This window comes from Lepidochelys kempii, chromosome 6, assembly GCF_965140265.1.
Source record: "Lepidochelys kempii isolate rLepKem1 chromosome 6, rLepKem1.hap2, whole genome shotgun sequence".
Taxonomy (NCBI): domain Eukaryota; kingdom Metazoa; phylum Chordata; order Testudines; family Cheloniidae; genus Lepidochelys; species Lepidochelys kempii.
Window position 1 is genome coordinate 3,189,896 of NC_133261.1, and position 72,089 is coordinate 3,261,984.

Sequence of the window (72,089 nt, forward strand, 5' to 3'; positions counted from 1 at the left end):
AAAAAAAAAAAAAATATTTTAAGCAATACTGCCAACAGTGTGTAATCTGCCAGGAACATAGTGTTGGTAAAGCTGTCAAGGTTAGGCAGGCAGCACATCCCCCTTCCTGGGGACCTTTTGTAAATATTCAAATGGATTTTATTTAAATGTCTAAATGTTGTAATTATAAGTATGTTGGTTTTAGTTCATGTATATTCCAACTGGGTTGTGGCCTTTCCCTATAAAAAGGCAGAGGCCAAAACTATTGTAAAACTTTGTTTAAGGATTTTGTACCACAATTTGGCATACCTGTGAGTAGCAACAGTGATAGTGGACCCAATGTTATTGAACAAATTATAAGAAGTTATGTGTAGCTTTACAGATCCAACACAATCTCCACTGCCCCCACCATTCTGCAGATCTGCTCAGCCAAGGACCGGGGAAAAGCCTTCTCCACCTGCACTTTCCACTTGACCGCTGTGGTTCTGCTTTTAACACCCTCCTCTTCATGTATTTATCTCCCACCTGCAGCTATTTCATGGACAGAGACAAAGTGACCGCAGTGTTTTACATGCTGGTGATCCCGATGTTGAACCTTCTCATCTACAGCTTGAGGAGCACGGAGGTGAAGGACATCCTGAGGAAAGCAATGAGTAAACTCCTAACCAATTCTTGAATCTTTTAAACTCTGTATTGCTTTAGTGGTGGAGTAGGAAACAGGTGAATACAATTCCCATCCAATTACAAAGTAATTTTGCAGAGCCCGTGGGAGTATTGTTCATTATTGAGTGTTATTATTATTAATTTGTATTCCAACAAGGTCTGCAGGCCCCAACTGAGATCAGTGGACAAAACCTGAGGAAGACTCACAGGTCCAGAAAAAGGGAGTGATTTTATAAGCTGGTGGCTAGGGGCACCCATCCAGATGGTGAAATGTTCAACTTCACGTCTCAGGAGATCGGGTGGCAGTTCCAAAGGGGTTTCTGTGACCCAACCCGTCACACAGAGTTTAGGAATAAAATTGCAAAACAATGTGTGTGGGGAGGTGGCGGGGGGCGGGGGGGGGGAGGGCAGCACAAGAACCTATGGACTTCAATTGTAAGAACCCATGAAAGGATGGTTTAAGTTGGACATTAGGAAAAACATCCCAACAGTGAGGGTGGCTAAGCACTGAAATAACTTGACCAGGAAGGTTGTGGAATCTCCACCACTAGGGATTTTTAAGAGCAGGTTGGACATACACATGTCAGGGATGGTCTAGATAATACTCAGTTGTCCTGTGAGTGCAGGGGAGTGGACTAGATGACCTCTCGAGGGCCTTCAAGTCCTATTATTCTATGATCTCACAAGGAGCCCCGCAGTGTTAGCTTGTACTGACCCTAAGTGTCATTCTTCCATTGACCTAGCTACTACCTCTCAGGGACGTGGATTAACTACATTGAAGGAAAAAACCCTTCCATCAATGGGGAAAAGATCTATACTATGGCGCTGCTGCACATCATAGCCGAGTCAATGTAACGGCTTTAATATAGATATTCCCTGTATCGATTGGTGAGTTTTTCCCCTTCCCATTAAAGCTATTTTTCTCTCCTTTTCCATCTTTCTTCTCCATCCTTTTAAAGCTCTTTCTTTCTTTTGATAGGTAAATATGTTCACAAAAGTTGAAATTTCTCCTCAGAATAATTCCTTCTGACCCCTCCCATGAATGTCATTTCAATTAATGGCTGAAATGCTCTGAAACTTGACTTGTTTGCCCATGGCTTGGTGGTACCTCTTTGTTTTTCCTCCCTTCACTTACAATGAGTTGAGGATGGAAGCAGTACCAGCTCAGAACCCTAAAATCAGACTAAGAGTCAAATCTTTCTCTGTTTGCTAACCACACCAACGTTATCCTTAATACCTCTAGAGCTGCTAACTTGGGAGCAGAGGTTAAATTTGGCTTTGATGACTTTGAAATTTGCTCCCTAGAGCATCTTTGCTCCCAGGACAACAGGTGAGGACAGCATATGCAATTAACGTTGTCGCCGTGTCTTTCCTTGTGTAAATGCAACACCGACGGCGAGAATATCAGCTGGTTTGGATTGCTGTCTCTCCTGTTAGGTCATTTTAACACAATACAAAACGGAAGAGACTGTATTCCACTTTATTTGTTGGTCACCTCTCCAAATATCTCTTTAAGTAATTCCCCAGCGTTGGGACACAGAGATGTTTAGAAATCAGTGAATTTCTTCTGGACTAATCATTTATTGTCAAAAACAATACTGCTTGTATTGACCTGAAACTGTTCACAGATGTGTTACAAATGTGCCTAACAGCTTTGTCCAAAAAAATGTGTGTGTGCGGGGAGAGAATTTTCATGCCGGTCGCAACACAGCCACTGTAGGAGGTGGTGGTGGTCCTTCCCTTTGTAATTTTTATCCCAATAGTTGGGGTGTTCACCTGTGAGGTGGTAGATCCTGGTTCATTTCCCCCTTCTCTCCAGTGCTGGGCAAAGCTCTGTTTGACATTGCACTCCATGTGCTTTATGAAAATATGCTTCTGAATAAGACATCACTGGAATATTCTTTATGCTAAGTGCCCCATGTAACATGTCATTATAAAGGTTATAATCCACTAAGTGTGTTCATCCTATTTGTTTACATGGATTATTTCTATGTCTGGAGTTAGGAGAATAAGATATAAACTTGTATTACTGATGTAGACAATTAAGTGGAGGCCATTAAAGGTGCTTCAGAAGCAATGAACTGTGAATGACTTTGTTTCACTGCAAGCCTTCCTGTGTACATGTGGGACAAATGAGGAAGAGTGCAACTTGGTGGCTTATTGTGACATGTGACCATGTCACCTGATACTGAGCTCCATCTTGAAGCTGGTACTTTTCCTCAGCGGGGTTGAATTCAAAGCAAAGGCTTCCCTCCTTGGGGATGTTCTATAGAAAGTGGGGAAGCTAACAATGAGTGTCTTCAGCTGGCTTAAGAGATGGCCTCCCCACCCCACAGAGATACCTTCAAGCACCTAGAAACATAAGAACTGTAACGACAGGGGTGGGTGAGAACAGGCTGGACCCAGGTCAGAGAAGACATCTGATCTGAGAAGGATTTTACCAGAAATCACAATTTAGGTGAGAAGTTGACTGATTTCTGAGTGTATTAAGCTTAGCCTTGCACATTTTACTTTGAGATTTACTTTGTTCTATCTGTTATGACTTAAAATCACTTGAATCCTACTTTTTATACTTAATAAAATCACTTTTGTTTATTTATAAATTCAGTATGAGTAATTGTTACCTTTCCTACCTTGGGGAGTAACCTAGCAGGAGAAGGACATAGGATATCATGGTGATTGGCATGCTATAAAGAGCGAAATAATCTAGAGTACTCTTACAAAAATCTGGAGTACTCTTGTGGGCAGACAGCTATGCATATCTTTCTTTCAGTTATATAGGGGGTGAAAATGTATCATTTTACCTTGGATATGCTTCATACAGAGTAAAATGGATTTATTTGTGGTTTATATCCGATTGGGAGCTAGGGGTCTGCATGCTGGAGCCAGGTATCCTGCTGAGATGGTTTCAGTCTAGATCTGCATTTTTGGGGGTGCGGCCCAGACCCTTGATCTGTGTTGCAGCAGGCTAGCATGTCTGGCTCAATAAGGCAGGGCTCTGGAGGCTCAGGGTGGCAGGGAAAACAGCACATCAGATGACAGGAAGGAGGGAGGGGGGTGCCATGCTTGGAGATACTTTGTTGCAACATCTGCAGAGGTGCTGCAGAGATCTTCATTGTTAACCACCAATGACCAAAATATGAAGGGGAATACTGTCACCTCAGTTTCGTATTATATTCAAATGCCTCATGGGAGAGACAGTGATCGAGACCAGCTGACTCTCTGGCCCTCTGTGTTCCATTTCCACAAGGAAAGTCACAACAACAACATTAATTGAATGTGCTGTGCACACCTGTTGTCCTGGGAGCAAAGATGATCCAGGGAGCAAATCTCAAAGTCATCCCAGGAAGCAGCTCCAGAGGTATTAAGGGTAATGCTGGTGTGGTTAGCAAACAGGAAAAGATTCAACTCTGATTTTATGGTTCTGATTTTAGGGTTCTGAGCAGCTACTGCTTCCATTCTCAATGTAAGTGAAGGGAGGAAAAACAAAGAGATACCATCAAGTCTTGGCAAACAAGTCAGTTTCAGAACATTTCAGCCTTTAATTGAAATTACAGTGAACCAGTCATGGGAGGGAGAGGAAGGAATTATTCTGAGAGGAGAAATTTCAAATTTTCTGAACATATTTACCATTCAAAAGAAGGAAAGAGCTTTACAAGGGAGGGAGAAGAATGATGGAAAAGGATAGAGAAATAGCTTTAATAGGAAGGTGGAAAACTCCCCCATCGATTCAGGGAATGTCTATACTAAGGCCATTACATTGACTCAGCTATGGTGTACAGCAGTGCCGTAGTATAGATGCTTTCCACATTGATGAAAGGGTCTTTCTTTCGATGAAGTTAATCCACATCTCCGAGAGGCAATAGTTACCTCAATGGAAGAATTACACTGAGGGTCAGTAAAAGCTAACTGCCTCGCACAGGGTGTGAAAAGATTCCCCACCCTGTTTGACAGAGCTCTGTTCATCTAACTTTTAAGCATAAACCAGGCCTCAGGAAAGCTGCCGATGGAAAGGACTAGTTAGGAAGTCTAGTCCTATCTCCCTGTTATTTCAGCAGAATCCTCTTCGGTTCTTTTTGTTCAGACTAGTTGGAAATATTCCAGCTGTCCCAGCTTCCCCATAGAGACATTTCTGCATTCTGACTGAGCTCAGTGTCAGGCTGTGTGTGTCTTTGGTGTGCAGTTGGCACTGTGTGTGTTGTGTTTATTGGGCACCTGTGTGTGTGCTTGGTGTGTGGTAGACACTATGTATGTGCATGTGTTGGGGGGTACAGTGGAGCTGAATGTCAAATGGAGGCAGTTGCGTGTCCCTTGCCCTGCCCACGGCTCAGGCTGGTGTCTCCCCTCTTCTCAGTGCAGGGCTCCTTGTAAGATTATAGAATCACAGGACTCGAAGGTACCTCGTGAGATCATCTATTCCACTCCGCTGCACTCATGGCAGTTCTAAGTATTATCTAGACCATCCCTGACAGGTGTTTGTCTGACCTGCTCTTAAAAATCTCCAATGGTGGAGATTCCACAACCTTCCTAGCCTAGTTAATCCAGTGCATAGCCACTCACACTGTTGGGATGTTTTACCTCATCTCCAAACTAAACCGCCGATTCTTGTCCTACACTGCACTCCCAGATACATTGCTTTCCAGTTTTATTCCTAAACTCTGCTTCACGGAGTATAAATTACAGGAAATAAATAAAATTAAGAAAAGAATAATCGGGAGGGAACTGGCCTGCTCGGAGATATTTTGGAGCAGCTTCTGCAGAGATACTGCGGAGATCTTCAGAGTTAACCACCAGTTTGGGGAATATCCTCCTTTTTGCAGCCTGCTCTGACCTTGGCATTTTCAGTGAGGACTGCCCCAGGCACCTCTGGGTCACAGGAGGCAGAAAGCCAGGAGGAGGAGTTATGAGCATGAGTCTTAGAGGAAGTAGGGACACAGTGTTTCCTGGGCACAGACCTGGGGTGACAGACTTTGGAGTTTCTGAATACTGAGATTGTTGGTTGTTTCTACTGGTGTTCAGGGAAGCAGGACGTTGTGTACATTCTTTGAAACCCCACGCCCACAGATTATACCAAAGAATATAGCTGACTTGGATCATCTATACTTCCTCCTAATACAATCGACCCTGCAATGCCTCACAGGTTGGCACCACTTAGGAGAAGGGGGAACCAACATTCCCTAGAGCACTGATAATACCAGGCAAGCCTGAACACCCATGGGGGATAATTTCTGTTACCACAGTGAAGAAGGGAAAAGTCGTTACTGGGCCTGTATTGGATCTCCTTGGAGGTAGGTGATGACCACAATGTCCTTGTGAATCTGCAGCCATGGATCAGTGCATGGGCCCATCCCTGTGGTGACCTCACCCTTTCATGTCAATCAAACACTATTGTCAGTCAGCACCACACCTTTGGAGTTACTGGGACATTTTCTAGGTTGGTGGCTGCGACATACCAGGGTCCAACCCAGACTAATCAGCAGCTGTGTCACACCTGCCTGCTACCGTGCAATGCTTTGCTGAAGTGGCTTCCATCTGGGCCACTCTAAAACAACCGTGAAGCATGGAAATCGTACCTGAGGCATGTGTGTGTAACTGCAACCTGCCCAGGAATAGTTGGGTTACACTCAGGCATTCCCCACCGTTGGTTATACTGCAAGGTGACCCCAGCACACTCCCCATTCTTCAATTTCCCTCCCGAAATGTACGTCCTGTGATGCCCAGTCCATTATTTTTTTTTTCTCAGCACTAACATGCCTGCAATTCTCAGACATTTCTATTTAAACACACTGGATTAGATAAAAGAATAAAACAAAGTTTATTGAACACAAAGATAGATTTTCAGTGAGTGCAAATGAAAAGGCAAAGAAGTCAGACATGGTTACAAGAAAAATAGAGCTAGAGTGCAACTTGTGCCTAAGTTAACAAATGATGTGAAATTCAAAGCAAAAGTTTCCTCACCACATGCTCTCAGCAGTCTCACTGACCAAACTTCTTAAGTCAGGACCCCTTAAAACCTGATTCACAGGAGAGGGGTCTGTCCTTTTAAATGCACATTTTTCACCCTCCTCCTGGGAAAAAGCCTCCCTACAAAAGGTGGACAGCCTCTCTGACCACCGCCCCCCACCTTCCATCTTGACTTCGCTCTCTGGGCTTCCGTCTGAGTCAGACTCTCCTGCGTCTCCCAGAAGGGAAGGTGTCCCTGGTCCAGCTGTTGGCTCACAGCTATCAGCAAGGACAGACCCTTCCCTGGCCAGCAAAATCCCGTTCTTTCCCTCAGGTTGGGCTTGCTTCCAGCTACAGAATCCCTGGGGTCTGTTCCCACCACAGCGGTTACCAGGACCTCAACCTCCACCTTCGGGGTACATGTTTCTGTGCACCCCAGAGCAGGGCCTGTCCCCTGCCGACCTGCAACTTCCTGGCAGTCAGCAGCTGGGACGGCCTCCTTGTTAGAGGTGGAACATTCCCTCCCCTAGGCACAGGACAGGAGCTGGCTTTGTCCAGCCCCTCCCGCAGGGACTTGCCTTGAGCCCCAGAGCTACAGCAACTGGATACAAACATTCCTGCCCCCAAGGCTGCATGCTTCACTGCTACAGAGGAATTTAAGAGACTCTCTCCTATTCCCCCACTAGCCCATGTGTCTTCAAACACACATCCTGCCCGGGGGCTTTGATCACAAGATTCCTTCCCGCTGTTAACCAAGCCAGGGACAGATTCCACCACATCAAAGAAATGATTCCCCAGTCGAAACAGTGCAAGATTGTGAGCCACTGTGGCAACAGTCAGCTCAGCCTGCACATCACCGGTTTCCATGGGTACCTTAGCTAAAGGGGCAAGGACTTTCTAACCACCCACCAGTTCTAATTCTGCCATTTTCCATGGCAACAGATCCTTCTCCTGGACCAGGTCTCTCCTGACCACAGAAATCTCTGCCCCCATGTCCCTCAATCCCAGGAGAACTTTTCCATTCAGTTTAACAGCATGCATGTGCTCACTGCTTGGCTGGGTAGAAGCCCCCTTTACAAATCCTGGGCGGAAAGAGGCAGCAGCCTGGCTCTGAGAAGCAGCAGCTTCATGTGTTACCTGCTGCCTGTTCCCACTCAGCAAAGGACATTTATTTCTCAGGTGCTCAGTGGACTCACAATCCGCGCACCTCTTGGGCTCCTCTGCGCGTACAGGAGACTTTGGACGAGTAACAGGGGAATGGGGAGGTGAACGCCCAGCCTCCTCTTTCCCTGTGGTAAAACAGTGATTCTGCTTCCCCAACCCTATGTCCCTCTGCCCCTGGTATCTGTTTAGTTGCAGCTTGTGATGGCTCAAAAGAGTCTGCAATCTCAGCCAATCCACCCATTGCATCCACCTTTTTGTCCCACAAATCGTGTTTTACATCATCATTGCACATATTCAGGAATTGTTCCTGACTAACCAAATCACACATTCCTTCCAAGCTTGTAATGTCTATTCCCCTCACCCACCTATCGAACAAATCTCTCATTTCATTCCCATAAGCCACATTACTCAATCCAGATCATAGAATCATAGAATCATAGAATATCAGGGTTGGAAGGGACCTCAGGAGATCATCTAGTCCAACCCCCTGCTCAAAAGCAGGACCCATCCCCAACTAAATCATCCCAGCCAGGGCTTTGTCAAGCCTGACCTTAAAAACTTCTAAGGAAGGAGATTCCACCACCTCCCTAGGCAACGCATTCCAGTGTTTCACCACCCTCCTAGTGAAAAAGTTTTTCCTAATATCCAACCTAAATCTCCCCCACTGCAACTTGAGACCATTACTCCTTGTCCTGTCCTCTTCCACCACTGAGAATAGTCTAGAACCATCCTCTCTGGAACCACCTCTCAGTCAGTTGAAAGCAGCTATCAAATCCCCCCTCATTCTTCTCTTCTGCAGACTAAACAATCCCAGTTCCCTCAGCCTCTCCTCATAAGTCATGTGTTCCAGACCCCTAATCAATTTTGTTGCCCTTCGCTGGACTCTCTCCAATTTATCCACATCCTTCTTGTAGTGTGGGGCCCAAAACTGGACACAGTACTCCAGATGAGGCCTCACCAATGTCGAATAGAGGGGGACGATCTCGTCCCTCGATCTGCTCGCTATGCCCCTACTTATACATCCCAAAATGCCATTGGCCTTCTTGGCAACAAGGGCACACTGCTGGCTCATATCCAGCTTCTCGTCCACTGTCACCCCTAGGTCCTTTTCCGCAGAACTGCTGCCTAGCCATTCGGTCCCTAGTCTGTAGCTGTGCATTGGGTTCTTCCGTCCTAAGTGCAGGACCCTGCACTTATCCTTATTGAACCTCATCAGATTTCTTTTGGCCCAATCCTCCAATTTGTCTAGAGCCCTCTGTATCCTATCCCTACCCTCCAGCGTATCTACCACTCCTCCCAGTTTAGTATCATCCGCAAATTTGCTGAGAGTGCAATCCACACCATCCTCCAGATCATTTATGAAGATATTGAACAAAACCGGCCCCAGAACCGACCCGTGAGGCACTCCACTTGACACCGGCTGCCAACTAGACATGGAGCCATTGATCACTACCCGTTGAGCCTGACAATCTAGCCAACTTTCTACCCACCTTGTAGTGCATCCATCCAGCCCATACTTCCTTAACTTGCTGACAAGAATACTGTGGGAGACCGTGTGAAAAGCTTTGCTAAAGTCAAGATACAATACATCCACTGCTTTCCCTTCATCCACAGAACCAGTAATCTCATCAGAGAAGGCGATTAGATTAGTGAGGCATGACCTTCCCTTGGTGAATCCATGCTGACTGTTCCTGATCACTTTCCTCTCATGTAAGTGCTTCAGGATTGATTCTTTGAGGACCTGCTCCATGATTTTTCCGGGGACTGAGGTGAGGCTGACTGGCCTGTAGTTCCCAGGACCCTCCTTCTTCCCTTTTTTAAAGATTGGCACTACATTAGCCTTTTTCCAGTCATCCAGGACTTCCCCCGTTCGCCACGAGTTTTCAAAGATAATGGCCAATGGCTCTGCAATCACAGCCACCAGTTCCTTTAGCACTCTCGGATGCAACTCATCCGGCCCCATGGACTTGTGCACGTCCAGTTTTTCTAAATAGTCCCTAACCACCTCTTTCTCCACAGAGGGCTGGCCATCTATTCCCCATGTTGTGATGCCCAGCACAGCAGTCTGGGAGCTGACCTTGTTCGTGAAGACAGAGGCAAAAAAATCATTGAGTACATTAGCTTTTTTCACATCCTACGTCACTAGGTTGCCTCCCTCATTCAGTAAGGGGCCCACACTTTCCTTGGCTTTCTTCTTGTTGCCAACGTACCTGAAGAAACCCTTCTTGTTACTCTTAACATCTCTCGCTAGCTGCAGCTCCAGGTGCGATTTGGCCCTCCTAATTTCATTCCTACATGCCCGAGCAATATTTTTATACTCTTCCCTGGTCATATGTCCAACCTTCCACTTCTTGTAAGCTTCTTTTTTATGCTTAAGATCCGCTAGGATTTCACCGTTAAGCCAAGCTGGTCGCCTGCCATATTTACTATTCTTTCAACACATCGGGATGGTTTGTCCCTGTAACCTCAACAGGGATTCCTTGAAATACAGCGAGCTCTCCTGGAAAATACAGCCAGCTCTCCTGATCCCCGCTTAAGACTCCTGAATTTAACCCTGTAGGTTTCAGGTGTAATCAGAAACTGTTTCAAAACCAATTTCTTAAATTTACCATAATTTGAAGCATCATCAATACACATCTTATTGAATATGTCCAGAGCTCTTCAAGTCAATTTTCCTACCAATGTGGTCATTTTTTGATTGTCAGGAATTGTATGGAGGGTGCACAAAGGTGATGAAATATTCACTGGACTCATCATACTGCTGACATATTCACTCCCATTTGTGTATTTTTGGGGAAGTGGGGCCAGCTGCTGGTGGGTTTTGTCTCTTTGACTCCATAACAGTGAGTTCATGCTTCTGGGCCTCAATCTGGGCCTGTATTTCTCTGTCTCTTAAGTCCAGGGATCATTTGCTGCTGGCTGCCTCTGCTTCCCTAGCCCTTTTGTGGACAGCTTCTTCCCTGGCTGCCTCTGCCTCTTTGAGCTTCAATTGAAACTGCAGGTCCTTTGCCTTCTCTTCTGTTTCCAGTCTGGCCAGCTCTACCTTAGCAGCTACCTCACTGGTAGTCATTTTCCTGCTTTCTTGTGCTGGGCCACACCCCCTCTGCAGTTCACTGAAACTGAGATTCACTCAGTTTCAGGGGCCTCTTTGTTAACAGAGACGTTCCCAGTCCCCAGTTTTCAGCCTTTCCAGGCAGTCTGCAACTTAGAATCATAGAATATCAGAGTTGGAAGGGACCTCTGGAGGTCATCTAGTCCAACCCCCTGCTCAAAGCAGGACCAATCTCCAACTAAATCATCCCAGCCAGGGCTTTGTCAAGCCTGACCTTAAAAACTTCTAAGGAAGGGTATTCCACCACCTCCCTAGGTAACGCATGCCAGTGTTTCACCACCCTCCCAGTGAAAAAGTTTTTTCTAATATCCAACCTAAATCTCCCCCACTACAACTTGAGACCATTACTCCTTGTCCTGTCATCTGATATCACTGAGAAAAGTCTAGATCCATCCTCTTTGGATTCATCTTTCAGGTAGTTAAAAGCACCTATCAAATCCCCACTCATTCTTCTCTTCTGCAGACTAAACAATCCCAGTTTCCTCAGCCTCTCCTCATAAGTCATGTGTTCCAGACCCGTAATCATTTTTGTTGCCCTTCGCTGGACTCTCTCCAATTTTTCCACATCCTTCTTGTAGTGTGGGGCCCAAAACTGGACACAGTATTCCAGACGAGGCCTCACCAATGTCGAATAGAGGGGAACGATCACGTCCCTCGATCTGCTGGCAATGCCCCTACTTATACATCCCAAAATGCCATTGGCCTTCTTGGCAACAAGGACACACTGTTGACTCATATGCAGCTTCTCATCCACTGTCACCCTTAGGTCCTTCTCTGCAGAACTGCTGCCGAGCCATTCGGTCCCTAGTCTGTAGCGGTGCATTGGATTCTTCCGTCCTAAGTGCAGGACTCTGCACTTGTCCTTGTTGAACCTCATCAGATTTCTTTTGGCCCAATCCTCCAATTTGTCTAGGGCCCTCTGTGTCCTATCCCTACCCTCCAGCGTATCTACCACTCCTCCCAGTTTAGTGTCATCCGCAAACTTGCTGAGGGTTGAATCCACACCATCCTCCAGATCATTAATGAAGATATCGAACAAAACCAGCCTGAGGACAGACACTTGGGGCACTCCGCTAGATACTGGCTGCCATCTAGACATGGAGCCATTGATCACTACCCGTTGAGCCTGACAATCTAGCCAACTTTCTACCCACCTTGTAGTGCATCCATCCAGCCAATACTTCTTTAACTTGCTGACAAGAATACTGTGGGAGACCGTGTCAAAAGCTTTGCTAAAGTCAAGGAATAACACGTCCACTGCTTTCCCTTCATCCACAGAACCAGTGATCTCATCATAGAAGGCAATTAGATTAGTCAGGCATGACTTGCCCTTGGTGAATCCATGCTGACTGTTCCTGATCATCTTCCTCTCGTCTAAGTGCTTCAGAATTGATTCCTTGAGGACCTGCTCCATGATTTTTCCGGGGACTGAGGTGAGGCTGACTGGCCTGTAGTTCCCAGGATCCTCCTCCTTCCCTTTTTTAAAGATTGGCACTACATTAGCCTTTTTCCAGTCTTCTGGGATTTCCCCCGATCGCCATGAGTTTTCAAAGATAATGGCCAATGGCTCTGCAATCACAGCTGCCAATTCCTTTAGCACTCTCGGATGCAACGCATCCAGCCCCATGGACTTGTGCACGTCCAGATTTTCTAAATAGTACCGAACCACTTCTTTCTTCACAGAGGGCTGGCTACCTCCTCCCCATGCTGTGCTGCCCAGTGCAGTAGTCTGGGAGCTGACCTTGTTCGTGAAGACAGAGGCAAAAAAATCATTGAGTACATTAGCTTTTTCCACATCCTCTGTCACTAGGTTGCCTCCCTCATTCAGTAAGGGGCCCACACTTTCCTTGGCTTTCTTCTTGTTGCCAACATACCTGAAGAAACTCTTCTTGTTACTCTTAACATCTCTCGCTAGCTGCAACTCCAGGTGTGATTTCGCCTTCCTGATTTCACTCCTACATGCCCGAGCAATATTTTTATACTCATCCCTGCTCATTTGTCCAATTTTCCACTTCTAGTAAGCCTCTTTTTTGTGTTTCAGATCAGCAAGGATTTCACTGTTAAGCCAAGCTGGTCGCCTGCCATATTTACTATTCTTTCTACACATCGGGATGGTTTGTCCCTGTAACCACAATAAGGATTCTTTAAAATACAGCCAGCTCTCCTGGACTCCTTTCCCTCTCATGTTATTCTCCCAGGGGATCCTGCCCATCACTTCCTGGAGGGAGTCAAAGTCTTCTTTTCTGAAGTCCAGGGTCTGTATTCTGCTGCTTTCCTTTCTTCCTTTTGTCAGGATCCTGAACTCAACCATCTCATGGTCACTGCCTCCCAGATTCCCATCGACTTTTGCTTCCCCTACTAATTCTTCCCGGTTTGTGAGCGGCAGGTGAAGAAGAGCTCCCCCCCAGTTGGTTCCTCCAGCACTTGCACCAGGAAATTGTCCCCTACATTTTCCAAAAACTTCCTGGATTGTCTGTGCACCACTGTATTGCTCTTCCAGCAGATATCAGGATGATTGAAGTCGCCCATGAGAACCAGGGCGTGCGATCTAGTAGCTTCTGCGAGTTGCCGGAAGAAAGCCTCATCCACCTCATCCCCCTGGTCTGGTGGTCTATAGCAGACTCCCACCATGACATCACCCTTGTTGCTCACGCTTCTAAACTTAACCCAGAGACTCTCAGGTTTTTCTGCAGTTTCATACCGGAGCTCTGAGCAGTCATAATGCTCCCTTACATACAGTGCTACTCCCCCACCTTTTCTGGCCTCCCTGTCCTTCCTGAACAGTTTATACCCATCCATGACAGTACTCCAGTCATGTGAGTTATCTCACCAAGTCTCTGTTATTCCAATCACATCATAATTCCTTGACTTTGCCAGGACCTCCATTTCTCCCTGCTTGTTTCCCAGGCTTTGTGCATTTGTATATAGGCACTTGAGATAACCCGCTGATCACCCCTCATTCTCAGTATTAGGCAGAGGCCCTCCCCTCTCACACACTCCTGCTTGTGCTTCCTCCTGGTATCCTGCTTCCCCACCTACCTCAGGGCTTTGGTCTCCTTCCCCCGGTGAACCTAATTTAAAGCCCTCCTCACTAGGTTAGCCAGCCTGCTCGCGAAGATGCTCTTCCCTGTCTTTGTTAAGTGGAGCCGGTCTCTGCCTAGCACTCCTCCTTCTTGGAACACCATCCCATGGTCGAAGAATCCAAAGCCTTCTCTCCGACCCCAGCTGCGTAGCCATTCATTGACTTCCACAATTCGATGATCCCTACCCCGGCCTTTTCCTACCATGGGGAGGATGGACGAGAACAACACTTGTGCCTCATACTCCTTTTTCCTCCTTCCCAGAGCCACATAGTCTGCAGTGATCCGCTCAAGGTCATTCTTGGCAGTATCATTGGTGCCCACGTGGAAAAGCAGGAAGAGGCAGCGGTCCGAGGGCTTGATGAGTTTTGGCAGTCTCTCCATTACATAGTGAATCTTAGCCCCTGGCAAGCAGCAGACTTCTCTGTTTTCCCGGTCAGGGTTCCGCAGTTCTAGCTTCTTTTGATCTTCACTCTAACTTATTTTGCTTATTTTTCTGTCCTTATTTCCCTTACCTGAAATAAGCAATCAGAAACTAACAAAACAGTAATCACTTTGTCTATTCTCCACCCACAACAGCCAAAATTCACTTAAAATCACTACCAGAGTCTCAAAGCTATCAGCTGTGCACAGATCCTGCTCAGCTACACCACTGTGACGTGTTGGATCACAGAAACCCCTTTGGGACTGCCACCCGATGTGCTGAGTCTCCCCCTGAGCCTGTTTTCCCAGCCAGCTTGGGACTTCAGTACCTTACCATGTCTGAGCTAGACACGCTTGCCTGCTGCAAACCCAGATCCAAGTCTCACCCATGTCCCCCACAAGCTGCAGGCTTCACTGAAAACAGCTTAAGAAGTACTCCTGTCTCCAGCACTCAGACACCCAGCTCCCAATGGGGTCCAAACCCCAAATAAATCAGTTTTACTCTGTACAAAGCTTATACAGGGTAAACTCATAAACTGTTTGCCCTTTATAACACTGATAGAGAGATAGCACTAACATTCCTGGAACTTAGCTTCTCAGATATTTCTATTTAAACACACTGGATTAGATAAAACAATAAAAAAACAAAGTTTATTGACTACAAATAAGGAGGCATAGAAGTCAGAGATGGTTTCAAGAAAAATAAAGCTAGAATGCAACTTCTTCCTAAGTTAACAAATGATGTGAAATTCAAAGCAAAAGTTTCCTCACCACATGCTCTCAGCACTCTTACTGACCAAACATCTTCGGTCAGGACCCGTCTCCCAGTCCAATGGCTGCTTCCTTTCTCCCTTCAGATGCAGAATCAATGGGCAGAGAGAGGGGGAGAGAGAGAGAGCGGTGCCTTGGGATGTCTGCACCTTCTTTTCAGAGTCCTATTCCCCTTTGAGAAATATTTCCACCTGTTTACCGTAAGACAAAGTGTCTTTGTGGAAGGATGTTCCCTGATGCTTTTTCCTCACCTATTTAGATACATAATTAAGTAGAACACACATTTCTTTGTTTGAGACAGAGCAGTTTGCCATCCTCAGTTTTGAACATGTATTTATAACACAATACAGTGTAATCTTATAACTTCACATCCATAATATAAAAATATTATCAATATTTGTGAGGAGAGCATGACTAATTTTAGTTGACTCATAGATTTATTTAGCATCTTATAGCTGAGCTCTGTGTGCAGATAATATGCGTGCAAGATGGACAGTTTTGTGAACTGCACAAGTCCATAGCATGCTGTGGCCTCCCCCTGAGCTCCTCTGGTCATCATGTGGCCGGCATCAAGGAAAATGAGTGAACCTATCTTTCCTACTTTGAGGAGTAACCTAGCAAGGGAAGGACATAGGATAGCATGGTGATTGGAGTGCTATAAATAGCTAGATAATCTGGAGTACTCTTACATGTCTTAAAGGTTTTACATTCCACCAACTGGGGCCAGGACAATGAGATAACTCTCAAACCAGGAATGACAGAGAAGATATCAGCTACACCTGCAAACAGTTACTACGTTTCACCTGATCTAACTTTCTGGTCCTTTGATTCCAAATTTGTTGCTAAGGCTGGTTGAAAATTTTTCTTGAGAAGTTTTTTTGATAGGAAATTGGATTTTCGGTTTAACTATTTTTTCCAAGAAGTTATCTTTTCCCCGGAAATTATAAGCTTTCCATCAAAATACCAAATACCCATCCTCCCTAACCATGGCTGTGGGACTCTGGTGATGTTCCAGGTCAGTTCAGCAAGAGGAGAGTCCATCATGCATCATGGTGGATGTAGTCCAGCCTGGGAGCCTGGCCCATGGATTGTTGGTGTGTAGTATCTGACGTACCCTGATGGTATTTCTGAGTCAAATTATTAAGTTTTTACTGAGAAGATTTTGGTCTTCACAAAACAAACAAACAAACAAGCAAACAAACAAACAAACAAACAAAAAACAAACCCTTTGTGGCTCAGGTATACACAATACCCAGCCTGAAGTGAAAACAGCAGGAAGAAATACACATCTAACCTCATACTCTGTAAATCTGGCATAAATTGCATCATTTAATAAACCAGTAAGAAAGAGTCAGTCAAATTAGTCCCCAGGGCAACAATTACACCAAGGATGACTTTGGTTAACTGAATTAATTAATTACGTGTTATGGCTCTCTGAGCTCAGCTATTCCCAGTTGCTTCAGGAATCATGTCCCATAGATCACACATCTTAGTATAAAGCTTCCCGAATGGTCCAAACTGGCAATTTCTGTCAATGATTAAACACCACCACAGCTCTCTCTCTCTTCTCAGCAGGTACGTGCTATTGTCCTGAATTACAGACACGCACGCACGCAGGCACCTTGGGGATCAGCAGGTATTGAATTCCAGGCCTCCAGCACTGAAAGCCTCAGCCCCAACTCCTGCCACTTCAGCTAAAGGAGCGACCTCCTTGGTTAGAAAAAAGTAGGCAATTACCTAGTCACTGAAGCCAGGGCTTCCCATGATGTCTCTGGGTTTTCATACAGGATAAAGTAAATGCCAAAAAGCTTACAAAGCATGGTAAGCAACTTTACCCCAAACGGACATGCCAAGCCACAGAGCTCACCTTGCCCAAAGAGTGTGGAAAGATTGACATTCCTTTACTCTCACTCCTTCTTTCACTAAGGAATAATCCCTTCAAACTGATTCTCTCCCAGCAGAGTCACAAGTTGCTGTTTTCTTTTCGGATTCGTGAACAGTAATAGTTGTGTGTGGGACATGATTAACCTGTGTGTCATTGTGTTTGCACAGAGTGTGCATTTTATCGAACATCTGGAATGACCAGCTGTGAACACCTGGCTCTGTGGACTAAGCCCTTCCCTGAGTGGGTACTGATGTCCACTGAGAAACTGATCTCCATTTATCCTCTCTTACCTCTTTACAGAGAAGGGACAGATTTTCCTCACAATCGACCTGCTCACATCTCTGTAGATGCCTGATCTGTGTTCAGAGGACATGGGAAATCACTCGGATGTGACTGAGTTCATTCTGTCAAGACTGACAGCTCGTCCGGAGCTGCAGGTCCCCCTCTTTGTAGTATTCCTACTGATTTATGGTATCAACCTCCTGGGGATTGGGGCGATGATCTTGTTAATCACAACTGATCCCCGACTCCACATCCCCATGTACTTTTTCCTCAGGAATTTGTCTTTCTGTGACCTCTGCCTTTCCTTGATAATTTCCCCTCAGATGCTGCTGAATTTCTTAGCCGAGAGGAAAAGTATTTCTTACGCGGCCTGCACTGTGCAAATGTATCTCTCTATCATTTTTTCAGATATTGAGTGCCTCTTGCTAGCTGTGATGGCATATGACCATTATGTGGCCATCTTTAACCCTCTGCTCTATACGGTCACCGTGTCCAGACATCTTTGCAAACAGCTGGTGGCTGCTGTGTACGCTGTGGGGGTGGTGGATTCAGTGATACACACGTGTTTTACATTTCGGCTGTCATTCTGCAGCTCCAACATCATCAATCATTTCTTCTGTGACGTCCTCCCACTGTTGGTGCTCTCCTGTTCTGACACCCACATCAAAGAGATTGTGATCTTTGCTTCCATGAGCTCCACTCAAGTGATCAGCTTTGTGAGTGACCTCCTCTCCTATGTAAATAGCATCTCCGCCATCTTACAGATCCGCTCTCCCAAGGGCCGCCACAAAGCCTTCTCCACCTGCACTTTCCACTTGACCTCTGTGGTCCTGTATTTTGGCACCCTCTTCTTCATGTATTTACGTCCCACCTCCAGCTATTCCATGGACCCAGACAAAGTGACCTCAGTGTTTTACACGCTATTGATCCCCATGTTGAACCCCCTCATCTACAGCCTGAGGAACATGGAGGTGAAGGATGCCCTGAGGAAAGCAATGAATAAACTCCTAACCAATTCTTGAATCTTTTTAATTGTGTATTGGTTTAGTGGTGGGAAATGGAAATAGGTGAATTCAATTCCCAGCCCATTAAAAGTAATTTCGTAGAGCCCGTGGGAGTATTGTTGTTTATTGTATTGTTGTTATTATTTTTTTTTCTATTCCTACAAGGTCTGCAGGCCCAAACTGAGATCAGTGGACATAACATGGGAAGCATCACAAGGCCAGAGAGAAAGAATGATTTTATAAGCTGGTGGCCAGGGGCAACCACCTTGAGGATGAAATGTTGAACTTCAGATCTCAGGACATTGTCTGGCAGTTCCAAAGGGATTTCTGTGACCCAACGAGTTAAACGGAGTTTTAGGAATAAAATTAGGAAAAAAATTGCAAAAAGTATGTGTGTGTGTGTGTGTGTGTGTGCGTGTGTGTGTGGGGGGAGGAGGGCAGGGGAAGATAGCACAAGAACCCATGTACTTCAATTGCAGGAAGGGTGGTTTAGGTTGGGCATTAGGAAAAATATCCCAACAGTGAGGGTGGCTGTGCACTGGAATAACTTGCCTCGGAAGTTTGTTGAATCTCCACCATTGGAGATTTTTATGAGCAGGTTAGAGAAACACCTGTCATGGATGGTCTAGATAATACTCAGTTTTGCTGTGTGCAGGGGAGTGAAATAGATGATCGCACAAGAAGCCCTGCACTTGGAGGAGGGCAGATGCCAGGCAGAGCACTGGGCAGCGCAAGGGACACACACCTGCCAACAGTTGATATTCAGCTCCACTGTACCCCGCACCACATGCACACACAGAGGGCCTAATACACACCAAATGCACACACACAGAATGCCCACTACAACTCACACAGGGTGCCCACTACACACAACACACACAGTGCCAACTGCACACAAAACACACACACACAGCCTGACACTGAGCTCGATCAGAATGCAGAATAATCTCTACTGGGAAGCTGGGACAGCTGCAATATTTCTAACTTGCCTGAACAAAAAGAACTGAAGGGGATTCTGCTGCCCTGGCAGGGAGATCTGACTAGTTTTCCTAACTGGTCTTTTCTATCGACATCTGTGAAGGTTTCTTCCCCACTCTGAACTCTAGGGTACAGATGTGGGGACCTGCATGAAAACCTCCTAAGCTTACTTTTCCCAGCTTAGGTTAAAACTTTCCCAAGTTACAAACTATTTTACCTTTTGCCCTTGGACTTTTGCAGCCACCACCAAATTTTTAACCGGTATTATTATTAGGAAAGAGTCCGTTTGGAAACGTCTTTCCTCCCCAAAATTCTTCCAAACGTTACCCCCTCCCCCTTTCTGGGGAAGGTTTGATAAAAATCCTCACTAATTTTCATAGGTGACCACAGACCCAAACCCTTGGATCTTAAGAACAATGAAAAAACACTCAGTTTATTAAAAGAAGAATTTTAATAGAAGAAAAAGTACAAAAGAATCACCTCTGTAAAATCAGGATGGTAAATAACTTACAGGGTAATTAGATTCAAAACATAGAGAATCCCTCCAGACAAAACTTTAAGTTACAAAAAGACACAAAACAGGAATATCCATTCCATTCAGCACAGCTTATTTTCTCAGCCATTTAAAGAAATCAGAATGTAACGCATATCTAGTTAGATTACTTACTAAGTTCTAAGACTCAATTCCTGTTCTGTCCCTGGCAAAAGCATCACACTTACAGAGAGAGAGGCTTTGTATCTCCCTCCCCGCAGCTTTTGAAAGTATCTTGTTTCCTTATTGGTCATTTTGGTCAGGTGCCAGAGAGGTTATCTTAGCTTCTTAACCCTTTACACGTGAAAAGGGTTTTTCCTCCGGTCAGGAGGGATTTTAAAGGTGTTTACCCTTCCCCTTATATTTATGACAACATCTATTCTGAGACCTAGTTCAGGCTTAAAAAATAGATCAACAGACCTCTGTCGCACAGGGCGGGGAAATTTTTCACACCCTGTGCAAGGCAGTAAGTTTTTGCTGACCCTAAGTGTCATTCTTCCATTGACCTACCTATTGCCTCTAGGGGACGTGGATTAACTACATCGAAGGAAAAACCCTTCCCTCAATGTGGAAAGCATCTACACCATGGCGCTGATGCACACCATAGCTGAGTCAATGTAATGGCCTTAGTATAGACATTCCCTGACTCAAAGGGAGGGGGGGTTCCCCCTTCCCATTAGAGTGATTTTTCTCTCCTATTCCATCATTCTTCTACCTCCCTTGTAAAGCTCTTTCCTTCTTTTGATGGTAAATATGTGCATAAAGTTTTACTCTCAGCATCATTCCTTCCTTCCCCACCCATGAATGCCATTTCAACTAAAGGCTGAAATGCTCTGAAACTGACTTGTTTGCCCATGACTTGGTGGTACCTCTGTCTTTTTTTCTCCCTTCACTTACTATATGTTAGGAGGGATGGAAGCAGTACCAGCTCAGAACCCTAAAATCAGGCATAGAGTCAAATCTTTCCCTGTTTGCTAACCACACCAACATTACCCTTAATACCTCTGGAGCTGCTTCCTTGGCCAGAAGAGGTTAAATTTGGCTTTGATGACATTGAGATTTGATCCCCGGAGCATCTTTGCTCCCAGGACAACAGGTGTGCACAGCAAATGGAATTAATTTTGTTGCCGTGTATTTCCTTGTGGAAATGGAACACAGACCGGCAGAGAATCACCTGGCCTGGATCGCTGTCTCTCCTGTGAGGTCATTTTAGCATTATACAAATCTGAGGTGACTTTATTCCACTTTATTTGTTGGTCACCTCTCCAAAAGTCTCTTTAAGTAATTTCCCAACATTGAGACACAAATCTCTCTTTCAGTAATTTCACAGGTTTGGGACACAAAGGTGTCCAGAAATGAGTGAATTTCTTCTGGACTAATAATTTATTGTCAAAAATAATACCATTCTGATTCACCTGAAACTCTTCACAAATGTGTTACAAATACGCTGAATAGCTTTTTCCCAAAACAATGTTTGTGTGTTGGGGGTGGGGTGAGGGGGGGATTTAGATGCCAGTCAGAATGCAGCCACTGCAGGAGGCAGTGGTGGGCCTTCCCTTTGGAATTTTTAGCACAAGAGTTGGGGTGTCCACCTGTGAGGTGGGAGATCCAGGTTCAATTCCCCCTTCTGTCAAGGGTTTGGAAAAGCTCTGTGTGACATTGCACTCCATATGCTTTATGAAAATATGCATATGAATATGACATCACTGGAATATGCTTTATGATGAGTGTCCCTTGTAACATATCATTATAGATGTAATAATCTAGTAAGTTTGTTCATTCTATTTGTTTACATGGATTATTTTTATGTCTGGAATTAGGAGAATAAGATATAAACTTGTATTACTGATTTAGACATATTAAGTGGAAGTCATTAAAGATGCTTCAGAATCAATGAACTGTGAATGGCTTTGTTTACCTGTAAGCCTTTTTCTGTACATGTGTGAGGAACAAGGAAGAATGGAGATTGGAGTCTTACAGTGACATGTGTCGATGTCACCAGATACTGAACTCCATCTTGAAGCTGGTACTTTTCCTGAGTGGGGTGGGATTCCAAACAAAGTTTTCCCACCTTGGGGAAGTTCTATATAAAGTGGGGAAGCAAACAATGAGTGCCTTCAACTGGCTTAAGGTATCCCCACAGTGATAGCTGCAAGCACCTGGAAACATAACAACTGTAACCACAGGGGTGGGTGAGAACAGGCTGGACCCAGGTTAGAAAAGGCATCCGGTCTGAGAAGGATTTTACCTGAAATAACAACTGGGGTGAGAAGATAACATTTGTAACTGATTTCTGAGTGTATTAAGCTTAGCCTTGCACATTTTACTTTGAGACTTACTTTGTTCTATCTGTTATGACTTACAATCACTTGAATCCTACTTTTTATAATTAATAAAATCACTTTTGTTTATTTATAATCTCAGTGTGAGTAATTTTTACCTGGGGGGCAAAAAGCTGTGCATATCTTTCTTGAAGTGATAGAGAGGGCAAACATGTATCATTTTACCCTGTATAAGCTTTATACAGAGTAAAATGGATTTATTTGTGGTTTAGATCCCATTGGGAGCTGGGTATCGGCGTGTTCAAGACAGGTATCCTACTGAGGTTTTTTCAATCTAGATCTGTAGCTTTGGGGGTGTGACCCAGACCCAGGGTCTGTGGTGCAGCAGACCGGTGTGTCTGTATCAACAAGGCAGGGTTCTGGAGGCCGAGGATAGCAAAGAAAACAGGCTCACAGGTAATTTCAGCACATCAGCTGACCATCCCAAAGTGGGTCTCTGAGACTGAAACCGACAAATTATGCACTTGGGTTACCTGCATTTCCAAAAAACATCCCAGCCCCTGAGTGATGTGCTATTTCAGTCTGGGTTTCTCTCAATCTCTCCTTTCAGAGTTGTTCTACTGTGGATAACTAATTTAATAAGCATTAAACAGCTTTATACAGATTAAAATTGATTTATTTGGGGTTTAGATCTGATTAGGAGCTGGATATCGGAGTGCTCAAGACAGGTATCCTTCTGAGGTCATTTCAGTCTAGATCTGCAGGTTTGGGGTTGTGGCCCGGACCCTTGTTCTGTGTTGCAGCAGGCTAGCATGTCTGACTCATCAAGGCAGAGTTCTGGAGACCCAGGCTGGCAGGGAAAACAGCACACCAGATGACAGGAGGGAGGGAGGGGTGTGTCATGCTTGGAAATACTTTGTTGAAGCAGCTGCAGAGATCTTCAGTGTTAACCACCAGTGACCAACACATGAAGTGGAATATACTCACCTCAGTTTCAAATTATATTGAAAAGGCCTAACGGGAGAGACAGCAATAGAGACCAGGTGATTTGCTGGCCCTGTGTGTTCCATTTCAAGAAGAAAAGACACGGCAACAACATTAATTGCATGTGCTGTGCAAACTTTTTGTTTTGGGAGCAGAGATGCTCCAGAGAGCAAATCTCAAAGTCATCCCAGGAAGCAGCTCCAGAGGTACTAAGGGAAACTTTGGTGTGATTAGAAAACAGGAAAAGATTCAACTCTGATTTTACGGTTCTGATTTCAGGGTTCTGAGCAGGTACTGCTTCATCTTCAACTCATTATAAGTGACGGGAGAGAATACAAAGAGGTACCACCAAGTCATGGGCAAACAAGTCAGTTTCAGAGCGCTCCAGCCTTTAATTGAAATGACAGTGAGCCATTCATGGTAGGGAAAGGAAGGAATTATTCTAAGAGGTGAAATGTCAACTTTTATGAACATATTTACCTATCAAAAGAAGGAAAGAGTTTTACAAAGGAGGGAGAAGAGTGATTGGAAAAGGAGAGAAAAATAGCTTTAAGAGGAAGGGGGAAAACTCCATCATCGAGTCAGGGAATGTCTATACTAAGACCATTGCATTGATTCAGCTATGGTGTGCAGCAGCGCCATAGTGTAGATGCTTTCCACATTGATGGAAGGGTTTTTCCATCAATGTAGTTAATCCATGTCTCCAAGAGGCAGTAGGTAGGTCAATGGAAGAATGACACCGAGGGACAGTACGAGCTAACTGCTTTGGACAGGGTGAGGAGACAGGTGCATTTCCCTTTTCCTGCCCACGGCTCAGGCTGGTGTTCCCCCTCCTCCCAGTGCAGGGCTCCTTTTAAGATCATAGAATCATAGGACTGGAAGGGACCTTGAGAGGTCATCTATTCCACTCCCCTGCACTCATGGCAGTGCTAAGTATTATCTAGACCATCCCTAACAGGTGTTTGTCTAAAATGCTCTTAAAAATCTCCCAGTGGTGGGGATTCCACAACCTTCCTAGGCAAGTTATTCCAGTGCACAGCCACCCTTACTGTTGTGATGTTTTTCCTAATGTCCAACCTAAACCTCCCTTTCTGTAATTGAAATCCATCGGTTCTCGTCCTATCCTGTCCCCCCACCCCCCCAGAGACATTACTTTGTAGTTTTATTCCTAAACTCTGTTTAACAGATGATAAATTATAGGAAATAAATAAAATTAAGAGAAGAATAATCGGGACAGTGCTGGGATGCTCAGAGATATTTTGTAGCAGCATCTGCAGAACATGCTGCAAAGGTCTTGAGTGTTAACCACCAGTTTGGGGAGTATTCTCCATTTTGCAGCCTGCCCTGACCTTGGCATTTTCAGTGAGGACTGCCCCAGGCACCTCTGGGTCACAGGAGGCAGAAAACGAGGAGAAGGAGTTATGAGCATGAGTCTTAGAGGAAGTAGGGACATAGAGTTGCCTGGGAACAGACCTGGAGTGACAAACTTGGGAGTTTCTGAATACAGCGATTGTTGGCTGTAGGTTATTTCTACTGGTGTTCAGGGAAGCAGGACTTTGCGTACATTCTTTGTCACCTCTCCTCCAAGGATTATACCAAAGAATATAGCTGACATTCATCATCAATTTTCCTCCTTATACAATCAACCCTGCAGTGCCTCACAGGTTGGCACCACTTAGGAAAAGGGGGCACCCATATGCTCGGGACCACTGATAATACCCGGCGAGCCTGAACACCCGTGGTGGATAATTTCTGCTACCATAGTGAAGAAGGGAAGAGTCATCACTGGGCTTGCCATGGATCTCCTTGCGGGGAGGAGATGACTGCAATGTACTTGTGCATCTGCAGCCATGGATCAGTGCATGGGTCCATCCCTTTGGTGACCTCACCCTTTCATGTTTATCGAACACTACTGTCAGTCAGCATTACAACTTTGGTGTTACTGGGATATTTTCTAAGCTGGTGGCAGTGACATATCAGGGTCCAACCCAGAGTAATCAGCAGCTGTGTCAGAACCTTGCAATGCCTTGCTGAAGTGGCTTCCACCAGGGCCACTCACAAACAACGTCTAGCATGCAAAGTGCACCCTTAGCCTCTGTATGTGTAACTGCAGCCTGACCAGGAATAGTTGGGTTACACTCAGGCTCTCACCACCCTTGGGTATACTGCAGGGTGACCCCCAACACACTCCCAAGTCTTTGATTTCCTCCAGAAATGTGCGTCCTGTGCTGCCCAGTCCTCTCCTGGACAATACAAGCTGCATCGTCCATTATTTCTTTAATAGCACTAATATGACTGCCACTTAGCTTCTCAGACACTTCTATTTAAACACAGTGGATTAGATCAAACAAAAAAACAGTTTTTTGATGACAAAGATAGATTTTAAGTGAGTGGAAATAAGGAGGCATAGAAGTCAGACATGGTTTCAAGAAAAATTAAGCTAGAATGCAACTTCAGCCTAAGTTAACAAATGATGTGAAATTCAAAGAAAAAGTTTCCTCATCACATGCTTTCAGCAGTCCTACTGATGAAACTTCTTCGGTCAGGACCCCACCCCCAGTCCTATGGCTGCTTCCTTTCTCCCTTCAGATGCAGTGAATCAATGGGCAGAGAGAGAGAGAGAGAGAGCAGTGCCTTTGGATGTCTGCCCCTTCTTTTTATAGTCCTATCCCTCCTCAAGAAACATTTCCACCTGGTTTCCAGAAGATGAAATGTCTGCGTAGAAGGATGTTCCCTGCTGCTTTTTCCTCACCTTTTTAGGTTATCTTTGTTTCCGTTCCTGCTTGATGACTCTGGTTACTGTTTAGATACAAAATTACGTAGAACACACCTTTCTTTGGTTAAGACAGACCAGTTTGCCAGCCTCAGTTTGCAACATGTATTAATAACAAGATACAGGGTCATCTTATACCTTCACATACTTTATCAAAAAATTTGTATTAATATTTGCAGTGAGAGCATGACTATTTCTTGTTGACTCACAGATTTGTTTAGCATATAAAAGCTGAGCTCTGTGTGCAGATAATATGCATGCAAGAGGGATAGGTTTTTGAACTTCAGAAGTCCATAGCATCCCACAAATACTTGTTAGGATATAGATATTCAGGCCTGTCTGTAAAGGCCTATACTCTAAGAATTTAGGTGTATTCTTATCGCTTGGCTAGTTCTAGAGGTATAAAAGAAAGAAATCACTGTCTGCCGGTGTAAGGGCCTTCTCTTACTGTGACAGACTGAGGCCCTGTTCTTAGGCTAATGCCTTTGGCTAAGCAGCAGAGGCAGCCATAAGCTAGGAAGCGAACAGTCACATCCTCACATTCAAAACTAGTCACATTGAAATAAGGTGCTATTGGGCTGTTAGGCACTATCAGGACAGGATTGTATTCCTATCACCTCCAGAGAAAGGGAAGTGCCTAGAAAATGTAAAAGGAAACTTAGTTTGATAGCATCCAGTCTGGCAAGAACTCACTTATCAATAGCTGGGATGTGAAATCCTCGCTTCTGTGTTGTCTTGTCATTGTAGTTCCCACTTTGCTATTGTTTGTCTGTATAATCTCTGTCTGGTTCTGTGATTGTTCCTGTCTGCTGTATAATTAATTTTGCTGTGTGTAAACTAATTAAGGTGGTGGGATATAATTGGACAATATGTTAGGATTGGTTAGTTAAATTTCAGGAAAATGATTGGTTAAGGTACAGCTAAGCAGAACTCAAGTTTACTATATAATCTGTAGTCAATGAGGAAGTGAGTGGGTGGGGGTGGGGGTGGGCATGGGCATGTGGGTGAGGGAAATGGGAGCAGGGAATGGGGGTAAGAAAATTGGAATCATGTTTTGCTAAAGGGAGAAATGGGAAAAGGGAATGGGAGTAAGGAAGTTGGAATCATGTTTGGCTAAGGGTAGGAATTGGAACAGGGACACAGGTCTAAGGCTCTGTGGTGTCAGAGCTGGGAAGGAGGACACTAAGGAAGGAAACTGGAATCATGTTTGCTGGAAGTTCACCCCAATAAACATCAAATTGTTTACACCTTTGGACTTCGGGTATTGTTGCTCTCTGTTCATGCGAGAAGGACCAGGGAAGTAAGTGGGTGAAGGAATAAGCCCCCTAACAATACTGTTTTACATCATCACTGCACATATTCAGGAATTGTTCCTGAGTAACCAAATCACACATTTCTTCCAAGCTTCTAATGCCTTTTCCCCCTCACCCACTTATCTAACAAATCTCTCATTTCATTTACATAAGCCATATTACTCAATCCAGATCCCCGCTTAAGACTCCTGTAGGTTTCAGTTGTAATCTGAAACTGTTTCAAAACCATAAATTTACCATAGTTTGAAGCATCATCAATAAGAATCATCAATAGAAATCTTATTGAATATGTCCAGAGCTCTTTCAGTCAATTTTGCGACCAATGTGCTCATTTTTTGATTGTCAGGAAGTGTATGGAGGGTGCACAGTCTCTCAAACGTGATGAAATATTGAGCAATATCACTGGACTCATCATATCATGGAGATATTCGCTCCCATTGTTTATTTTTGGGGAAGTGGGGTCAGCTTCTGGAGGGATTTGTCTCTTCCACTACATAACAACAAGCTCAGGCTTCTGAGCCTCAGTCTGGGCCTGTATTTCTCTATCTCTTAACCACAGGGCTCATTGTCCATGATTGCTTCTGCTTTCTTAGCCCTTTTGTGGGCAGCTTCTTCCCTGGCTGCCTATGCCTCTTTGAGCTTCAACTGAAACTCCAGGTCCTTTGCCTTCTCTTCTGGTTCCAGTCTGGCCAGCTCTACTTTAGCAGCTGCCTCACTGGTAGTCATTTCCCTGCTTTTTTATACTGGGCCACACCCCCTCTGCAGTTCACTCAGTTCAGGGGCTCCTTAGTTAGCAGAGACTTTCCGAATACCCAGTTTTCAGCTATTCTGGCAGTCTGCAACATCTGCAGTTCCAGCTTCTTTTGATCTTCACTCTTACTTATTTCACTTATTTTTCTGTCCCTAGTCACCTTACCCGAAATAAGCAAACAGAAAATATCAAACCAGTAACCACTTTGTCTATGTGCCACCCACCGCAGCCAAAAATAACTGAAAATCACAACTAGAGTCACAAAGCAATCAGCTGTGCACAGATCCTTCTCAGCTACGCCACTGTTATGTGTTGGGTCCCAGAAACCCTTTTGGGACTGCCACCCAATGTGCTGAGTCTCCCTGTGAGCCTGTTATCCCTGCCAGCTTGGGACTTCTGTACCTCACCTTGTTTGTGCTAGACACACTTGCCTGCTGCAAACCTAGATCCAAGTCTGAACCACGTCCCCCACAAGCTGCAGGCTTCACTGAAAACAGCTTAAGAAGTGCTCCTGTCCCCAGCACTCAGACACCCAGCTCCCAATGGGGTCCAAACCCCAAAGAAATCCGTTTTACTCTTTATAAAGCTTATATAGGGTAAACTCATAAATTGTTTGCCCTCTATAACACTGATAGAGAGATATACACAGCTGTTTGTCCACCCCCGCCCCTCCCCCAGTATTAATACATACTCTGGGTTAATTAATAAGTAAAACGTGATTTTATTGAATACAAAAAGTAGAATTTAAGTGGTCCCATGTAATAACAGACAGAACAAAGTGAATTACCAAACAAAATAAAATAAAACATGTAAGTGTAAGCTTAATACAGTGAAAACTAAATGCAGCTAAATCTCACCCTCAAAGATATTCTAATAAGCCTCTTTTACAGACTAGACTTCCTCTTAGTCTGGGTCCAGTAATCACTCACACCACTGTAGTTACTGTGCTTTGGTCCAGTTTTTTTCAGGCATTTCCTTGGGGTGGAGAGGCTATCTTTTGTGCCAGCTGAAGACAAAATGGAGGCGTTTCCCCAGGGGCTTATATAGTCTCTCTCTTGTGGGTAGAAACCCCTTCCCCTCTCCTATGCAGAATCAAGCTCCAAGATGGAGTTTTGGAGTCACATGGGCAACTCAAAGGTCCATGCATGACTCAGTTCCTTACATGAGAATGCTACATTCCCAGGAAAACTAAGATGTGGATTGGTGTCTCTCAAAGTTCATTGTTATCTTTAGTGTTTCTTGATTGGGCACTTTCAGAGAATAGTCTTTTCTCAAGAATCTGTCCAACTGCTTCACTGAGCCTACTTAAAATCAAACAAGTACATAACCAGTATTCACAACTTCAAATACAAAAATGTTACATGCATGCAAACAGGATGAATATATCCAGTAGATCATAACGTTTGCAGAGATATGTTACATGGCCTATCTACCATAAAACATATTCCAGTCATGTCATATTTACAGCCATGAGCCTATTTCTATAAAGAATTATGGGGTGCAGTGTCATACTCTGTTTCACGGACTATAAATTATGGGAAATAAATAAAACTAACAAAAGAATCAGAAGGAAGCTGGCCTGCTCGGAGATATCTTGTAGCAGCATCTGCAGAGATGATGCAGAGATCTTCAGTGTTAACCACCAGTTTGCGGAATATCCTCCTTTTTGCAGCCTGAAATAACCATTTTCAGTGAGCACTGCCTCAGGCACCTGCGGGTCACAGGAGGCACAGAAACCAGGATGAGGAGTTCTGAGTTCCTAGAGGAAGTATAGGCATAGTGTTTCCTGGGAACAGACCAGGGGTGACAGACTTTGGAGATTCTGAATACATCTGACTTGGATCATCAATTTTTCCTCCAAATACAATCAAACCTGCAATGCCTCACATTTTGGCACCACTTCGGAGAAGGGGGTACCAACTTTCTCTGGAGCACTGATAATACCAGGAAAGTCTGAACACCCATAGGGAATAATTTCTTTTACCATAGTGAAGAAGGGAAAAGTCATCACTGGGCCTGCATTGGATCTCCTAGGGGGAGGTGATGACCACAATGTCCTTGTGCATCTGCAGCCATGGATCAGTGTATGGGCCCATGCCTGTGGTGACCTCACCCTTTCATGTCACTCAAACACTACTGTCAGTCAGCACCACACCTTTGGTGTTATTGGGATATTTTCCAGTTTAGTGGCATTGACATACCATTGTACAACTCAGTAATCAACAGCTGTGTCACACCCACATGGAACCTTACAATGCCTTGCTGAAATGGCTTCCACCTGGGCCACTCACAAACAACTTTCAAGTATGCAAACCACACCCAAAGCATCTGTGTTTAACTGCAACCTGGCTTGGAATACTTGAGTTACTCTCAGGCTCTCACCACCTTTGGTTATACTGCAGGGGGACCCCAACACACTCCCCACTCTTTGATTTCCCTCCCGAAATGTACATCCTGTGCTCCCCAGTCCTCTCCTGGACAATACAAGTTACATTCTCCATTATTTCTTTATCAGCATAATATGCATACAACTCTTAGATATTTGTATTTAAACACAGTGGATTAGATAAAACAAAAAAACAATAAAACAAAGTTTATTGAACTTTTTATTTAAAAGTTTATTGAACTTTTTTTTTATTGAAAAGTTTATTGAACTTTTATTGAACAATAAAACAAAGTTTATTGAACTTTTTATTGAAGATTTTCAGTGAGTGCAAATGAGAAGGCAAAGAAATCACACAGGGTTACAAGAAAAATAGAGCTAGAAGGCTACCTGTGCCTAAGTTAACAAATGATGTGAAATACGAAGCAAAAGTTTCCTCACCACATGCTTAGAGAAATCTTACTTGCCATCCTTCTTAGGTCAGGACCTCTCCCCCCGTCCAATGGCTGCTTCCTTTCTCCCTTCACATGCAGTGAATCAATGGGCGGGCAGAGAGAGAGCAAGAGAGAACGGTGCATTGGGATGTCTGCCCCTTCTTTTTATAGTCCTGTCCCCAGTTTGAGAAACATTTCCACCTGGTTACCAGGAGACAAAATGTCTATGTAGAAGGATGTTCCCTTCTGCTTTTTCCTCACCTTTTTGGGCTACCTTTGTTTCTCTTCCTGCTTAATGACTCTGGTTACTGTTTAGATACAAAATTAATCAGAGCACACATTTCTTTGTTGAAGAGAGACGAGTTTGCCAGCCTCAGTTTGGAACATCTATGAATAACATGATACAGTGTCATCTTATAACTTCTCATACATTATGAAAAAAATATTAATATTTGTTATGAGAGCATGACTATTTCTAGTTGACTCATAGATTTATTTATTGTCTTAAACTGAGCTCTGTGTGCAGATAATATGCATGCAAGAGGGATAGTTTTGTGAACTGCAGAAATCTGTAGCATGCTGTGGTGTCCCCCTGAGCTCTTCTGGTCATCATGTGGTCTCCATCAAGCAAAATGAGTAAACCTATCTTTTCTACTTTGGGGAGTAACCTAGCAAGGGAAGGACATAGGATACCATGGTGATTGGCATGCTATAAATTGCTAGAGAATCTGGAGTACTCTTATATGTCTTACAGGTTTTATATTCCACCCATTCGGGCCAGGACAATGAGGTGATTCTGAAACCAGGAATTACTGAGACAATATCCTCTATAGCTGCAAACAATTTGCACATTTCACCTGTGTCTAACTTTCTGTTCCTTTGATTCCAAATTTCTTTCTAAGTCTGGTTGAAAATTTTTCTTAATAACTTTTTTATGGGAAATTGGATTTTGCATTTAACTATTTTTTCATGAAATTATTTTTCCCTGAAATTATCAGCTTTCCATCAAAATAAAAAACTCCCCTCCTCCCTAAACCATGGTTGTAGGACTCTGGTGATGTTCCAGGACAGTTCAGCAAGAGGAGAGACCATGATGCATAATGGGGGGATGTAGTGCAGCCTTGGAGCCTGGCCCTTGGAAGAGATTGGTGGTGTGTGGTATCTGAGGCACCCCCATCGTATTTCCATGTCGAAATATTAAGGTTTTAGCAAAAAAATGTTAGTCTCCACAAAAAAAAAAACCCACAAAAAAAAAACTTTGTGGATCAGGTATACACAGTACCGAACTTGCACTGAAAAAAGCAGGATGAAATACACCGTACCCTCATACTCTGTAACTATGGTAGAATTTGCATCATTTAATAACATAGTAAGAAAGAGTGGGATAAATTAATCCCCAGGGAACCAATTATACCAAGGTGTCTTTTGTTCACTGAGTGCATTAATTCGGTGTTGTGTCTTTCTGAGCTCAGGTATTCCCAGTTGCTTCTGGAATCATGTCCCCCAGATCACACATGTCAGTATAAAATTTCCTGCATGCTTCAAACTGGCAGTTTCTACTGATTGGGAAATGTCACCACATCTCTCTCTCTCTTCTCAGCAGGTACGTGCTATTGTCCTGAATTACAGTCACACACACACTCAGACATGATTTTTCTCAGCAGCTATTGAATTCAGGACCTCTAGAACTTAACGCCTCAGTCCCAATTCCTACCCCTTCTGCTAAAGGAGAGACCTTCTGGTTTGGAAAAAAATAGACAATTACACAGTCACCAAACCCAGGGCTTTCCATTATGTCTCTAGATTTTCATACAGGCTCAAGTAAATGCCAAAAAGCTTAATTAGCACAGTAAGCAACTTGACCCCAAAAGGACATGCTAAGCCATAGAGCTCCCCTTGCCCAAAGATGGTAGAAAGATTGACACTACTTTACTCTTACCCCTTCTTTTGGGAAGGAATAATCTCTTCAAGCTGAGATGGTTTTTATCCTGATTCTGTTACAGCAGAGTCACAAGTCACTTTTGGCTGCTGGGATAAGTGAACAGGAGTGTCCATGTGAGGGGCATGATTAACGTCTGTCATTGTATTTATGCAGTGTGTATTTTATCGAACAACTGGAAAGACCAGCCGTGAACATCTGGCTCTGTGGACTAAGCCCTTCCCTGAGTGCGTACTGATGACAATTGAGAAACTCATCTCCATTTATTTTCACGTACTTCATTAAGAGAAGGAACAGGTTTTCCACACCATCCACCTGCCCACATCTCTGTAGCTGCCTGATGACTGTTCAGAGGAGATGGAAAGGGGAAATCACTCGGAAGCGACTGAGTTCATTCTCTCAGGACTGACAGTTGGTCCGGAGATGCAGGTCCCCCTGTTTGGGGTGTTCCTACTTATTTATGGTATTACCCTGGTGGGGAATGCGGGAATGATCTTGTTAATCAGGATTGATCCCCAACTCCACACCCCCATGTACTTTTTCCTCAGTAATTTGTCTTTCTGTGACCTTTGCTATTCCTCGATAATTTCCCCTAAGATGCTGCTGAATTTCCTAGCTGAGAGGAAAAGCATTTCTTACACTGCCTGCGCTGTGCAAATGTATCTCTTTTACGTTTTTTCAGATGTTGAGTGCCTCTTGCTGGCTGTGATGGCCTATGACCGTTATGTGGCCATCTGTAACCCGCTTCTCTATACGGTAACAATGTCCAGGCATCTTTGTAAACAGCTGGTGGCTGGGGTGTACGCTGTGGGGTTGGTGGATTCAATGATATACGCATGTTTTACATTTCAACTGTCATTCTGCAGCTCAAATGTCATCAATCATTTCTACTGTGACATCCCACCACTGTTGGTGCTCTCCTGTTCTGACACCCACATCAATGAGATTGTGATGTTTACTTTAGTATGCTGCATTATCCTGAGCAGCTTCGTGACTGTCCTCCTCTCCTATGTCTATATCACCTGCACCATCCTGCACATCCGCTCTGCCAAGGGCCGACGCAAAGCCTTCTCCACCTGCACTTTCCACTTGACCACTGTGGTTCTGCTTTTTGGCACCCTCTTCTTCACGTATTTACGTCCCACCTCCAGCTATTCCATGGACACAGACAAAGTGGCCTCAGTGTTTTACACACAGGTGATCCCCTTGTTGAACCCCCTCATCTACAGCCTGAGGAACAAGGAAGTGAAGAACGCCCTGAGGAAAGCAATGAATAAACTCCTAACCAATTCTTGAATCTGTTTAACTCTGTACTGATTTACTGATGGGGAGTGGAAAGAGGTAAATTCAATTCCCAGCACATTGCAATGTAATTCCCCAAAGCCCATGGTAGTATTGTTCATTATTATATTGTTATTACTTTTAATTTGTTTGTATTACAACAAGGTCTGCAGGCCCCGACCAAGATCAGTGAACAAAACAAGGGAAGAGTCACAGGTCCAGAAAGAGAGAATTATTTTATCAGCGGGTGCTAGGGGCATCTACTTAGAGAGTGAGATGCTGAACTTCACATCTCTGTTCCAATGGTTATTTAATTAGTTATCCACAGTAGAACAACTTTGTCAGGAGAGATTGAGAGTAACCCAGACTGGAATAGCACATCAATCGGGGTAGGGATGCTTTCTGGAAATGCAGGTAATCCATGTGTATAGTGTGACAGGTTTGGTCACAGAAACCCCTATTGGTACTGTCACCTGATGTGCTGAAATTACCTCTGATCCTGTTTTCCCTGCCAGCCTGGGCCTCCAGAACCCTGCCTTTTTGGGCCAGACACACTAGTCTGCTGCAACACAGACCAAGGGTCTGGACCACAACCCCAAACTACAGATCTAGACAGAAACTAGCTCAGCAGGATACCTGTCTCCAGCATTCAGACATCCAGTTCCCAATGAGATCTAAACCCCAAACAAATATGTTTTACTCTGTATAAAGCTTATACAGGGTAAAATGATAAATGTTTGCCCTCTATATCACTGCAAGAGAGATATGCACAACTGTCCCTCCCCCAGGAACAATTATTTACAGTGAGTTTATAAATAAACAAAAGTGATTTTATTAAGTGTAAAAAATAGGATTAAGCGGTTTCAGTAAGTCACAAAACGAAATAAAACAAAACACGCAAGGCTAAGCTTAATACACTCAGAAATCAGTTACAAATGTTAACTTCTCACCCCAGTTCTTACTTCAGGTAAAATCCTTCTCAGGTCAGATATCTTTTCTGACCAGGGTCTCACCTGTTCTCACCCACCTCTGTGGTTACAGTCCTTTTGTTTCCAGGTGCTTGCAGGTATCTCTGTGTGGTGGGGAGGCTGTCTCTTAAGCCAGCTGAAGAAACTCATTGTTTGCCTTCCACACTTTAGATAGAACATCCATAAGGTGGAAAACTTTTGTTTCAAATTCCACCCCCTCAGGAAAATTACCAGCTTCAAGATGCATTTCAGTATCAGGTGACATGGTCACATGTCACTGTAAGACGCCAGTGTGACGTTGCACTGCATAAGGCTTTATGGAAATATGCTTATCAATGTAAATATGACATAACTGGAATATGTTTTATCTTAGATAGGCCATGTAACATATCTCTGCAAAGGTTATGATCAACTGGATATATTAATCCTATTTGTATGCACATAACATTTTTGTATTCGAAGTTATGAGTAATGGCTATGTACTTGTTTGATTTTATGTATCCTCAGTGAAGCAGTTGGTCAGCTTCCTGAGAAAAGATTATTCCCAGTAAGTGCCCAGTCAAGAAACACTGAAGCCAGCAATGAACTTGGAGGCAGCAATCCACATCTGAGCATTCCCAGGAATGTGGCATCAGCCTGTAAAGAACTGAGTCATGCATGGACATGTGACTTGCCCCTTTGATTCCAAAACTCCATCTTGCTGCTGGGATTCTACACAGGGGGAGGGAGGGGTGTTCACCCACAACACAAAGTCTATTTAAGCCCTTGGAAGACCCTCCATTTTGTCTTCAGCTGGCTCAAGAGATATCCTGTGAGGGTGGAGAGGAAACCAGAAAGAAACTAGAACAAGGGTCAGTAACTACAGGGGTGTGAGTGATTGCTGAGCCCAGACTAGAAGGAGACTAGTCTGTAAAAGGAAGCTTACTGGAACACCTCTGAGGGTGAGGTTTTATCTGTACTCAGTTTTCTTACTGTATGAGGCATAGAGTTGAATCTTCTATTTTATTTTGCTTGGTAATTCACTTTGTCCTGTCTGTTACTGTTTGGAACCACTTAAATCCTACTTTATGTATTTAATAAAATCACTTGTTACTTATTATTTAACCCAGAGTAATTGATACCGGGGGAGGGGGGCAGCTGTGCATATATCTCAGTGTTATAGAGGGCAAACAATTTATGAGTTTACCCTGGATAAAATTTATTCAGGGTAAAACAGATTTATTTGTAGTTTGAGAGTAGGGCATCTGACTGTTAGAGACAAAAACACTTCTTAAGCTGCTTTCAGTTAGGCCTGCAGTTTGTGGGACGTGGTTCAGACCTGGGTATGTGTTTGCAGGCAGCAAGCGTGTCTGACACAACCAGGCAGGGTTCTGGAGTCCCAAATTGGCAGGGAAAGCAGGGACAGAAGTAGTCTTGGAACATCAGTTGACAGCCCCAAGGGGGTTTCTGTCATCCAACCCATCACATTCTTCCTGGTTTGTGCCACACATACACAGGAAGGCTTGCAGGTAAACAGAGACTTTCACAGTTCATTGATTCTGAAGCACCTTTAATGGCCTCCACTTAATGTGTCTAAATCAGTAATACAAGTTTATATCTTATTCTTCTAACTCCAGACAGAGAAATAATGCCTGTAAACAAATAGGATGAACACACTTAGTAGATTATAAGATTTATAATGATGTGGTACATGGGACATTTAGCATAAAGCATATTCCAGTTATGTCATATTCAGACGCATATTTTCATAAAGCATACGGAGTGCAATGTCACACACAGCTTTGCCCAGCCCTGGACGGGAGGGGGAAATGAACCTGGATGTCCCACCTTACAGGTGAACACCCCAGCTATTGGGTAAAAATTACAAAGAGAAGGACCACCACTGCCTCCTAGAGTGGCTGTCTTGCGACTGGCACCTAAACCCTCCCCCTGCACACAAGCATTGTTTTTGGACAAACCTATTAGGAGTATTTGTGATACATTTGAGAAGAGTTTCAGGTCAATTCAAACGGTATTGTTTTTTGACAATAAATTATTAGTCCAGGAAAACCTCACCCATTTCTAGACATCTTTGTGTCTCAATGCTGGGAAATTACTTAAAGAGACATTCGGAGAGGTGACCAACAAATAAAGTGGAATACAGTCACCTCAGTTTTGTATCATATTAAAAAGACCTCACGGTAGATACAGCGATCCAGAGTAGCTGATGCTCTGGCCCTCTCTGTTCCATTTCCAAAAGGAAAGACATGGCAACAGGATTAATTTTACTGGGAACAAAGATGCTCCAGGGATCAAATCTCAAAGTCATCAAAGCCAAATTTAACCTCTGACACCAAGAAAGTAGCTACTGATGTATTAAGGGTATCGTTGGTGTTGTTAGCAAACAGGGAAAGATTCATCTCTGATTTCTGGGTTCTGAGCAGGTACTGCTTCCATCCTTCTCAACTCATTGAAAGTGAAGTGAGGAAAAACAAAGAGATACCACCAAGTCCTGGGCAAAAAAGTCACTTCAGCCTTTAATTGAAATGACAGTGGGCCATTCATGGGAGGGGAAAGAAGGAATTATTGTGAGAGGAGAAATGTCAACATTTGTTAATATATTTACCTATCAAAAGAAGGAAAGAGATTTACAAAGGGAGGGAGAAGAGTAACTGGAAGAGGAGGGAAAAATAGCTTTAATAGGAATGGATTAAACTGCCCCATCGATTCAGGGAATGTCTATCCTCAGGCCATTACATTGACTCAGCTATGGTGTGCAGCAGCGCCGTAGTGTAGATGTTTTCCACATTGATGGAAGTGTTTTCCCTTCGATGTAGTAAATCCACTCCCCTGCACTCATGGCAGGACTGAGTATTATCTAGACCATCCCTGACAGGTGTTTGTCTAACCTGCTCTTAAAAATCTCCAGTAGTGGAGATTCCACAACCTTCCTTGGCAATTTATTGCAGCACTTCGCCACCATCACTGTTGGGATGTTTTTCCTAATGTCCAATCTAAACTGCCCTTGCTGCAATTAAAGTCCATTAGTTCTTGTCCTCTTGTTCCCCGCCTCCCCCATTGTTTTGCATTTTTATTCATAAACTGTGTGACGGGTTTGGTCACAGAAACCCCTTTGGGACTGCCACCTGATGTGAGTAGATTACTTCTGAGCCTGTTTCCCTGCCAGCTTGGGACTTCAGTACCTTACCTTGTTTGAGCCAGACATGCTTCCCTGCTACATACAAAGATCCAAGTCTGAACCACGTCCCCCACAAACTGCAGGCTTAACTAGAAACAGCTTAAGAAATGCTCCTGTCTCCAGCACTCAGATACCGAGCTCCCAATGGGGTTCAAACCGCAAAGAAATCCATTTACTCTGTTTAAAGCTTATAAAGGGGCAACTCATAAATTGTTTGCCCTCTATAACACTGATAGAAAGATATGCACAACTGTATGCCCCCACCCAGGTATTAATACATACTCTGGGCTAATTAATAAGTAAAACGTGATTTTACTAAATACAGAAAGTAGAATTTAAGTGGTTCCAAGTAATAATAGACAGAACAAAGTGAATTACCAAACAAAATAGAATAAAACATGCAAGTCTTAGCCTAATATATGAAAAACTAAATGCAGGTAAATCCCACACTCAGAGATGTTCCAATAAGCCTCTTTTACAGATTAGATTTCCTCCTAGTCTATGTCAAGCAATCACTCACACCTCTGTAGTTACTGTCCTTTTATCCAGTTTCTTTCAGGCACCTCCTTGGGGTGGAAGGGCTATCTAAAAGCTGAAGACAAAATGAAGGCAGTTCCCCAAGGGCTAATATAGTCTCTCTCGTGGGTGGAAATCCCTTCCCCGCTCCTATGCAGAATCCAGCTCCAAGATGGAGTTTTGCAGTCACATGGGCAACTCACATGTCCATGCATGACTCAGTTCCTACAGGCCGATGCCACATTCTCAGGAAAGCTCAGATGTGGATTGGCGTCTCTCACAGTTCATTTTTAGCTTAAGTGTTTCATGACTGGGAACTTACAGAGAATAGTCTCTTCTCAAGAAGCTGACCAACTGCTTCACTGAGGCCACTTAAAATCAAAGAAGTACATTACCAATATTCAAACTTCGAATACACAATTGATACATGCATGCAAATAGGATGAATATATCCAGTAGATCATAACCTTTGCAGAGATATGTTACATGGCATATCTCGCATAAATCATATTCCAGTTATGTCATATTGAAAGTCATAAGCATATTGTTGTAAAGCATTATGGGGTGCAACATCACACTCTGTTTCATGGACTATAACTTATGGAAAATACATAAAACTAACAAAAGAATCGGGAGGGAGATGGCCTGCTCAGAGACATTTTGTAGTAGCATCTGCAGAGATGATGCAAAGATCTTGAGTGTTAACCACCAGTTTGGGGAATATCCTCCTTTTTGAAGCCTGCCCTGATGTCGGCATTTTCAGTGAGGACTGCCCCAGGCACCTCCAAGTCACAGGAGGCAGAGAAGACAGGAGGAGGAGTTATGAGTTTCTAGAGGAAGTAGGGGCATAGTGTTTCCTGGGCAAAGATCTGGAGTGACAGACTTGGGAGTTTCTGAATACAGAGATCTCTGGCTGTTGGTTGTTTCTTTTGGTGTTCAGGGAAGCAGGACATTGTGTACATTCTTTGTAACCCCTCACCCACAGATTGTACTAAAGAGTATAGCTTACTTGGGTTGTTGCAGTTCAATGACAAGACAGCACAGAGCTTTAAGCAAGCAAGCGAGCTGCTCTGCTAACGGGCTTCTGCCTGTCAGCTTTCCACCTTCCCCTTTATTCTTTCTCTCCCCCCGCACATTACATTCTCCAACAGATAAAAGGAATACACTGGCTTTGTTTAACATTGTTATTTACCAATTTCTATCTACCGCATTCCTTGCTCTTGGGCCTTGAGCCCAGTCTTGGGAGGCTTCCCACGGTTCGCGTCATCTGGGCGAGATTCCAAGGTTCATGCCCTTGAGAAGAGCTGTGTGTGCACAGCTCCTATACAACACTCCGGGTGTGCCCTGAATGTTGCCAAGCACATGAACCTTGTATGAATCCTACATTGGGTCATCAATTTTTCCTCCTAATATAATCAACCCTACAATGTCTCACAGGTTGACACCACTTAGGAGAAGGGGGCACCAACATGCCCTGCAGAATTGATAACACTTGCCAAGCCTGTACACCCATGCAGGATAATTTCTTCTATCATAGTGAAGAAGGGAAGAGTTAACACTGGGCCTGCCAGGGATCTCCTTGAGGGGAGGTGATGACCACATTAGCCTTGTGCATCTGCAGCCATAGATGGGCCGAACCCTTGGGGGACCTCACACTTTCATGTCAATTGAACACTACTGTCAGACCGCACCACACCTTTGGTGTTACTTAGATATTTTCTAGGTTCATGGCTGTGACATACCAGGGTCCAACCCAGACTAATCAGCAGCTGTGTCACACCTACCTGAAACCTTGCAATGCCTTGCTGAAGTGGGCCACCTGGGCCACTCACAAACAACCATCTAGCATGCAAATCACACCCTGAGCATGTGTGTGTTACTGCAGCCTGGCCAGGAATACCTGGGTTACACTCAGGCTCTCACCACCCTTGGTTATACTGAAGGGTGACCCCAACACACTCCCCACTCTTCAATTTCCCTCCTGAAATGTACGTCCTGCGCTGTCCAGTCCTCTCCTGGACAATACAATCTACATTGTCCATTATTTCTTTAATAGCACTAATATGCTTGCAATTTAGCTTCTCAGACACTTCTATTTCAAGAAACTGGACTACATAAAACAATAAAACAAAGTTTATTGATAAGAAAGATCGATTTTAAGTGAGTGGAAATAATGAGGCATAGAAGTCAGAGATGGTTTCAAGAAAAATAAAGCTAGAATGCAACTTGTGCCTAAATTAACAAATGATGTGAAATTCAAAGCAAACGTTTCCTCACCGCATGTCTTCAGCAGTCTTACTGACCAAATTTCATATGTCAGGCCCCCTCCCCCAGTCCAATGGCTGCTTCCGTCATCCCTTCAGATGCAGTAAATCAATGGGCAGAGAGAGAGAGAGAGAAAGAGCACAGTGCCTTGGGATGTCTGCCCCTTCTTTTTAGAGTCTGTCATAAATATAAAGGGAAGGGTAAACCCCTTTAAAATCCCTCCTGGCCAGAGGAAAAATCCTCTCACCTGTAAAGGGTTAAGAAGCTAGGATAACCTCGCTGGCACCTGACCAAAATGACCAATGAGGAGACAAGATACTTTCAAAAGCTGGGAAGAGGGAGAACATCAAAAGGTCTGTGTCTATCTGTGTGAGGCTTTTGCTGGGGACAGAACAGGAAAGGAGTCTTAGAACTTAATAAGTAATCTAGCTAGATATGTGTTAGATTATGATTTCTTTAAATGGCTGAGAAAAGAGCTGTGCTGAATAGAATGAATATTCCTGTCTGTGTGTCTTTTTTGTAACCTAAGGTTTTCCCTAGAGGGATTCTCTGTGTTTTGAATCTAATTACCCTGTAAGGTATTTACCATCCTGATTTTACAGAGGTGATTCTTTTTTACTTTTTACTTCTATTTAAAGTCTTCTTGTAAGAAAAATGAATGCTTTTTCATTGTCCTTAAGATCCAAGGGTTTGGGTCTGTGGTCACCTATGCAAATTGGTGAGGGTTTTTTTCCAAACCTTCCCCAGGAAGTGGGGTGCAAGAGTTGGGAGGATTTTGTGGGGAAAGACGTGTCCAAACCATGTTTTCCCAGTAAGCCAGATAAACGTTTGGTGGTGGCAGGGGAAGTCTAAGGGCAAAGGGTAAAATAGTTTGTACCTTGGGGAAGTTTTAACCTAAGCTGGTAAAAGTAAGCTTGGGGGGTTTTCATGCAGGTCCCCACATCTGTACCCTAGAGTTCAGAGTGGGGAAGGAACCTTGACAGCCACATTCCCAGGAAAGCTCAGATGTGGAATAGCATCTCTCACAGTTCATTTTTACCTTAAGTGTTTCTTGATTGGGCACTTACAGAGAATAGACTTTTCTCAAGAAGCTGACCAACCGCTTCACTGAGGCTACCTAAAATCAAACAAGTACATAGCCAATATTCATAATTTCGAATACAAAATTGATACATGCACACAAATAGTATAAATATATCCAGTAGATCATAGCCTTTGCAGAGATATGTTCCATGGCATATCTTGCATAAAACATATTCCAGTTCTGTCATATTTACAGTCATAAGCATATTTCTATTAAGCATTACGGGGTGCAATGTCACACTCTGTTTCACAGACTATAACTTACAGGAAATATATAAAACTAACAAAAGAATTGGGAGGGACCTTGGTTATACTGCAGGGTGACCCCAACACACTCCCCACTCTTCGATTTCCCTCCAGAAATTTACATCCTGTGCTGCCCAGTCCTGTCCTGGACAATACAAGATACATTCTCCATTATTTCTTTAACTCACTAAGATGCCTGCAACTTAGTTTCTCAGACACTTCTATTTAAACACTCTGGGTTAGATAAAACAAAAAAACAAGGTTTGTTGACTACAAAGATAAATTTTAAGTGAGTGGAAATAAGGAGGCATAGAAGTCAGACATGGTTACAAGAAAAATAAACCCGGAATGCAACTTCTGCCTATGTTAACAAATGATGTGAAATTAAATGCTAAATTTTCCTCACCACATTACTGACCAAACTTCCTCAGTCACGATCCATCCCACAGTCCAATGGCTGCTTCCCTTGTCCCTTCAGATGCAGTGAATCTGGGGGGAGAGAGAGAGAGAGAGAGAGAGAGTGCACAGCGCCTTGGGATGTCTTCACCCTCTTTTTAGAATCCTATTCCCCCTTCAGAAACATTTCCACCTGGTTACCAGAAGACGAAATGTGTATGTAGAAGGATGTTCCATGCTGCTTTTTCCTCACCTTTTTGGGCTTCCTTTTTTCCCTTCCTGCTTGGTGACTCTGGTTACTGTTGTAAAGGAAAACGTAGGAGGCCTAAACTAATATGCCAAAAACTTTGGTCAAACTAAATGTGTATATGAAGCATAAGAAGAGAGTGAGGAAAATTCCATTAAGGGGCAATTGCAACAGCACAGCTTAAGAAATGTAACCATAACCACTAAAAGTTAAATAAATGTTAACCGCAAAGAAAACACCTGTCAATAACAAGAAAAGCTTGTTTTGCAAAACTCCGAGTAAGGCAAAGCTACAGTTAAAGCTTACACTATCTGCCAAATAAGGAAAATGCTGTTGAAGGAAGTGGGTTTGACAAATTGTGGTTTTCAGCAATATAAGGCTTCTGTATTTCTGTTCACACCAGAGCAGCTCTGGCTGACTCTCCCTGTATGTGTGTGCTTGAATAAAGGAGCCCTAGGTTTGTTCTGATCCAAACAGAATGTGTGGTTAATTTTCCACCACAATCTTGGTGCCGTGACTCGGATAGACAGCCGACCCCCAGAACCGGAGGACCGCGAGCATTTCCCCACCAGACCCAGGGCCCATCTGAAAGGTAAGAGACCTTTTGAAATCTCTATTGTGGGTTTCTGGTGGCGGACTGCTCGTAGGCTCTGGGTTCGGATGAGTTGCACGCTCTATTTGGACTTTTGCTGCTGGACATGCCTGATGCCCTTTGGGTGGGTGAGAGTCCCATCCAGGTTTGGTTTCCCTGGGAAGAGTAACAGAAGCTCCTTATGTTCACCCCTCAGACAGTGTCTCACCATACTGAGGAAATGTTCCCCTTGCACCAATTCCCGGACTTTGGTGCTTTGGGTCATGAGACCTCGGTGTCTGCACATATATGTTGGTCTCCTACAGAATGGTATAATTTACTTAAAAAATTTCCAAAAATAAGAGAGGACCCTGTTCAATTCAAAGAGGAATTGCAAATTGTTATAAACTATTATAACCCTACTTGGGCAGATTTAAAGCAGCTTCTCCGAGGGATCATGCTGAGGGAAACACTGAGTCACCTATGTGAAGAAGCTCATTGGCCCAAGCAAAATCCAGGCCATGACCAGGAAAAGTTCAATAAAATCAGATAGAAGCTGTTCGATAAAATTCTCACAGTCTGCACAAAGAAAGACGACTGGTGCAAAAAATAGCACCTGTAAAGTGAGTAAAAATAAGAATTTGAATAAAACCCAAATACTCTCACCGCCACATTAAAACTATGTTAAGGACCTTCCCGCTCCAGAACATACAGTGTGTAATCTGCCAGCAACATAGTGTTGGTAAAGCTGTCAAGGTTAGGCAGGCAGCACATCCCCTGTCCTGGGGACCTTTTGTAAATATTCAAATGGATTTTATTTAAATGTCTAAATGTTGTAATTTTAAGTATGTTAGTTTTAGTTCATGTATTTTCCAACTGGGTTGAGGCATTTCCCTATAAAAAGGCAGATACCAAAACTGTTGTAAAACTTTGTTTAAGGATTTTGTACCACAAGTTGGCATAACTGTGAGTAGCAACAGTGATAGTGGACCTAATGTTATTGAACAAATTATAAGAAGTTATGTGTAGCTTTACAAATCCAACACAATCTCCACTGCCCCCACCACCCGCAGTGTGCTGGGACAGTAAAACGTCAAAATGGGATTCTGAAAAATAAACTGGCCAAGATCTGTGCTAAAACAAATTTAAAGTGGCCAAATGCCCTTCCACTCACTGAAACCAGGAGACTGGAGCTACATAGAAGTCCATCAGCAAGGCCCCATGTTGAAAGACCCTTATCAAGTCCTATTAATAATCAACACCTCTGTGAAGTGCCAAGAATTGACTACCTGCCAATGTTTCTCACTGTAATGGCTCTCCGACTGATGATCAGTCTGTCTTTCCTTCTGGCGTTGTTGCTCCTTCTGGACAACAGGAGTGAAGGACAAGGTGAAAAGCCGGTAACCTCTCCCTTATCCACTGACAAAACTACTGTGCATTTGGACTTTGCTAGAAGAACCAAACCATTACAGGGTCATGTGCTAGTAACCTCTCCTCTGCATAATGCTAAAGCATGGCTGTTCCAAGAAAGAAGAAGGAACACTCACTCTGCTGAAACCACCAAAGTCCAGGGATTCCTGACTACAAAAGACATTAAGAATTGGACATGATGGAAAAAGACAAAGTATTGTTTATTGGCAAGGAGGGAGTTGTAGACACTTTGCTTGGGAATGTGGCACGACTTGGTATTTGGGGTTTCTCCTGGGGGCGGCAAAATGCACCATTGGGCAAGTACCCTGGGGATGGACTGTCCTCCCTAATTGGCTCCCAGACAATGGATATCCAAAACGCCTTGCTACCACAACCATTAACCCCACCATCCCTTCCTCCATTAACCTCACCACCACCCCCACAACCTACCCAAATATAGACGATACCCTATATTCAAATGAAACCCAATGGCCAAAACCTTTGCATTTCTGTGATTTTTGGAAATTTTGCTAGGATAAATTATTTTTTAAGATTCAGGACCATTCATATGAGCGAATGATTGGGTGGAGAACCGATGGGTTGGTGGAAATAGAAATATATGATATCACTACAACTGAGCCCCAAAAGTCAGAAATTAAAATTAATGGGGCCCATAGCTGGACAAAGATGATGGTCATTCCCAGAGTTTGTAGCATAATAGATAAAAAAAGGCCCTTACTGTTATTTAATCACCCAACTAGTAAATAATCAAACAAATACCCCAAAAGTTTGTTCTGCTGCTGAAAAAATTACCGGTACTGAAAATGTTCCAGTAACTGACCATTAGCCTCTGTCCTATTGTAATATACCCCATCCTAGGCCATTGAGGTGACATGTCTCAGTCTTTTTGGGAAGGTGTTTAGCCAACAAATGTGGTCTAATACTTCTCAAGGGAGAGATGTGTCAGTGTGTTGGGACACCGATGGACTGTAATTCATGCTACACTAGGGACTGTAAAATTTACACCACCTTATCTACTTTTCAGATTACCTCTATATATCCTAATTGTTCAAAAGAAGCTGCCATTCGGTTGGCACAGCAAAGCACCTGGGTTTCCACTAGAAAGAAAAGGGACTTGGTTCAACACCTGTGGGATGGTGCAAATCGCATAGCTGCAATCTGGAATATCCATAAAGGTCAGCAACATGAGGAAAAATTGGAACAGTTGGAAAAAGCCACGGGCCTTATTACTGGAGCACAACTAGCCCAGGTTCAGGCTGGTTTTAATGAATTATACCATATATCCGCCCTTAGTTCAATGACCCAAAAGCTGTTAACAGAAATGGTACTAGGTATGACCAACGCTGGAAAGGCATTGCAGTGGGATCTGGCTTGTTTGGAGGTTCAGAATTTTCTGAATGACCAGCTTATGGCCATTCAGAAGGATCTTGAACATCAGGCGTGGCCTACTGCCCTTACAAATACCTCAGGAGTTCCATGTAATCTGTGGCCGTGGAGACATACTTGGAGATTTTCTGAATGGAGATGCAGACGTTCACAGTGCTCCTTCCAAGCATACGGGCCAGTCGGAGGGGTAGGGGCTCCCACCTACTGAATCCTGCTGGGTCTGTGGGGAGGATGCATGTGCAATTGGATAATTTACTGAGACATTTGGGAACTTGAACTACCTGCTATGCCCAACCGATTTGTAGTCAGTGCTCCTGGAACAACGCCTGACATTTGGGTAGGGATTGAAAGTCAATGGACACTCTGGCAGTTCGAGCCCCCTCAACTCCAGTGTATACGAAGACTAAAACCAGGAGAAGTTGTCATTGTTCATGACAACATTTGTTGGGAGGGTATGGGAAACGGGATTACCCTGACCAGACACCTACTTTTCCAAGCTAATAATAGCCATGTGCATCTTGAAACCACCACCTTGAATGATGTACATTTTAATCTCACCACAGCCGCAGGCAATCATATCATTCATTGGCCTGTGGATAAAACTCTGCAATTCACCCTTAGGTTCCAGATACCCTTTAACTGGACCGCTTTAGTACCTGACCGATTCCAAAATTTGCTTTCAATCCTACCAGAGGTTTAGAAAATTTCCAAATTACTGGGACAAATTCACATGCTCCAAAATATATATCAAGCCAAAAAGAATGCCTTTAATACTGCCTATAGAATGTCTACTTTGTGTACCCAGACTAATGTATTGTGTTTTGTGGCTAAAGCTATACAACAATCCCAACCACATCATATTATCCCCATGGGAATGCTGTTGCTTTTACCGCTGTTTAGCATAGGGTTATGTTCTTGTTCTGTAAGAAATGTATTTATCATTGCCTATCCAGCCCTAGACCTGCCAACCTCAGCGCAAGGAAGCAGGTGGCACCCATAATTGTAAATGGAATGTGTGACACAGTTTGGGCAGAAGAACAGGAGGACGAAAAGGAGAAAATTAACAGGCTCATGGATATAGAAGTATAGGCCCAATTAGTGGTGCCAAAAAGGCACCAAAGGGGGGAATGTGAAGGAACATCTAGTAGGCCTATACTAATAGGCCAAAAACTTTGGTCAAATTAACTGTGTATATGAAGCATAAGAAGAGAGCGAGGAAAATTCCATTAAGGGGCAAATGTAACAGCACAGCTTAAGAAATGTAACCGTAACAGCTGAAAGTTAAAAAAAAATGTTAAGTGCAAAGAAAACACCTGTCAAGAACAGGAAAAGCTTGTTTTGCTAAACTCCAAGTAAAGCAAAGCTACTGGTAAAGCTTTCACTATCTGCCAAATAAGGAAAATGCTGTTGAACGAAGTGGGTTTGACAAATTGTGCTTTTCAGCAATATAAGCTTCTGTATTTCTGTTTACGCCAGAGCAGCTCTGGCTGACTCTCCCTGTATGTGTGTGCTTGAATAAAGGAGCCTCAGGTTTGTTCTGATCCAAACAGAACGTTTTCTGTTCGGATTAGTGAACAGGAGTGTTTGTGTGGGGGGCATGATTAACCTGCCTGTCACTGTATTTGCACAGTGTCTGCATTTTATCGAACACCTGGAATGACCATCGGTGAACATCTGGCTCTGTGGACTAAGCCCTTCCTGGAGCGGGTACTGATGTCCATTAAGAAACTGATCTTCATTTATCATCACTTACTTCATTACAGAGAAGCGACAGGTTTTCTGCCCACATCTCTGTAGCAGCCTTATCTCTGTTCAGAGGAGATGGAAGAGGGAAATCACTCATAGGGGACTGAGTTCATTCTCTCAGGACTGACAGATCGTCCAGAGCTGCAGGTTCCCCTGTTTCTGGTGTTCCTAGTGATTTATGGTATCACCCTGGTTGGGAATGGGGGGATGATCTTGTTAATCTGAATTGATCCCCGACTCCATACCCCCATGTACTTTTTCCTCAGGAATTTGTCTTTCTGTGATCTCAGCATTTCCTTGATAATTGCCACTAAGATGCTGCTGAATTTCTTAGCCAAGAGGAAAACATTTCTTACACTGTCTGCACTGTGCAAATGTATCTCTCTATCATTTTTGCAGACGTTGAGTGCCTCTTGCTGGCTGTGATGGCGTATGATGGTTATGTGGCCATCTGTAACCTGCTGCTCTTTACGGTCACCATGTCCAGGCAGCTTTGTAAACAGCTGGTGACTGGGGTGTACGCTGTGGGGGTGGTGGATTCAATGATATACACGTGTTGTACATTTCGGCTGTCATTCTGCAGCTCAAAGATCATCAATCATTTCTTCTGTGACGTCCTCCCACTGTTGGCCCTCTCCTGTTCTGACACCCGCGTCAATGAGATTATGATGTTTGCTTCCATGAGCTGCATTGTACTGAGCAGCCTTGTGACTGTCCTCCTCTCCTATGTCTATGTCATCTCCACCTTTCTACAGATCCGCTCTGCCAAGGGCCGCCACAAAGCCATCTCCACCTGCTCTGTCCACTTGACCTTTGTGGTCCTGTATTTTGGCACCCTCTTCTTTATGTATTTACGTCCCACCTCCAGCTATTCCATGGACAGAGACAAAGTGACCTCAGTGTTTTACACGCTATTGATCATCATGTTGAACCCCCTCATCTACAGCCTGAGGAACACGGAGGTGAAGGATGCCCTGAGGAAAGCAATGAATAGACTCCTAACCAATTCCTGAATCTGTTTAACTCTGTATTGGTTTAGTGGTGGGGAATGGATAAAGGTGAATACAATTCCCAGCCCATTATGAAGTCATTTCACAGAGCCCGTGGGAGTATTTTTCTTTATTGTATTGTTATTATTGTTAATTTGTTTCTATAATATCAAGCTCTGCAGGCTGCAACTGAGATCAGTGGAGAAAACATGGGAAGCATCACAGGGCCAGAGAGGAAGAATGATTTTATAAGCTGGTGGCTAGGGACATTCACCCAGAGGGTGAAACATTTACCTTCACATCTCAGGACATCATGTGGCAGTTCCCAAGGAGTTTCTGTGACCCAACCAGTTACAAAGAGTTTTAGGAATAAAATTAGGAATACAATTGCAAAAGAGTGTGTGTGTGTGTGTGGAGGGTGGGGGGAGGATAGCACAAGAACCCACGGACTTCAATTGCAGGAAGGGTGGTTTAGGTTGGACATTAGGAAAAACACCCCAACAGTGAGGGTGGCTATGCACTGGAATAACTTGCCTAGGAAGGTTGTGGAATCTCCACCATTGGAGATTTTTAAGAGCATTTTAGACAAACACCTGTCAGGGATGGTCGAGATAATATTCAGTTGTGCTGTGACTGCAGGGGAGTGGAATAGATGACCTCTCGAGGTCCCATCCCATCTTATGATTCTATGATTGCCCAAGAAGCCCTGCACTGGGAGGAGGGGCGACACCATCCAGAGCACTGGACAGGGCAAGGGACACGCACCTGCCAACAATTGATATTCAGCTCCACTGTAACCCCCACCACACGCACACACAGAGTGCCTAATGCACACACCAAATGAACACACACAGAAGGCGCAGTACACACACACACATAATGCCCACTGCAACTCACACACAGTGCCCACTACACACAACACACACAGTGCAAACTGCCCCCCAAACACACACACACAGCCTGACACTGAGCTCAGTCAGAATGCAGAATAATCTCTACGGGGAAGCTGGGACAGCTGCAATATTTCCAACTTGCCTGAACAAAAAAGAACCAAAGGGGATTCTGCTGCCAAGGCAGGGAGATAGGACTAGATTTCTCAAGTGGTCTTTTCCCTCGACATCTTTTCTGAGGCCTGGTTTAGGCTTAAAAAATAGATCAACAGAGCTCTATTGGACATGGCGGGAAAATTTTTCACAGCCTGTACAAGGCAGTAAGCTTGCGCTGACCCTAATTGTCATTCTTCCATTGACCTTGCTATTGCCTCTTGGGGACATGGATTAACTATATTGAAGGAAAACCCCTTCCCTCAATGTGGAAAGCATGTACACTTTGGTGCTGCTGCACACCATAGCTGAGTAATGTAATGGCCTTGGTATAGACATTCCCTGACTCGATGAGGGGGTTTTGCCCTTCTGTTAGCCGACGGCCAAGGATGTTTGGTGAGGTGCCAGCTATGCCCGTTTATACCATCCGTGACTTTAACCGCTAGGGCGCACTGTCCCTTCGCGGCGGGCAGCCCGGGCTAGGCTGACGGATGCCCCAAGGTCCTAACCACCCGTGACTTTAACTGCTAGAGCTCAGAGCTCCTTCGCAGAGGGCAGTCAATACTGACCGACAGGTGCCCCAATGGCAGCACTAAGAGCCTCTCCACACCCGTGACTTTAACTGCTAGAGCTCAGAGCTCCTTCGCAGCGGGCAGCCAGGATTGACTGACAGGTGCCCCAAGAGTTTGCCCCGTGGAGGCGGCACAACTCAACGCTAGGCTCTTAGTACTCTCACCTAATGGCCAGGCTTTAGAGCCAAAACGGCTGAGGTTCTTTAATTGTGTTGGCTGCTTTACAGTAAACCAGAGAAAACAAGTCAGGCTTATGCACAAATGGTTACCAAAATTTATTAAGCTAGATTCTAATCATGTGGTTACAAAATTGCTAGTGCCTACTTATTTAAATGTAGAGATGTTACACACAAACAAGTTACAAAACTGAAGCCACAATCCCAAAGAAAGAAAACAAAGTATAGAGCTCTATTTCAAAATATGTGTACACTAAAGATAGGAGATCAGGTGTGGGTGCTTCTTACCCTCCTTGCATCTCTCGATTCCAGCGGTGCCAAGCCAGGATCGGTCACTCAGTTCCACGGAAAGACGAATAAGGGACAAGGCGTAGGGACCCTCTTAGCTGCAGAAGCCTTGGGAGGCTGTCACTTATCTGACCAGCAGATAGATAGTGAAAAGCACTCAAAAATCATGGTGCTGTAGGTCCCCTACTTATACCTCTGTACTCCTTTATTCTCTTTCTCCTTTCTTATGCCAAATTGGGGCTGGTCTGTTGGGGTGACACCAGTTTTCTCAAGAGTACTTTACACTTGCAAGGGAGAGAAACAATAAGTTTCGACTACTGGACATTTCTTTTATCAGGGTAAATATTTTCCCACCTAGGATGTTGGTGTGTGTGCATCACGCTATTTAGTAGGGGCTAAGAGCCATGTCTGTCACAGGGCCTCTGCCTGCTGTGAGCTTAATCCTTGTATCTGTTCCCAGAGGCACATTGTAGCAGCACACCTGTGCTTTCACAGCTTCAAAGGCTGTGCTGGAATATATGTTAAGTGCTCTGTTCCGGCTTCCTCCTGTGTTTCCAGCAATGCTGGTCTGAGGGGCTGGGGGGGGGGGGGGCTGGCTGTCTGGCTACACCTTCCCATTACAGTGATTTTTTCTCTCCTTTTTCATGATTCTTCTCCCTCCCTTGTAAAGCTCTTTCCTTCTTTTGATAGGTAAATATGTTCAGAAAGTTTTACTCTCAGCATAATTCCTTCCTTCCCCACTCATGAATGTCATTTCATCTAAAGGCTGAAATGTTCTGAAACTGACTTCTTTGCCCATGACTTGGTGGTACCTGTTTGTTTTTTTCTCCAGCCTTTAATTGAATGACAGTGAGCCATTCACGGGAGGGAAAGGAAGGAATTATTCTAAGAGGTGAAATGTCAACTTTTCTGAACATATTTACCTATCGAAAGAAGGAAAGAGTTTTACAAAGGAGGGAGAAGAGTGATTGGAAAAGGAGAAAAAAATAGCTTTAAGAGGAAGGGGGAAAACTCCCCCATCAATTCAGGGAATGTCTATACTAAGGCCATTACATTGATTCAGCTATGGTGTGCAGCAGTTCCACAGTGTAGATGCTTTCCACATTGATGGAAGGGTTTTTCCTTCGATGTAGTTAATCCATGTCTCTGAGAGGCAGTAGCTAGGTCAATGGAAGAATGACACTGAGGGTCAGTGCAAGCTAACTGCCTCGGACAGGGTGAGAAAAATTTCCCTTCGCTGTGCAACACAGCTCTGTTCATCAAATTTTTAAGCATAAACCAGGCCTCAGAGAAGCTGCCGATGGAAAAGACCAGCTGGGAAATCTAGTCTTATCTCCCTGCTATTTCAGCAGAATCCTCTTTGGTTCTTTTTGTTCAGGTGAGTTGGAAATATTCCAGCTGTCCCAGCTTCCCAGTCGAGATTATTCTGCATTCTGACTGAGCTCACTGTCAGGCTGTGTGTGTGTCTTTGGTGTACAGTTGTAACTGTGTGTGTTGTATGAAGTGGGCGCGGTGTGTGTTGTTTGTAGTGCGCACTCTCTGTGTGTGTTTACTGGGCATTATGTGTGTGTTTGCTTGGTGTGCAGTGGGCATTATGTGTGAGCATGTGTTGGGGAATACAGGGGAGCTGAATATCAAATGTTGGCAGGTGCGTGTCCCTTGCCCAGCCCATGGCTCAGGCTGGTGTCCCCCCTCCTCCCAGTGCAGGGCTCCTTGTAAGATCAGAGAATCGTAGGACTGGAAGGTACCTCGAGAGGTCATCTATTCCCCTGCCAGGCACTCATGGCAGTGCTATGTATTATCTAGATGATCCCTAACAGGTGTTTGTCTAAAATGCTCTTAAAAATCTCCAATGGGGGAGATTCCACAACCTTCCTAGGCAAGTTATTCCAGTGCATAGCCACCCTCACTCTTGGGATGTTTTTCCTAATGTCCAACCTAAACCGCCCTTTCTTCAATTGAAATCTTTCTGTTCTTGTCCTATCCTGTCCCCTCTAGAGATGTTACTTTGCTGTTTTATTCCTAAAGTCTGTTTCACAGATGATGATAGGAAATAAATAAAATTAAGAAAAGAATAATTGGGACAGAGCTGGGATGCTCAGAGATATTTTGCAGCATCTTCTGCAGAGGGTGCTGCGAAGACCTTCAGTGTTAACCACCAGTTTGAGGAGCATCCTCCTTTTTGCAGCCTGCCCTGCCCTTGTCATTTTCAGTGAGGACTGCCCCAGGTGCCTCTGGGTCACAGGACACAGAAAAAACAGGAGAAGGAGTTATGAGCATGAGTCTCAGAAGAAGTAGGGGCACAGTGTTTCCTGGTCACAGACCTGGAGTGAAAAACTTGTGAGTTTCTGAACACAGAGACTGTTGGCTGTTGGTTATTTCTACTGGTGTTCAGGGAAGTAGGTCTTTGCTTACATTCTTTGTCACCCCTCCTCCAAGGATTATACCAAAGAATATAGCTGACATTCATCATCAATTTTTCCTCCAAATAAAATCAACCCTACAGTGCCTCACAGGTTGGCACCACTTAGGAGAAGGGGGCATCGATATATGCCAGAGCACTGATAATAACAGCAAAGCCTGAACACCCGTAGTGGATAATTTCTCCTACCATAGTGAAGAAGGGAAGAGTCACCACTGGGCTTGCCATGGATCTCCTTGTGGGGAGGAGATGACCACAATGTACTTGTGCATCTGCAGCCATGGATCAGTGCATGGGTCCATCCATTTGGTGACATCACCCTTTCATGTCAATCGAACACTATTGTCAGTCAGCACCACACCTTTGGTGTTACTGGGATCTTTTCTAGATTGTTGTCTGTGAAATACCGGGGTCCAACCCAGACGAATCAGCAGCTATGTCACAACCTTGTAATGCCTTGCTGAAGTGGCTTCCACCGAGGCCACTCACAAAAAAAAATCAAGCATGCAAATCACACGCTTAGCCTGCGTGTGTGTAACTGCATCCATGCCAGGAATAGCTGGGTTACACTCAGGCTCTCACCACCCTTGGTTATACTGCAGGGTGACCCCCCAACACACTCCCAAGTCTTTGATTTCCTCCAGAAATGTATGTCCTGTGCTGCCCAGTCCTCTCCTCGACAATACTAGCTATATTATCCATTATTACTTTAATGTCACTAATATGCCTGACAGTTAGCTTTTCAGACACTTCTATTTAAACACAGTGGATTGGATCAAACAAAAAAAACAAAGTTTTTTGATGACAAAGATAGATTTTAAGTGAGTGCAAATAAGGAGGCATAGAAGTCAGACATGGTTTCAAGAAAAAATAAGCTAGAATGCAACTTGTGCCTAAGTTAACAAATGATATGAAATTCAAAGCAAAAGTTTCCTCACCACATGCTTTCAGCAGTCTTACTGACCAAACTTCTTAGGTCACGGCCCCTGCCCCAGTCCTATGGCTGCTTCCTTTCTCCCTTCAGATGCAGTGAATCAATGTGTGGAGAGAGAGAGAGAGAGAGGTGCCTTTGGATGTGTCTGGCCCTTCTTTTTATAGTCCTATCCCTCCTTGAGAAATATTTCCAGCTGCTTTCCAGAAGACAAAATATCTATGTAGAAGGATGTTCCCTGCTGCTTTTTTTCCTCACCTTTTTAGTCTACCTTTGTTTCCGTTCCTGCTTGACAACTCTGGTTACTGTTTAGATACAAAATTAAGCAGAGCACACATTTCTTTGTTGAAGAGAGACCAGTTTTCCAGCCTCAGTTTGGAACATGTATTTATAACAAGTTACAGTGTAATCTGATAACTTCACATACTTTATAAAAAAAATTATTAATATTTGCGATGAGAGCACGACCATTTCTAGTTGACTCATAGGTTTATTACCATATAAAAGCTGAAGTTTGTGTGCAGATAATATGCATGCAAGAGGGATAGTTTTGTGAACTGCAGAAGTCCATAGCATGCCACAAATACTGTTTTACATCATCACTGCACATATTCAGGAATTGTTCCTGAGGAACCAAATCACACATTTCTTCGAAGCTTGTAATGCCTTTTCGCCTCACCCACTTATCAAAAAAATCTCTCATTTCATTTACATAAGCCACATTTCTCAATCAAGATCCCTGCTTAAGACTCCTGAATTTAACACTGAAGGTTTCATCTGTAACCTGAAAATGTTTCAAAACCAGTTCCTTAAATTTACCATAGTTTGAAGTGTCATCAATAAGAATCATCAATAGGAATTTTAATGAATATGTCCAGAGCTCTTTCAGTCAATTTTGTGACCAATGTGGTCATTTTTTGATTGTCAGGAATTGTATGGAGGGTGCACAGTCTCCCTTCAAGAGGTGGGCAGACTCTTCGATCCCCCATCAGCTTCCAACTGGACTTCCCTCTCTGGGCTCCCCTCTGGTTCTGTCATTTTCCATGGAAACAAATCCTTCTCCTGGATCAGGTCCCTCCTGACGATAGATAACTCTGCACCCGTTTCCCTTAATCCCAGGAGTACTTTCCCATTCAGTTTAACAGCATACATATGCTCACTGCCTGGTTGTATAGAAGCCACCTTTACAAATCCTGTGTGGAAAGAGGCAACAGCTTGGCTATGAGAAGCAGCTGCTTCATGTGTTACCTGCTGCCTGTTCCCACTCAGGAAAGGACAATTATTCCTCAGGTGCTCAGTGGACTTACAATCTTTGCACCTCTTGGGCTCCTCCGCTTGTACAGGAGATTTGGGAGGAGTAACAGGGGAATGGGGAGGTGAACGCCCAGCCTCCTCTTTCCCTGTGGTAAAACAGTGATTCTGCTTTCCCCCAACCCTGTACTCCTCTGCCACTGGTTTATGTTTAATTGCAGCTTGTGACAGTTCAAAAGAGTCTGCAAACTCAGTCAATCCACTCATTGCATCCACCTTTTTGCCAAACAAATACTGTTTTACATCATCACTGCACATATTCAGGAATTGTTCCTGTGTAACCAAATCACACATTTCTTCCAAGCTTGTAATGCCTTTTCCCCTCACCCACTTAACGAACAAATCTCTCATTTCATTTACATAAGCCACATTACTCAATCGAGATCCCTGCTTAAGACTCCTGAATTTAACACTGAAGGTTTCAGGTATAATCTGAAATGGTTTCAAATCCAGTTTCTTAAATTTACCATAGTTTGAAGCATCATCAATATACATCTTATTGAATATGTCCAGAGCTCTTCCAGTCAATTTTGCTACCAATGTGGTCATTTTTTGATTGTCAGGAATTGTATCAAGGATGCACAAACGTGATGAAATATTCGGCAATATCACTGGACTCATACCGTGGACATTGTTGTTCCCATTTGTGTATTTTGAAGAAGTGGGGCTAGATGATGGTGCGTTTTGTCCCTTCCACTCCATATCAGCCAGTTAATGCTTCTGGGCCTCAATCTGGGCCTGTATTTCTCTGTCTGTTAACTCCAGGGCTCCTTTGTCCCTGGCTGCCTCTGCTTCCATAGCCCTTTTGTGGGCAGTTTCTTCCCTGGCTGCCTCTGCCTCTTTGAGCTTCAATTGAAACTCTCGGTCCTTTGCCTTCTCTTCGGCTTCCACTCTGGCCAGCTCTACTTTAGCAGCTGCCTCACTGGTAGTCATTTTCCTGCTTTCTTGTGCTGGGCCACACCCCCTCTGCACTGCACTGAAACTGAGATTCACTCAGTTCAGGGGCTTCTTAGTTAACAGAGACTTTCCCAGTGCCCATTGTTCAGCCTTTCTGGGCAGTCCACAGCTTCTGCGGTTCTAGCTTCTTTTGATCTTCACTTTTAATTATTTTGCTTATCTTTCTGTCCCTATTTCCCTTACCCAAAATAAGCAATCAGAAAATAACAAACCAGAAACCACTTTGTCTGTTCTCCACCCACCACACCCAAAACTCACTGAAAATAACTACCAGAGTCTCAAAGCAATCAGTTGTGCACAGATCCTGCTTGACTATGCCACTGTGACGTGTTGGGTCCCAGAAATCTCTTTGGGACTGCCACCCAATGTGCTGAGTCTCTCTCTGAATGTGTTTTCCCTGCCAGCTTGGGACTTCAGTACCTTACCTTGTTTGAGCTAGACACACTTGCCTGCTGCAAACCCAGATCCAAGTTTGAACCATGTCCTGCACAAGCTGCAGCCTTAACGGAAAACAGCTTAAGAAGTGCTCATGTCTCCAGCACTCAGATACCCAGCTCCCCAAACCCCAAATAAATCTGTTCTACTCTTTATAAAGCTTTTTAGGGTAAACTCATAAATTGCTCTCCTTCTATAACACTGATAAAGAGATATGCACAGCTGTTTGCCCGCCCCTGCCCCCTCCCCCGGTATTAATACATAATCTGGGTTAATTGATAATTAAAATGTGATTTTATTAAATACAGAAAGTAGAATTTAAGTGGTTGCAAGTAATAACAGACAGAACAAAGTGAATTACCAAACAAAATAAAATAAAACATGTAAGTGTAAGACTAATGCAGTGAAAACTAAATGGAGGTAAATCTCACCTTGAAAGATGTTGTAATAAGCCTCTTTTACAGACTAGACTTCCACCTAATGAGGGTCCAGCAATCACTCACACCCCTGTAGTTACTGTCCTTAGTTTTTTTCAGGCATCTCCTTGGGGTGGAGGGGCTATCTTTTGTGCCAGTGGAAACAAAATGGATGGGTTTCCAGATGGGCTTATATAGTCTCTTTCTTGTGGATGGAAACCCCTTCCCCTCTCCTATGCAGAATCCAGCTCCAAGATGGAGTTTTGGAGTTACATGGGCAAGTCACATGTCCATGCATGACTCATTTCCTTACACGACAACGCTACATTACCAGAAAAGCTCAGATGTGGACTGGCGTCTCTCAAAGTTCATTGTTAGCTTAAGTGTTTCTAGATTGGGCACTTCCAGAGAATAGTCTTTTCTCAAGAAGCTGACCAACTGCTTCACGGAGGATACTTAAAACAAACAAGTACACAGCCAATGTTCATAACTTCGAATACAAACATTTTACACACATGCAAATAGGATGAATATATCCGGTAGATCATAACCTTTACAGAGATACGTTGCATGACATATCTTGCATAAAACACATTCCAGGTATGTCATATTTGCATTCATGAGCCTATTTCTATAAAGAATTATGGGGTGCAATGTCACACTCTGTTTCACAGACTATAAATTATAGGAAATAAATAAAATTAACAAAAAAAATTAGAAGGGAACTGGCCTGCTCATAGATAATTTGTTGCAACATCTGCAGAGATACTGCAGAGATCTTGAGTGTAAACCACCAGTCTTGGGAATATCCACCTTGTCGCAGCCTACCCTGACCTTGGCATTTTCAGTGAGGACTGCCCTAGGCACCTGTGGGTCACGGGAGGCACAGAAGACAGCAGGAGGTGTTATGAGCATGGCTTTTAGAGGAAGTAGAGGCATAGTGTTTCCTGGGCAGAGACTGGGATGACAGACTTTGGACACAGGGATTGCTGATTTTTTGGTAGTTTCCAGTGGTGTTCAGGGAAGCAAGACTTTGTGTACATTCTTTGTAACACTCACCCACAGATTATTCCAAAGAATATAGCTGACTTGGATTATCAATTTTTCCTACGAATACAATCGACCCTGCAATGCCTCACAGGTTGGCACCACTTAGAAGAAGGGGGCATGAACATTTCCTGGAGCACTGATAATGCCAGCCAAGCCTGCACACCCTTGCGGGATAATTTCTGCTACCGTAGTGAAGAAGGGAAGAGTCACTACTGGGCCTGCCTTGGATCTCCTTCTGGAGAGGTGAGGACCACAATATCCTTGTGCATCTGCAGCCATGGATCAGTGCATGGGCCCATCCCTTGGTGGACCTACCCTTTCATGTCAAATGAACACTGCTGTCAGTCAGCACCGCACCTTTGGTATTACTGGGATATTTTCTCGGTTGGTGCTGTTACATACCAGGGTCCAACTCAGACTAATCATCAGTTGTGTCACACCTGCCTGCAACATTGCAATGCCTTGCTAAAGTGGTTTTCACCTTGGCCACTCACAAACAACCGTCAAGCATGGGACTCACACCCGAGGCATGTATGTGAAACTGCAACCTGGCCAGGAATAGTTGGGTTATACTCAGGCTCTCACCACCCTCGGTTATACTGCAGGGTGACCCCAACACACTCCCCTCTCTTCAATTTCTCTCCAGAAATGTACGTCCTGTGCTGCCCAGTCCTCTCCTGGACAATAGAAGCTACACTATCTATTATTTCTTTAATAGCACTAACATGCCTACAACTTAGCTTCTCAGACACTTCTATTTAAACACACTAGAAAAGATAAAACAATAAAAAACAAAGTTTATTCACTACAAAGATAGATTTTATGTGAGTGCAAATAAGGAGTCATAGAAGTCAGAGATTGTTTCAAGAAAAATTAAGCTAGAATGAAACCTCTTCCTAAGTTAAAAAATGATATTAAATTCAAAGCAAAAGTTTCCTCATCACATGCTCTCAGCAGTCTCACTAACCAAACATCTTAGGTCAGAAGCCATCCCTCAATCCAATGGGTGCTTCCTTTATCCCCTCAGATACAGTGAATCAATAATTTTTTTCCAATAAATTATCTTTTCCCCACTCTGGTGATGTTCCAGGGCAGTTCAGCAAGAGCAGAGACCATCATGCATCATGGGGAATGTAGTAATGGAAGAGATTGGTAGTGTGTGGTATCTGAGGAACCCCCATGGTACTTCCGAGTTGAAATATTAAGTTTTTAGGTTAAAGATTTTGGTCTACACAAACACACAGAAAAAATCTCTGTGGATCAGCTCTTCACAGTACACAGCTTGCACTGAAAACAGCAGGATGAAATATACCACTAACCTCATACTCTGTAACTCTGGTAGAAATTGCATCATTTAATAACACAGTAAGAAAGAGTAGGTCAAATTAATCCCCAGGGCACCAATTACACTGAAGGTAGCTTTGGTTCACTGAATGCATTAATTCGGTGCTGTGTCTCTCTGAGCTCAGGTATTCCCAGTTGCTTCAGGAATCATGTCCCATAGATCAAACATCTCCTTATAAAACTTCCCGAATGCTCCTAATTGGCAGTTTCTTTCAATGAGGAAACACCAACACATCTCTCTCTCTCTTCTAAGCAGGTACGTGCTATTGTCCTGAATGACAGTCACACACACACATATACAGACACCATTGGGATCAGCAGGTATTGAATTCCAGATCTCCAGCACCGAAAGCCTCAGCCCCAGCTGAAAACCCTTCAGCTAAAGGAGCGACCTGCTGGGTTGGATAAAAAAGGCGATTACCTAGTCACTGAAGCCAGGGCTTCCCGTGATGACTCTGGGCTTTCATACACACTCCAGTAAATGCCAAACAGCTTAATTAGCACATTGAGGCACTTTACCCCAAACTGACATGCGAAGCCATTGAGGTCCCCTTGCCCAAAGAGGGTGGAAAGATTGACACTCCTTTCCTCTCACCCCTTCTTTAACTAAGGAATAAATCCTGCAGACTGATTCTCTCCCAGCAGAATCACAAGTCACAGTTTTCTGTTTGGAGTAGTGAACATGAGTGTTTGTGTAGGGGGCATGATTAACCTGTACGGTATTGTGTTGCAGAGTGTCTGCATTTTATCAAACACCTGGAATGATCAGCTGTGAACATCTGGATCTGTGTACAAAGCCCTTTCCGGAGCAGGTACTGATGTCCATTGAGAAACTTATCTCCATTTATCTTCACTTACTTCATTACAGAGAAGGGACAGCTTTTCTGCACCATCCACCTGCCCACATCTGTGTAGCTGTCTGATCTCTGTTCAGAGGAGATGGAAGAGGGAAATCACTCGGAGGTGACTGAGTTCATTCTCTCAGGACTGACAGATCATCCGGAGCTGCAGATCCCCCTCTTTGTGGTATTCCTACTGATTTATGGTATCACCCTGGTTGGGAATGGGGGGATGATCTTGTTAATCACAATTGATCCCCGACTCCACACCCCCATGTACTTTTTCCTCAGAAATTTGTCTTTCTGTGACCTCTGCATTTCCTTGATAATTTCCCCTAAGATGCTTCTGGATTTCTTAGCTGAGAGGAAAAACATTTCTTTCACTGCCTGCACTGTGCAAATGCATCTCTCTATCATTTTTGGAGATGTTGAGTGCCTCTTGCTGGCTGTGATGGCGTATGACCGTTATGTGGCCATCTGTAACCCACTGCTCTATACAGTTACCATGTCCAGGCACCTTTGTAAACAGCTAGTGGTTGGTGTGTACGCTGTGGGAGTGGTGGATTCAATGATATACATGTGTTGTACATTTCAGCTGTCATTCTGCAGCTCCAACATCATCAATCATTTCTTCTGTGATGTCCTCCCGCTGTTGGCGCTCTCCTGTTCCGACACCCGCATCAATGAGATTGTGACGTTTGCTTTTATGAGCTGCATTACAGGGAGCAGCTTTGTGACTGTCCTCCTCTCCTATGTCTATATCATCTCCACCATCCTGCAGGTCCGCTCTCCCAAGGGCCGGCACAAAGCCTTCTCCACCTGCTCTTTCCACTTAACCTCGGTGGTCCTGTTTTTTGGCACCCTCCTCTTCATGTATTTACATCCCACCTCCAGCTATTCCATGGACAAAGATAAAGTGACCGCAGTGTTTTACACACTATTGATCCCCATGTTGAACCCCCTCATCTACAGCCTGAGGAACACGGAGGTGAAGGATGCCCTGAGGAAAGCAGTGAATAAACTCCTAACCAATTCTTGAAGCTGTTTAACTCTGTATTGATTTAGTGGTGGGGAGTGAATACAGGTGAATTCAATTTCCCAGCCCATTACAAAGTAATTTCGCAGAGCCCATGGGAGTATTGTTCATTTGTTCATTATTCTATTGTTATTATTATTAATTTCTTTCTATAAGAACAAGGTCTGCAGGCCCCAACTGACATCAGTGGACAAATCCTGAGGAAGACTCACAGGTTCATAAAGAGAGAATGATTTTATAAGATGGTGGCTAGGGGCATCCACCTAGAGGGTGAGATGTTCAACTTCTTGTCTCAGGACATCTTGTGGCAGTTCCAAATGGGTTTCTGTGACCCAACCCATCACACAGAATTTAGGAATAGAATGGCAAAACAATGTGGGTGTGTGTGGGTGGGGAGGACAACACAAGAACCGATGGAAATGGAACATGTATGGCCAGAGCGTCAGCTTTCCTGTATTTCTGTCTCTCCCATGACGTCATTTTTACATGATACAAAACTGAGCTGACTGTATTCCACTTTATTAGTGGTCACCTCTCCAAATGTCTCTTTAAGTAATTTCCCAGCGTTGGGATGCAAAGGTGTCTAGAAAGGGGTGAATTTCTTCTGGACTAATTATTTATTGTCAAAAACCATACCGTTTTGAATTGACCTGAATCCATTCACAAATGTGTTACAAAAGTTCCTAATAGCTTTTTGTCCCAGAACAATGAGTGTGTATGGGGGGAGGATTTAGGTGCCGGTCGCAATGCAGCCACTGTAGGAAGGGGTGATGGTCCTTTCCTTTGTAATTTTTAGCCCAATAATTGGGGTGTTCACCTGTGAGGTGGGAGACCAAGGTTCAATTCCCCCTTCTGTCCAGTGCTGGGCAAAGCCATGTGTGACATTGCACTCCATAGGCTTTATGAAAATAGGCTTAAGAATATGACATCACTGGAATATGCTTTATGCTAAGTGTCCCATGTAACATATCATTATAAAGGTTATAATCTACTACGTGTGTTCATCCTATTTCTTTACATGGATTATTTCTATGTCCGGAGTTAGGAGAATAAGGTATAAACCTTGTATTTCTGATGTAGATATTTTAAGTGAAGGCCATTAAAGGTTCTTCAGAATCAATGAACTGTAAATGGCTCTGTTTACCTGCAAGCCTTCCTGTGTACCTGTGAGACAACCCAACAAGAGTGGAGACTGGGGTCTTACAGTGACATGTGGCCATGTCGCCAGATGCTGAGCTCCATCTTGAAGCTGGTACTTTTCCTGAGGGGGGTGGAATTCCAAACAAAGGTTTCCCACCTTGGGGAAGTTCTATATAAAGTGGGGAAGGCAAACTATGAGTGTCTTCATCTGTCTTAAGAGATGGCCTCCCCACCCCACAGAGATACCTGCAGGCACCTGGAAACATAAGGACTGTAACCACAGGGCTGGGTGAGAACAGTCTGGACCCAGGTCAGAAAAGGCATCTGATCTGAGAAGGATTTTACCTGAAACAACAACTGGGGTGATAAATTAACATTTGTAATTGATTTCTGAGTGTATAAGCTTAGCCTTGAGTGTTTTTTTATTTTACTTTGTGATTTACTTTGTTCTATCTGTTATGACTTACAATTACATAAATCCAACTTTTTATACTTAATAAAATCTCTTTTGTTTATTTATAAACTCAGTGTGAGTAATTGTTACCTTGGGGTGAAACAGCTGTGCATATGTCTCTTGCAGTGATATAGAGGGCAAACATTTATCATTTTACCCTGTATAACCTTTATACAGAGTAAAATGGATTTATTTGGGGTTTAGATTCCACTGGTAGTTGGGTGTCCTCGTTCTGGAGACAGGTATCCTCCCGAGCTGGTTTCAGTCTCAGTCTAGATCTGCAGTTTTGGTGGTGTGACCCAGACCCTGGGTCTGTGTTGCAGCAGGCTAGCATGTCCGGCTCAACAAGGCAGGGTTCTGGAGGCCCACGCTGACAGGAAAAACAGCACATGAGATGACAGGAGGGAGGGACGGGGGTGGCATTCTTGGAGATACTTTGCTGCAACATCTGCAGAGATGCTGCGGAGATCTTCAGTGTTAACCAGCAGTGATCAACACATGAAGGGGAATACAGTCACCTAAGTTTCATATTATATTCCAAAGGCCTTATGGGAGAGACAGTGATCTAGAACAGCTGATGCTCTGGCCCTCTGTGTTCCATTTCCACAAGGAAAGACACAACAACAACATTAATTGCATGTGCTATGCACACCTGTGATTGTGAGAGCAAAGATAATCCAGGGAGCAAATCAAAAAGTCATCCCAGAAAGCACATCCAGAGGTATTAAGGGCAACGCTGGTGTGGTTAGCAACCAACGGAAAGTTCCACAAAAAGAAAAGGAGTAATTATGGCACCTTAGAGACTTAGCCCTGGTCTACACTAGGACTTTAGGTCAAATTTAGCAGCGTTAAATTGATGTAAACCTGCACCCATCCACAAGATGAAGCCCTTTATTTCGACTTAAAGGACTCTTAAAATCGATTTCCTTACTCCACCCCTGACAAGTGGATTAGCGCTTAAATTGGCTTTGCCGGGTCGAATTTGAGGTACTGTGGACACAATTTGATGGTATTGGCCTCCGGGAGCTATCCCAGAGTGCTCCATTGTGACCGCTCTGAACAGCACTCTCAACTCAGATGCACTGGCCAGGTAGACAGGAAAAGAACTGCGAACTTTTGAATCTCATTTCCTGTTTGGCCAGTGTGGCAAGCTGCAGACGACCATACAGAGCTCATCGGCAGAGGTGACCATGATGGAGTCCCAGAATCGCAAAAGAGCTCCAGCATGGACTGAACGGGAGGTACAGGATCTGATCGCTGTATGGGGAGAGGAATCCTTGCTATCAGAACTCCGTTCCAGTTTTCAAAATGCCAAAAACTTTGTCAAAATCTCCCAGGGCATGAAAGACAGAGGCTATAACAGGGATCCGAAGCAATGCCGCGTGAAACTTAAGGAGCTGAGGCAAGTCTACCAGAAAACCAGAGGGGCGAACGGCCGCTCCGGGTCAGAGCCCCAAACATGCCGCTTCTATGATGAGCTGCATGCCATTTTAGGGGGTTCAGCCACCACTATCCCAGCCGTGTTGTTCGACTCCTTCAATGGAGATGGAGGCAACACGGAAGGAGGTTTTGGGTATGAAGAAGATGATGATGATGATGAGATTGTAGATAGCTCACAGGAAGCAAGCGGAGAAACCGGTTTTCCCGAAAGCCAGGAACTGTTTCTCACCGTGGACCTGGAGCCAGTACCCCCCAAACCCACCCAAGGCTGCCTCCTGGACCTGGCAGGCAGAGAAGGGACCTCCGGTGAGTGTACCTTTTAAAATACTACACATGGTTTAAAAGCAAGCATGTGAAAGGATTAATTTGCCCTGGCATTCGCGGCTCTCCTGAAAGTACTCCCAAAGCCTTTGCAAAAGGTTTCTGGGGAGGGCAGCCTTATTCCACCCACCATGGTAGGACACTTTACCACTCCAGGCCAGTAACACATACTTGGGAATCATTGTACAACAAAGCATTGCAGTGTATGTTTGCTGGCATTCAAACAACATCCGTTCTTTATCTCTCTGTGTTATCCTCAGGAGAGTGAGATATCATTCATGGTCACCTGGTTGAAATAGGGTGCTTTTCTTCAGGGGACACTCAGAGGTGCCCATTCCTTCTGGGCTGTTTGTCTGCGGCTGAACAGAAATGTTCCCTGCTGTTAGTCACGAGGAGGGGGCAGGGTTGAGGGGGTAGCCACGTGGTGGGGGAAGGCAAAATGTGACCTTGGAACAAAAGCACAAGTGCTATATATGTAATGTTAACAGCAAGGTTTACCCTGAAAGAGTGCAGCCACTGTTTTATAAAATGTGTCTTTTTAAATACCCCTGTCCCCTTTTTTTTCTCCACCAGCTGCATGTGTTTCAATGATCACAGGATCTTCTCCTTCCCAGAGGCTAGTGAAGATTAGAAAGCAAAAAAAAAAAAAAACGCACTCGTGATGAAATGTTCTCTGAGCTTATGCTGTCCTCCCACACTGACTGAGCACAGATGAATGCGTGGAAGCAAATAATGTCAGAGTCCAGAAAAGCACAAAATGACCGGGAGGAGAGGTGGCGGGCTGAAGAGAGTAAGTGGCAGGCTGAAGAGAGTAAGTGGAGGGCTAAAGACATGGCTGAAGCTCAAATGTGGTTGCAGCGTGATGAGAGGAGGCAGGATTCATTGCTGAGGCTGCTGGAGGATCAAACCAATATGCTCCAGTGTATGGTTGAGCTGCAGCAAAGGCAGCTGGAGCACAGACTGCCACTACAGCCCCTGTGTAACCAACCACCCTCCTCCCCAAGTTCCATAGCCTCCACACCAAGATGCCCAAGAATGCAGTGGTGGGGCCTCCGGCCAACCAGACACTCCATCACAGAGGATTGCACAAAAAATAGAAGGTTGGTATTCAATAAATTTTAAAGTTGTAAACTGTTAAAGTGCTGTGTGGCCTTGTCCGACCCTCCTCCACCACCCCTCCTGGGCTACCTAGGTAGTCATCCCCCTATTTGTGTAATGAATGAATAAAGAATGCATGAATGTAAAGCAACAATGACTTTATTGCCTTTGCAAGCGGTGATCGAAGGGAGGAGGGGAGGGTGGTTAGCTTACAGGGAAGCAGAGTGAACCAAGGGGCGGGGGGTTTCATCAAGGAGAAACAAAGAGAACTTTCACACCGTAGCCTGTCCAGTCATGAAACTGGTTTTCAAAGTTTCTCTGATGCGCACCACGCCCTCCTGTGCTCTTCTAACCGCCCTGGTGTCTGGCTGCACGTAACCAACAGCCAGGCGATTTGCCTCAACCTACCACCCCCCCATAAATGTCTCCCCCTTACTCTCACAGATATTGTGGAGCACACAGCAAGCAGTAATAACAGTGGGAATATTGGTTTCACTGAAGTCTAACCGAGTCAGTAAACTGCGCCAGCGTGCCTTTAAATGTCCAAATGCACATTCTACCACCATTCTGCACTTGCTCAGCCTGTAGTTGAACAGCTCCTGACTACTGTCCAGGCTGCCTGTGCACGGCTTCATGAGCCATGACATTAAGGGGTAGGCTGGGTTCCCAAGGATAACTATAGGCATTTCAACATCCCCAACAGTTATTTTCTGGTCTGGGAAGAAAGTCCCTTCCTGCAGCTTTTGAAACAGACCAGAGTTCCTGAAGGTGCGAGCGTCATGTACCTTTCCTGGCCATCCCACGTTGATGTTGGTGAAACGTCCCTTGTGATCCACCAGAGCTTGCAGCACTATCGAAAAGTACCCCTTGTGGTTTATGTACTCGCCGGCTTGGTGCTCCGGTGCCAAGATAGGGATACGGGTTCTGTCTATGGCCCCACCACAGTTAGGGAATCCCATTGCAGCAAAGCCATCCACTATGACCTGCACATTTCCCAGGGTCACTACCCTTGATATCAGCAGATCTTTGATTGCGTGGGCTACTTGCATCACAGCAGCCCCCACAGTAGATTTGCCCACTCCAAACTGATTCCCAACTGACCGGTAGCTGTCTGGCGTTGCAAGCTTCCACAGGGCTATTGCCACTCGCTTCTCAACTGTGAGGGCTGCTCTCATCTTGGTATTCATGCACTTCAGGGCAGGGGAAAGCAAGTCACAAAGTTCCATGAAAGTGCCCTTACACATGCAAAAGTTTCGCAGCCACTGGGAATCGTCCCAGACCTGCAACACTATGCGGTCCCACCAGTCTGTGCTTGTTTCCCGAGCCCAGAATTGGTGTTGCACAGCATGAACCTGCCCCATTAGCACCATGATGCATCCATTGGCAGGGCTCATGCTTTCAGAGAAATCTGTGTCCATGTCCTGATCACTCACGTGACCGCGCTGACATCGCCTCCTCGCCCAGTATCACTCTGCCAGGTTCTGGTGCTGCATATACTGCTGGATAATGCATGTGGTGTTTAATGTGCTCCTAATTGCCAAAGTGAGCTGAGCGACCTCCATGCTTGCCTTGGTATGGTGTCCGCATGGAAAAAAGGCGCGGAACGATTGTCTGCCATTGCTCTGACGGAGGGAAGGGTGACTGACCACATGGCTTACAGGGTTGGCTTACAGGGAATTAAAATCAACAAAGGGGGTGGCTTTACATCAAGGAGTATTTCAGGCAGGACTTCATGGAGGGTTCCAATAAGAAATGGTGCACCTAAGTAATTGTTCTTATTGGAACAAGCAGGTTGGTCTGGCCTCTGATTGATACATGGCTAGATTTACCTCGCTGCACCTTCTCTGTGAATGACTGCAGTGTGACCTAGAGGAATGAGTCCCCTAGATGGGGGATGGGGGGAAGCAAATGAATACAAAACAAATCTGGTCTATTTCTTGTTTTGATCCACTCCATCTATCTTTTACATCTTTGGCTGGCAGCAGATGGTGCAGAAGGACTGCAAGCCATCCACATCTCATGGCTGCTCGGCAGAAGACGGTGCAGTAGGACTGCTAGCCATCCTCATCTCTTGCCTGCCCGGCAGAAGATGGTACAGTAGGACTGCTAGCAATCTGTATCGCCTGCCTGCTCACCATAAGATGGTTCAGTAGGATTGACTGCAGGACTAAAGAGAATGACCTGGTCAAGTCACTCCAAATTTAGTCCCTGCACCCATGTCTGTACAGGCGCTCCTGGCCAACGTGGCCAGGAGCACCTCGGACACGACGAGGACGGCTACCAGTCGTATTGCACCGTCTGCTGCCACAAGTCAATGGGTTGATGCTGCTGTGTAGCACTGCAGTACAATGTCTGCCAGCACCCAGAAGATGTACGGTGATGGTTACCTGAGTGGGCTCCATGCTTGCTGTGGTATGGCATCTGCACAGGTAACTCAGGAAAAAAGGCGTGAAATGATTGTCTGACCTTGCTTTCACGGAGGGAGGGAGGGAGGGAGGGAATGGGGGCCTGACGATATGTACACAGAACCACCCGCAACAATGTTTTAGCCCCATCAGGCAATGGGATCTCAACCCAGAATTCCCATGGGCAGCGGAGAGTGCGGGAACTGTGGGATAGCTACCCACAGTGCAACACTCCGGAAGTCGACTCCAGCCTCGGTATTGTGGAAGCACTCCGCCGAGTTAATGCACTTAATGCACTTAGAGCATTTTCTGTGGGGACACACACACTCGAATATATAAAACCAATTTCTAAAAAAAATGACTTCTATAAATTTAACCTAATTTCGTGGTGTAGACATACCCTAACAAATTTATTAGTGCATGAGAATTTGTGAGCTACTGCTCACTTCATCCGATGAAGTGAGCTGTAGCTTATGAAAGCTTATGCGCTAATAAATTTGTTAGTCTCTAAGGTGCTACAATTACTCCTTTTCTTTTTGCGGATACAGACTAACACGGCTGCTACTCTGAAACCAGGGCAAAGTTCGACTCTTAGTCTGATTTTTACTGTTCTGAGATGGTATAGCTTCCGTCCTCAACTCATTGTAAGTGAAAGGAGGAAAAACAAAGAGATACCACCAAGTCATGGGCAAATAAGTCAGTTGTAGAGCATTTTGGCCTGTCATTGAAATGACAGGAGGCCATTCATGGGAAGAAAAGTAAGGAATCATCCTTAGAGGAGAAATGTTAAATGTTCTGAAAATATTTACCATTCAAAAGAGGTGAAGAGCTTTATCAAGAGTGGGAGAAGAATGATGGAAAGGGATAGAAAAATCACTTTAATATTAAGGGAGGAAACTCCCCCATCGATTCAGGGAAAGTCTGTACTAAAGCCATTACCTTGACTCATCTATGGTGTGTAGCAATACAATACAGTCGATTGAAATGTTTTCTCTTCAATGTAGTTAATCCACGTCCCCAAGAGGCAGTAGCTAGGTCAATGGAAGAATGACACTGAGGGTCAGTACAAGCTAACTGCCTCGCACAGGGTGTGAAAAGTTTCCCTGCCCTGTGTGATGGAGCTCTGTAGATGTCATTTTTATGCATAAACCAGGCCTCAGAGAAGATGCCAATGGAAAAAACCAGTAGGGAAATCTAGTCCTATCTCCCTGCCAGGGCAGCAGAATCCCCTTCGGTTCTTTTTGTTCAGGCAAGTTGGATTTATTGCAGCTGTCCCAGCTTCCCAGTAGAGATTATTCTGCATTCTGACTGAGCTCAGTGTCAGGCTGTGTGTGTGCAGTGGACACTATGTGTGTGTGCATGTGGTGGGGGGTACAGTGGAGCTGAATGTCAAGTGTAGGCAGGTGTGTGTCTTCCTTGCCCTGCCCACGGCTCAGCTTAAGAAGTGTTCCTGTCTCTAACACTCAGGTACCCAGCTCCCAGTTACATCCAAGCACCACATCAATGCATTTTACTATGTATAAAAATTATAGAGGGGAAAATCTAAATTTGTTCACCCTCTATAACACTGATAGAGAGATATGCACAGCTGTATGCACCCCCCCAGGATATTAATACATACTCTGGGTTAATTAATAAGTAAAAAGTGATATTATTAAATACAAAAGGTAGGATTTATGTCTTTCCAAGTAATAACACACAGAACAAAGTAAATTACCAAGCAAAATAAAATAAAACACGCAAATCTAAGCCTAATACAGTAAAAACTAAATGGAGGTAAATCTCACCCTCAGAGATGTTCCAATCAGCCTCTTTTACTGACTAGACTTCCTCCTAGTCTGCATCCAGCAATCACTCACACCTCTGTAGTTACTGTCCTTTGTTCCACTTTCTTTGAGGCATCTTCTTCGGATGGTGAGGTAGCTGAAGACAAAAGGGAGGGGTTTCCCCAAGGGCTTATATATAGTCTCTCTCGGGGGTGGAAGCACCTTCCCCTCTCCTATGCAGAATCCAGAGCTCCAAGATGGAGTTTTGGAGACACATGGGCAAGTCACATGTCCATGCATGATTCAGTTCCTTTTCGGACAACACCACATTCTTAGGAAAGCTCAGTTGTGGATTGGCGTCTCTCAAAGTTCATTGTTAGCTTAAGTGTTTCTCGATTGGGCATTTACTGAGAATAGTCTTTTCTCAAGAAGCTGACCAACTGCTTCACTGAGGCTACTTAAAATCAAACGAGTACATAACCAGTATTCACAACTTCGAAAACAAAAATGTTACCTGCATGCAAATAGGATGAATATATCCAGTAGACCATAACCTTTGCAGAGATATGTTACACGGCATATCTGGCATAAAAATATTCATGTTATGTCATATTTACATTCATAAGCATATTTCTATAAAGCTTTATGGGGTGAAATATCACACTCTGTTTCACGGACTATAAATTATGGGAAATAAATAAAACTAACAAAAGAATCAGAAGGGAGCTGGCCTGCTTGGAAATATTTTGTGGCAGCATCTGCAAAGATGCTGCAGAGATCTTGAGTGTTAACCACCAGTTTGGGAACTTTTCAACCTGCCCTGACCATGGCATTTTCAGTGAGGACTGTCCCAGTCACCTGCGGATCACAGGAGGCACAGAAACCAGGAGGAGGAGTTCTGAGTTCCAAGAGGAAGTAGGGGCACAGTGTTTCCTGGGCACAGACCTGGGGTGACAGACTTTGGAGATTCTGAATACAGAGATTGCTAGCTGTTTCCACCGGTGTTCAGGGAAGCAGGACGTCGTGTACATTCTTTGTAACCCGTCTCCCACAGATTATACTAAAGAATATAGCTGACTTGGATCATCAATTTTTCCTCCTAATACAATCAACCCTGCAATGCCTCACATTTTGGCACCACTAGGGAGAAGGGGGCACCAACATTCCCTGGAGCACTGATAATACCAGGAAAGCCTGATCACCCTTTGGGAATAATTTCTGTTACCATAGTGAAGAAGGGAAAAGTCATCAATGGGTCTGCATTGGATCTCCTTGGGGGAGCTGATGACCACAATGTCCTTGTGCATCTGCAGCCATGGATCAGTACATGGGCCCATCCCTCTGGTGACCTCACCCTTTCATATCAATCGAACACTACTGTCAGTCAGCACCACACCTTTGGTGTTACTGGGATATTTTCTAGGTGGGTGGCTGTGATATACCAGGGTCCAACTCAGACTAATCCGCAGCTCTGTCACACCTACCTGCAACCTTGCAATGCCTTGCTGAAGTGGCTTCCATCTGGGCCACTCACAAACCACCGTCAAGCATGCAAATCACACCCTGAAAATGTGTGTGTAACTGCAGCCTGGCCAGGAATAGTTGGGTTACACTCAGGCTCTCACCACCCTTGGTTATAGTGCAGGGTGACCCCAACACACTCCCCA

At 44.3% G+C, this 72,089-nt stretch overlaps 4 protein-coding genes across 4 annotated transcripts; all 4 read left to right on the forward strand.

Annotated features, from left to right (window-relative positions):
• The first annotated feature begins 17,391 nt into the window (after positions 1–17,391).
• LOC140912449 (olfactory receptor-like protein OLF1) lies at positions 17,392–18,324 on the forward strand. The gene has a single exon (XM_073346861.1). The coding sequence runs from the start codon at positions 17,392–17,394 to the stop codon at positions 18,322–18,324; it is 933 nt and encodes a 310-aa protein (XP_073202962.1).
• Positions 18,325–33,032: 14,708 nt separating this feature from the next.
• Positions 33,033–33,971, forward strand: LOC140913733 (olfactory receptor 5W2-like). The gene has a single exon (XM_073350534.1). It carries the CDS (start codon positions 33,033–33,035, stop codon positions 33,969–33,971), a length of 939 nt encoding a protein of 312 aa, XP_073206635.1.
• An 11,847-nt stretch (positions 33,972–45,818) lies between these two features.
• LOC140912459 (olfactory receptor 5W2-like) lies at positions 45,819–49,002 on the forward strand. The gene is made up of 2 exons (XM_073346890.1): positions 45,819–46,335; positions 48,389–49,002. Exons 1-2 carry the CDS (start codon positions 45,819–45,821, stop codon positions 49,000–49,002), a joined length of 1,131 nt encoding a protein of 376 aa, XP_073202991.1.
• An 11,860-nt stretch (positions 49,003–60,862) lies between these two features.
• LOC140913734 (olfactory receptor 5W2-like) lies at positions 60,863–61,801 on the forward strand. The gene has a single exon (XM_073350535.1). It carries the CDS (start codon positions 60,863–60,865, stop codon positions 61,799–61,801), a length of 939 nt encoding a protein of 312 aa, XP_073206636.1.
• Positions 61,802–72,089: the final 10,288 nt, after the last annotated feature.

Bases quoted from the DNA above. Each gene is read 5' to 3' on its own strand.
- LOC140913734 (XM_073350535.1), top strand. From the start codon at position 60,863: ATGGAAGAGGGAAATCACTCGGAGGTGACTGAGTTCATTCTCTCAGGA.
- LOC140913733 (XM_073350534.1), top strand. From the start codon at position 33,033: ATGGAAAGGGGAAATCACTCGGAAGCGACTGAGTTCATTCTCTCAGGA.
- LOC140912449 (XM_073346861.1), top strand. From the start codon at position 17,392: ATGGGAAATCACTCGGATGTGACTGAGTTCATTCTGTCAAGACTGACA.
- LOC140912459 (XM_073346890.1), top strand. From the start codon at position 45,819: ATGGACTGTAATTCATGCTACACTAGGGACTGTAAAATTTACACCACC. The intron at 46,336-48,388 runs GTAATCTGTGGC...TCATTTTTGCAG, and splicing joins AAATACCTCAGGAGTTCCAT to ACGTTGAGTGCCTCTTGCTG.